The sequence below is a fragment of the Lathyrus oleraceus genome, chromosome 5, assembly GCF_024323335.1.
Source record: "Lathyrus oleraceus cultivar Zhongwan6 chromosome 5, CAAS_Psat_ZW6_1.0, whole genome shotgun sequence".
Lineage (NCBI taxonomy): Eukaryota > Viridiplantae > Streptophyta > Magnoliopsida > Fabales > Fabaceae > Lathyrus > Lathyrus oleraceus.
The window spans coordinates 303,285,429-303,357,517 of record NC_066583.1 but is presented as its reverse complement, the minus strand read 5'-3'; the positions used below and the strand labels follow the sequence as shown (position 1 = coordinate 303,357,517).

General features: G+C 35.2%; 4 protein-coding genes across 4 annotated transcripts; 3 read left to right on the top strand and 1 right to left on the bottom strand.

The window, feature by feature from the left end:
* Positions 1 to 28,157: 28,157 nt before the first annotated feature.
* LOC127084142 (vacuolar protein sorting-associated protein 9A) lies at positions 28,158 to 32,375 on the top strand. The gene is made up of 5 exons (XM_051024543.1): positions 28,158 to 28,330; positions 28,431 to 28,578; positions 29,627 to 29,797; positions 30,472 to 30,651; positions 31,257 to 32,375. The coding sequence occupies exons 1-5, from the start codon at positions 28,239 to 28,241 to the stop codon at positions 32,133 to 32,135; spliced, it is 1,470 nt and encodes a 489-aa protein (XP_050880500.1). The 5' UTR covers positions 28,158 to 28,238; the 3' UTR covers positions 32,136 to 32,375.
* Positions 32,376 to 33,777: 1,402 nt separating this feature from the next.
* LOC127080341 (uncharacterized) lies at positions 33,778 to 34,452 on the top strand. The gene has a single exon (XM_051020669.1). The coding sequence runs from the start codon at positions 33,778 to 33,780 to the stop codon at positions 34,450 to 34,452; it is 675 nt and encodes a 224-aa protein (XP_050876626.1).
* A 5,054-nt stretch (positions 34,453 to 39,506) lies between these two features.
* Positions 39,507 to 40,253, bottom strand: LOC127080339 (uncharacterized). Its single transcript, XM_051020668.1, has one exon. It carries the CDS (start codon positions 40,251 to 40,253, stop codon positions 39,507 to 39,509), a length of 747 nt encoding a protein of 248 aa, XP_050876625.1.
* Positions 40,254 to 69,759: 29,506 nt separating this feature from the next.
* LOC127080338 (secreted RxLR effector protein 161-like) lies at positions 69,760 to 70,359 on the top strand. The gene has a single exon (XM_051020667.1). It carries the CDS (start codon positions 69,760 to 69,762, stop codon positions 70,357 to 70,359), a length of 600 nt encoding a protein of 199 aa, XP_050876624.1.
* Positions 70,360 to 72,089: the final 1,730 nt, after the last annotated feature.

Sequence of the window (72,089 nt, the reverse complement as noted above, 5' to 3'; positions counted from 1 at the left end):
TCGGCTTGCTGCCATCATAACGAATGACAACAGGCTCAGGCAACTTGAACACAGGAGAGATAACATTGACCTCTGGTTCATCTTCATCAACATTACGGTTCTGAAGAATCTCTATGGTTCCTTCGTCTAATAACTCTTGAAGCTCTCTTCGCACTTGGCGACAACCCAGACGGTTAACAAAACAGATGCGGCACCTGTCATGGTCATGCTCCATATGGCTGTACTGACACAGCAAACGATGTAATTCGACCAGTGACTGTCTAATATGACTGACATATTTGACTTTGTATTTCCCAGGGCACCCCTGGACCATATTCACAGATTTCCCATGCTCGGGCAATGGGTTCTTTGTAACATTCGGGCCTGAGTCCTCGAAGCTCAGAATACCGCATCTCATAAGGTCTTGCACATTAGTCTTCAATGGAAAGCAGTTCTCGATGTTGTGACCTGGAGCACCGGAGTGATACACACAGTGTTGGTCTGGCTTATACCACCACTGAGGATTTGCAGGCACTGCAGGAGGATCCCTGGGAGTAACCAGCTTCCTTTCCAACAAGGAAGGATACAATTCAGCATATGACATAGGAATGGGATCGAAACTGATCTTCTTCCTATCATAACTCAAATTGGCTTGATTGCTGGTACTACCACGAGGCTGGTAAGCCTGTTGCTGTGGATGGAGCTGCTGTTGATACTGAGGTTGCTGTTGATGCTGATGCTGCTGAGGCTGTTGATACTGAGCACTGTCTCTGAAAACAGGTGCTATATGAGCCACCTGGTGCTGATTACTTGCACGGCGTGCAGGCTTCCTCTGAACAGAGGGTCTTCTGGATTTAGCATGGGATTGCACAGCATGTGCCTCCCCATCCTTCTTCTTAAACGCCCCATACCGTTTAGAAGAGCTCTCATCCTTAGTCAATCGTCCTTCACGGACTCCTTCCTCCAGACGCATCCCCATGTTCACCATCTCGGTGAAATCAGAGGGAGCGCTCGCAACCATCCGCTCATAATAGAATGAGCTAAGAGTCTTCAGAAAGATCTTAGTCATCTCTTTCTCTTCCAGTGGAGGAGTAATCTCAGCAGCCAACTCTCGCCACCTCTGGGCGTACTCCTTGAATGTCTCTTTATCCTTCTGGGACATGGCCCTGAGTTGATCACGGTCAGGCGCCATATCAACATTGTATTTATATTGCTTGACGAAGGCTTCGCCAAGATCATTGAAGGATAGGATGTTTGCACTATCAAGGCTCATATACGAACGAAGAGCCGCACCGGACAAACTATCCTGGAAATAATGGATCAGAAGCTGATCATTATCTTTTTGCGTAGACATCTTTCTGGCGTACATGACCAGATGAGCAAGAGGGCAGGTGTTCCCCTTATACTTTTCAAAGTCAGGCACTTTGAATTTGATCGGAATTTTAACACCGGGAACAAGGCAAAGCTCAGCAGCAGACTTGCCAAACAGATCTTTCCCTCTAAGAGTCTTCAATTCCTTTCGCAGCTCAAGGAATTGATCGTTCATAGCCTCCATCTTCTCATTAACATCTGGGCCCTCAGACGGCTCAGAATGATAGATGGTGTCGTCTACCCTAGGCATGGTATGCACGACAGGAGGAGCAGCAGCAAGGACCGGGCTAGATGCCGGCATAGAAGCAAAAGTTGGTGCTGGAATATCAGGCATGAAACCCTGAGGCATTCCCCAAGGAAACCCGGCTGGCATAGCATTGGGCACAAAATGGGCACTGGCAGCTGGCACAGTCGGAGCGACAATCTCTGAAATAACCGTCCTCTGGACAGGAGTTGCAGGCGGTTGAGCAGGTTGGTTATGGGCAGCAAGGAGTTGCTCCATCAAAGCGCCAAGTTTGGCGACCTCTTCTTTCAGTTCACGGTTCTCTTGTTCCAATTGATCCATTACTCTGGCAGAATTGGCTCTTGTATAGTACCGGTGAGTCAGCTTGTCTTCAAAATAAATGAAGAGCACAGAGTTAGGCCACAGACAAGGAGACCAAGAACAACACCTGCTTATGCAAGATGATGCATGAAATGTTTATGCATATGCTTTGTTTTTATTTTCAAGGAACCCTTAGGGTATTATTTGCAAATTTTAATTTTTAAGCATTTAATAGCATATGGAAAATATCTCATCAAATATATATTTCGAGACAAAGAAGTACAGCAGTTTTGATCATTACAAAGAGAAAAGGAAAATAGACATCCTATGGATCCCTAGAAGCTCGAGATGCTGGAAGACGAGAAACACACAGCTTCTTAATCTCTCTCTCATAGGCAGCTTCCATATCCGCTTTCTCCTTCGCAAGTTGATCATACTTCCTCTTCCAAAACTTGGAAGACTGAGGAAGTAGAGAGGTCCAAGTATCATTGGGATCGTCGATCACTCGATGCTCGAGAAACTCAATCAGAGCGTCCTTCTCCTTCAACTGTTGAAGCAATTCCTCTCTCACACGGATCCAAGCACGTGAAAGGTCTTCTTCTCTCAACTCCTCTACATCTTGGACGGGGAGGATTGAAGGCCCAGCCACATCCAATGGTGTAGGTCTCGGATGATCATAAGGCATCAGATACACAACAGCTCTCTTTCTGACCCAAGAGGTATATGGCTCCAAAGCAATGTAGTTCTTCGGACCCAATTCATTCCTACTCTTCTTGCAGATCTTGCGCCAAGCGCGGACAAATCTGGCTTTCAGGCCTTGGGGATCTTTACCCTCCTGAAAGAATACATCCTCTAACAGAATGTTATGAGGTTTATCCTTCAGGGGGAACCCAAGCTGACGACGTGCTAAAATAGGATTGTAGCTGATCCCACCACATGTACCAAGAAGAGGCACATTAGGGAATTCACCACAATAATCAATGATCTGCACAGTATCATACACACGATCATACCAAGAGATATCATCATTAGTGAGAGACATGAGTCTCTGAGACCACCGTAGACATCCCTTGTTCTCCTTGAAAGCAAGCGTCTGCGGCAAGTGCGAAATAAACCACTTGTACAGCAAAGGCAGACAACAGACGATAACTCCTCCACCATTTGCATTCCTCAGATGCAAAGAGACATAGGCATCACCCAACAGAGTCGGAACGGGATTAAGAACTGAGAAGATCCTAATAGCGTTTACATCCACAAATTTGTCGATGTTGGGGAATAAGACCAACCCATAGATGAGCAGCACAAATAAAGCCTCAAAGGCATCCTCACTCATGGCCTTCCCATAAACGGTAGCTTGAGCAATGAGGAAATCAGAAGGAAGACCCTGGATTCCACCTTTGGTAGTCAAATTAGCTTTAATCAAGGCTTCATCTATGTGCAACAAGTCTGCAATCTCTCGAGCAGTCGGAATACTCTCTAAGCCACTGAACGACACCTGATCCAGAATCGGGATCCCAATAAGATGAGAATACTCCTCTAAAGTAGGCAACAACTGGAAATCCGGAAATGAGAAGCAGTGATACAGAGGATCATAAAACTGAGCCAGAGTACTCATCAATCCCTCATCAACCTGAGTAGTCAACAGAGGCAGAAGCTTCCCATAATGAGCTTTGAAACCCAAGGGATCTAGTACATAAGATGTCAGATTCCTTAACTCTTTCACATCGGGTTGTCTAAAGCTGTACTTCTTTGTATGCCTTTTTGGTCTTTCCATGTCTGAAAATTTTGCAAATAAACCCTTTAAGTTCCTTGAAAATTTTCTTTTTTCTGATGACATGAATGCAGATGAATGCATGAATGCATGAATGCAACAACCACACTCAAGGATCAAGCAAGTCACACTAGACAAAGGTCATGGGAAAGCTCATTGTATCCCTAATATCAATCATCCATTTTTGTGGATTTAGGTTTTCACCTTATCAACACCCAAGTTCCATTGATATTAACAATACATGAACCGGCTCAATCATCCTTAATATCAACCATCCATTTTGGCGGATTATGGTTTACACCTTATCAACGCCCAAGTTCCATTGATATTAAGGATATTTGAATGACTCAACCATGAATCACGGGTTTGCTGAGAGTCACGAGCATGGAGTCCGGGTTAAGAACCACCCAAAGGGAGTGTACTAGGGTTTAAACCTGCCGAACATGTTCTACCAGAGGTTCCCATAATCATCGTCCCATCTTTCGGATATTATCGGAGGAACGAATACTCGTATTCCAAAAATATTCTCAAGAGAGACTCTTATGAGTGTAGTATCGCGTAACAATCGCATCAGATCTGACATCTGAACGACCTCCGCACTACCTCCTAAAAATAGGCCAAGATGGGCTTGGTAAACTAAGGTCCTTGGCTTCTAAGGCACATGATTGAAAGAATAATGCCTAACCACAAATGACTTGTGTGACATTATTAATCCAACATGACCTCCACCAAGTGAATGGACTCGCAAGTCAACTGGCTAAGGAATACTCCACACCAGTCAACAAGACTACGCCATTCTCCTATCCTAGAGTGCACTCGAGTTTGGGTATAGAACTCATCTCACAGAGATCACCAAAGCAAACAGCAATTGTATATCAAGCAATTCAAACATTACAATCAATACAGTTATCCCAAATTGTACAAAAATATGTCACGTAACAGATAAACAAATATCATACAACAAGGGTGAAAAGTAGGCAATACCACCAGGGAAGGTCTAATGTCATCCCCAGCAGAGTCGCCACTTTTCTGTAGCGGTGTATTCGTCACTTTATGATTTATTGACTAAATCAAAAGCAAAGCATATAAAGAATCGAGTCGCCACCGCACTTTTATTTATCCAAAGGATTGGCTAAAAAGCGAACAAAAGCCTAAGAAGTTTTACACGTAGAAAACTAATGAAAAGATCAGAGAGTCTGGGTAAGGGGTTAATTACGCAATGGGAAGGTGTTAGGCACCCAAAACGTCCTAGGTACTCCTAGGGAGCCCTTTTCACACTTGTTGTAAGAAAATGTTATTAGTTATGAAAATATTAATGTGCAAACATGAATGGGAAGATGAGAAAAGAATGTACAATTTTTATTGTTTTTGTGTTTGAACGGATGAACCCGTTGCCTACGTACCTTCCATAAAAGGTAAGGATCAAAACGCCGTAGTTCGGCTAAAAGATTTCCAAAATATCAGTGGGTTCATTTTAAAACAAAAGCACTAAGGCTTTTCATTCTCAACGAGAGAAAACTCAACCAAGACCAACAATCCACCATGCGAGGATAGCTTCAACATACTAGTGAGGGGTTAACCCTATAATAAGTATGGAAGACTTACAATAAACTCACTAAGGATGTGGTGAGATTTACATCAACCACTATGAGAATTGAAACCTATGGCTAATGTATGAAAACATATCAACAATGGACAAAGCCACCAAAACAATTGAATGGGTGAAGTTAATTGATTATGAGTATTCACAAAAGGATGGTCAAAGTATGATTAAGATTCAATTCAAAGAAGTGTCATCAAAATGAAGTTTGAAAAGTCAAGGACTTAGGGTCCAGGTTTCTAATTTGAAAAGACATGAAAATGTTTGCACAACATGTATTACAAGTTTTAAAAGTCAACAAGTGAAAAAGGGGTTTTGAAACAAGAAGGATGTAGATGAAGGAGTGTAAAACTTCCTAGAAGTTCACCTCTTGAAATCATATAGAAGATGATTCAAGTGTGTCCTTTGGAATAAGCAACAATGCAAATAAGCAAATAAAAGCAAGGTGATACCGGATGCCATCAATGGACTTATACCAATCTTGCAAACAAAGGTGGATACCGGATACCAATTAATGGATTTACACCAATCTCCTAAAATAAAACAATGATACCGGATGCCAATAAATGGACTTATTCCAATCTCACAAAACAAACACGGATATCAGATGCCAATAAATGGACTTATTCCAATCTCCTAAAACAAAACAAGGATATCAGATGCCAATAAATGGACTTATTCCAATCTCCTAAAGCAAAACAAAACATGGATGTCAGATGCCAATCTATCTGGGCTTACTCTAATCTCCAACAGATGATCATAGGAATACAAATGCCAACAACATGGTCTTACAATTGAATCCTCACATACAACAACAAACACAAGCATTAAGCAAAGAGGACATAAGTGGCCAATGAAATGGTCTTACACTCAATCCCTTCCAAATCATAGGAACAATTGCCAATTAGTGGACTTACAGTTGATTCCTCAATGGGCAAACTCAAACAAATCACAAAGATATGAAATGATGATCATGCAATAATGAACAATTAATGATGATAAATGCATAAAGGCAAACAAGCAAACATGTACAGATGAATCAAGCAATCAATCAAACAAAGTCATTTAGCACTCACTATATACAAGCAATTAGGCTCAAGCAAGGGTTAGACTTAAAAGTCAACTGGAATGGGGTAAATTGTGCTCTTAATCTTAACATTGAGAGTTAAGGTGAAGCAGATGAAAGGATATGAGGGGTGTGCCTCATGGCTCTTATCCCTGGTCAGGGAGAGCATTGAATACCAGAAGGTGTGGGAGTTCAGAAAGTTGGAACTCTCTCCACAAGTTAATGACTCTATAGATCTTGGGTTAAGATCCACAATGCTACAACATGTAATGTGAGCAAAGGGATGACACACTGAATAGTAGGAGATGGACTACACATCTCTTTTATCTACCAATTGCCTTATCAAAAGGACTTTTCCTGCTTGGGGACAAAGATAAACAATCACAAACATTGCCTCTTAAGGAGGACTTCAGACAGGTGCCTGGCCACATAACAAGCCAGGTCTTCCAGACTACATGAAGAAGAGATGTTATACCTAATTGGTTAAGCAACCAAGCAAGTTCAAAATGAACTTAAGCAACTAATGTACCTGTGGAAACATCAAACAAATCAGTATACAATTAAAAAAGTCAGACAGATAATCCAATAGTCAACAGACAATGCACAATCAACAATCAAAGCTACATTGTGCAAGGCACAAGCTCAACTCAAATGAACTAAGAGCAACCTACAAAACAAGTCAAAGTTAGTCCATAACAATCAAACAAACCAACTCAAGCCATGTGAATTAATCTCCTTAAAGCCATATGCTTCTTAACCTGAAAACAAACTCAAACATGAGAAGCAAACCACTAGGACAAGGCCTAGGGTCAAAGAAGGAGAAATATTCCAAAACAGAACATGAAAATTGACAAGAATCAAGATTTATCAAATTAGAACATCATCCAATTGGTCCCATATCAAAAGCATCAACCAATTTCATTTCATAAACAAATCATGTCAAAGTATGCAAGTTGGAAGCTCAATGAGGTAAACAGAAAGAACCAAGGCAAATCAAATCAAAAATGGCTCAATAAATTCCATGAAAAATCATGTCTAAACAGAACACATCAAATGAGCAACATAACAAAAATCATGGCATTTGGACAAGCATAAGCATGGAAATTAAAATCATCAAGTCAAGGTAAGCATAAATAAACTCAAAGGAAGCACAAATTGATGCATCAACTTAAGCCAATCCTAAAACAGAGATGACATGTGATAAATGACTCAAACCAAAGCCAAGACAAACTTCAATGTGTCTAGAATCAATGTACAAAATTTCAAGCTCATATGATAAGGCATAAGAATTTCACAAATCATGAAAGTTCAACACTCATCAAAAGCACAATTATGACCAACCAGCAAAGAAAATCTCAAACAAATTGGAAATGGATCCAAAAATTCTACAAACATTCACAAGCAATCCTAGCATCCAGAAGGAGCATCATGCAAAAATTCAGATTATTTGGCAAATGAATAGCATAGTAAATGAAATCAGCAAATTGGACAAGAAATGGTGTGACACACATTGTCACACCTACATTGATCACATCATAACTCAACATCCAGAAATGCTAAAAATACAAACTATATACCAAAATGACCAGGAATGAGTCTAATTCCTGCATGTAAATTTTCATGTTCATTGGATTAACCATCATCATTTCACAATCAAAAGAGCAAGCAAGGTGCATGAATGTATAAGCATGAACAAACCCTAGGCAATTTAAAAATCCAACCATGCACAAATCTTAGGAAAATATCCATAAAAAAGTAGACATTACAAGGAACATTGCACAAAAAATCTCATGTGAATTGGACCATTATTTTGAGAGTTATGAATTTTTGAGTGGAAAGAAAAATTAAAAAAACATATGAGCAAGGCATGTGAACAAGGAAGATGAAATGGAAATAATGTGCAAGGCAATTTTGGAAATGGCTGAGCCAGGAATCGAAGGGAGTCCAAATTTGAATTGAGAGCGCGCCAACGACCAAAACGCGGTCGTTTTGCCTCAAACCCTAGGCGCATGCACAGCCATGCAAAGCCAGAATCCGCAGGAAAAGCTCCTGGATCCGCAGGAAAAGTCACAGCTATCGCGATGAAGGTTGCGGATAAATCCGCAGGAAATTTCCAACGATCAAGAACACATGAAGATCTTCATGATCTTCATCCATAATTTTTCCAGAAAAAATTGAAAGGTTCCAGAAACACAAATCGTGCATTGCATCATGTAGATCTCTTGTAGAGCAGCTTTCGATTTCAAGTGTTCAAGGTCCTGGCAATGCTCCAATCGTATCCTAGCAACCTTGTATGAGTGAATGGAAGGACCTTTGATGCTTAATTGGCTTTGAATCCACTGATTTGAGATTTCACCATTGATGAACTCTTGCTTGAAACAGCTTCAATATGCACGGATTCACCTGGATCTAGCTTGAATTCTACTCAGTGATGATGCTTGATGATGAACAGAGCAAGAACTATGCAAATGCTTTCAAGAAATGAGAGAAAAATTGAGAGAAAATTGAGAGAAATTTGAGAGAAAAAATTTGAGATCTGAATTTGTGAATTGTGGTTACTGAATTTCTGTTAGGATTATCATTATATACCCTCTGTTAATCAAGTCCTTAATCATCATTAGCCAAATGCAAGATGGATTAGTGAAATGAGCATGTTTATGCAAAATGGCAAAAATACCCTCATGCACACATGGCCAATGGAACAGTGCGAAATTTCACTTTGAATGAGTTTCAAATGTTATTTGGAAGCAAGTGTAATTGGTAAAAGATGAATGCAATGCATAATTTTCAAACTAGCACTTTCCCTCCAAAATTCAAATTAAATTCAAGTAAAAAATGCAATATTTTTGTGATGAGAATTTGTGAAATATGATGCATGATTATGATAGTAGAGATCAAGAGAGAAATACTCCAAAAAGAACCACATGATTTGGCCTTTTGGTTCAAAAGTTATGCTAGCTTGAAATCCAAAATTCCTTGACAATGATTTGATCATAACCTACCAACCTTAAATGAGAAATGGATGTTCTTGGACTTTTTGGAAAGGTGAGAGCAAGATCTTCAACTTTCATGTTGGGAAAAATTTGATTTGAAGCTTTCTTGGACATGTAATCTTGAGGAGAAGACCTTTCCATTTTTGGCAGTTTGAAATTACAGGTCACTTACTATTTTTGGAAACTTTTCATCTGACCTCAAATTCTTCCATGTTGATGTTTGACATGTTAAATGAGACTTGTATGGACATGAATGAGGTCTCTCTAACCATCTCCCACCTTCAAATCCATGATTGAATGCACAGTTGAATTGTGTTGACTTTTCTAGGGTTTCAGCTGACCTAGCTATGCTCAGATGAAATTCAAGCCTCTACTACTTGAGATCTTGATTCAAAATGGTACCATGGTTCATATGAACTCCTGATGAATGATTATGGTGCCCAAATTCTCCAGAATGGCCACCGTCTATAACTCAATGCCTGCCTTTGATTGGCTTGACCTAATGTTGCTTCATCTGCAAGTAACAAGGTTAGATGACAATATTTTTGTACTTTTGGGTTAGTAAACAAATGAAAAGCAATGATATACAAATGCTAAACATTCTTGGTGATCAAGAACCACTCTCAAAAGACAACCCAACCACAAGGAAGAAGGCAAAGGTGCACAATGATCCTTGAGGCAATGATATGATATGATATGATATGATGAGGGATCTTAGGGACAAAATTGGGGTCTTACACTTTGTTTGTATATATCACCACATGAATGTAACCCGCGACCCAGACACTTCCTTACCCTGTTTAGAGAAAATGTTTTGTTCTTTAAGCTGTGTTCAATTCTAAGTTTAGGGTAGCCCCATAAGTATCTAAAAGTAAGGTGAATGCGAAAAAAGATTAAGAAAAACGACCCTCGAAAAAAAAGGAAACAAAAGAAAAGAGAAATTTGATGCAACGAGGAAAAGCACTCACGAAATGAAAAACACTTAGTTGAGTACAAAAAAATATCAAAGAAGAAAGAATTGAGTAACAAAACTGAAAAAGAAAAAGAAACGGAAAATATATGTTAGAACAAACACAGTGAAAAGAATAATGACATTGACTCTAAACCCAAAACCATTTGTTTTTCCTTTTGTTTGTGTTTACCCCATCGTAACCTAGGCATTGTTACAACCCAAAAGACCTCAAAAAGTATGTGTTGTGTGTAGTTGATATGAAAGGAGAAGATATTCAAACTTATGAGTCGATACTGCATATTCTGAAATTTGAGTGTAAATGCTTTAACCCGAAGAGAATTGGTGAGAGTGTGATATAAGATGACAGGTGAAGCAGTACATCTATGTGGAAGTGCGGCAGAAAATCAATTGTGGAAAGCATGGACTATGCAAGAAAGAGTGAAGGCGTGTAGCGAAAGATCTCAGCAGTATTGTGGTAAGAAAATATTAGTTTTGGGAAGTGACACACCATATCGTATAGAACATTACTTGAGGACAAGCAATGAGCTAAATTTTGGGTTATGATCGGTCACCATTTTTACTGTATTTTCATCACTTATTCGACAAAAAGCTAAGGATTCTAGAATACTTTGTTCATATTATGTTACCTTTCAAGTCAGTTTTTATTTCTGTAAGTTAATTAAACGTTCTATCAATTTTTTTGTTTTATTTCGTGTTTTCTGGAATTTATGCGTTTGTTGTCTGCTTTGATCCTCTTCAGGTCCAAGTAGAAGACCCAAATGACTCAATGCAAGAAAGTTGAGAATTCCGGCATTTCAGGAAAGAAATTACAAAGTTACAGGAAGCCTGACATGGCCATTCGTGTCACCTGACACGGCCATCCGTGTCACCTGACACGAGTCGTGTCAGGATTAGGGCCTAAACAAGCTGCAAGAGAAGAAAGATATGGGTGTGACACGACCACCCGTGTCATCCCACCTAAGATGGAAGCAGAAGATGATGGCCAAGGAAATGGCGTGACACGACCACCGGTGTCAGCTGACACGGGCTGTGTCAGCCAAGGCGCTAATTGTTTCAGTTTTTGGGATTTTTTCAAGACTTGAGAAACAAGGGCGTTCTGAGAATTTCCAACCAATGCTAAGGGATTTTCACTATTTTAGAAGAGTTTCTACGAGAAAGGGGGGGGGGACTTTTGGCCAGGAGTGAATAAAGCACATAAAATTGTCATATGATTAAGAATTGGAGAGATCGAGGAATTCGGAGAGCGGAAGATTTTCATGAGCGGAAGCAATTGAAGATCCAAGTCATCCAATTACTTATAATGTATAATTTTCATCTTGAATCTATTTTGAACAATATGAGTAGCTAAACCCCCCAATGCTAGGGGATGTCCCTAATTTATATATGTAATGACTTTGAGTTTGAGATTGAAATAACAATATTGTTTTTATAATTATGGTAATCTTTTGGTGTGTGTAAAGCTTTCTCTTTATGAATAATTGAGATTGATGTATGATTGTCGATTAGGCTTGGTCGCCATTGGTGAGGTTTTAATGAGATAACTCTGCAGTAGATATCACCTAAGACTAGGGATACCCTGTATAAACCAGATGATTCTTGATATAATAAGACTTAATTTCACCAGTAGTTTTTTATGGACATAGAGATTAGGGTTGAATTATTAAAGGTTTTCTCAACAATGCCTTGGGAGAAAATACCCTTGAGAACTGGTAGTAATTAATTGATATTTGTTGATGCAATAATGACTCAGAGTTGTTACAAGGACAAATTATACACCTCCCCTGACATGTTCCTTTTTCCCTGAAACCCTTGTTTTACAGTATTATTTCTTTTATTTGCCCTTATTTTTATAAGTTTGAATCTAAAACCCCAACACTAGTTTTTGTTTAATTGAAAAATTATTTGAACTCGATATTAACGCACAGTCCTTGAGATCAACATTCGGGGAAGTTCCCCTTTATTACTACAAAAGGAAAAATAGTACACTTGCTATTTTTTTGATCAGTTAAGATGGAAAGACAATTTGTATGGTATATATACTGCTCGGGATGTTTATAAGTTATAACTAGCTCAACTGACTTGAATTTGTTCAGAATACTATAGAGAATAACTCTTGGAAGTGGGCGTGGCATATTCTTGTTCTTGAGAAGGTGAAATTCTTTCTTTGGAAGAATTTACATATGTCCCTTCCTATGAGATCAATGTTGTGTCATCGGAATAACATCTAGATGAATCTCTCTCCTAGATGAAATCAAGACGTCATGACGACTATACATTGCTTGAGAGAATGTGAATTTGCTACTCGCTTTTGGAAATATATTGGTTTCTTGGACCCAATATTCTTCCAATATGATAGTTTATAAGATTGGATTACACATGACATCAATGGTTGCTCTATCCTTTTGGCTACGTCCTGGTGGTTTTCGTGCTCTAGGAACAAATAATGTATTGTTAATGAAGTGATATATTCCTATGCTTTGAAACTCATCACAGTGAATTATGCTAATATGTTAGCTAAATGTTTTCTCAAGCATAATCTGTCTCATCCAATGAGAACAATCACGTGTAATGCAAACAAAGGTAGTAATATGATTTTGAATGTTGATAACAGTAACCTCGGTAATCCTGGTGTCTCAGGTTTTGGTGGATTGATTCAAAATGCTGACAGTGTTTGTATTCACAATTTTATGGTTAATGTTGTTGGTGTAAGCCCTAGAGGTCAATACTTTTGGTACTTGTATCGAATTATTTATTAATTAATAAAAGGATTTTTCTTTATTATGTTTGATTAATAAAGTCCCTAGAATAGCTAGTCCGTTTAATGTATCAAGTATGACTTAATCATGAGATCACATTAAACATAAGGACATTATTCTTAAAGTATCCGTAGTCGAGCTTTATTGTGAAGTGGGATAACATTAAAGCATTAAGACTATTATGTTTGTAGACTGATGATCACATCTCATGGATCATGGATAAAGAGTTATCAAGTCTTAAACATAGGTATGAATATTAAGAGTAATATTTATACCGGATTGACCCGCTATGAGAATACTATATAGAAAGTTATGCAAAGTGTCATAAGTTATTCTCATGGTGATAATGGTGTATACCACTCTTCGACCTGAAACCACTATGGACCCTAGATGTAGAGTCGAGTGCTTTATTGCTGATCCAACGTTGTCCGTAACTGGATAACCATAAAGACAGTTGATGGGTACTCCACGAAGCATGCTGAGGGACATGAGTGACCTAGATGGAATTTGCCCATCCTGCGTAACATGATAAATGTCTATGGGCCCAATATTGAACTGGACAAGGATGACACGGTCTATACCTTGTGTTCAATATAGACATAAGGGCAAAAGGGTAATTATACACATAATTATTATCACAGAAGGACTTGTCAGATCACATGACATTTTCGTGTCTTGGGTAGCAGTGATGTGTTGCTAGATACCGCTCACTGTTTATTATGTTAAATGCGTGATTTAATATAATTGCCAACGCCACGAAAACCTATAGGGTCACACACAAAGGACGGATTGATGATAGATAGAGCAACTAAGGAACATCGTAAGGTACGGTGTACTTAAGTGGAATATGATATATGGTAAGGTACCAAATACTTAAGTGATTTTGGCATATTATGAGATATGGGCCAAAATACACTTAAGTGGGCTTTTTAGCTTGAAGCCTACACATGTGGTTCTATAAATAGAACCCTTGGGTAGAAGCATTGTCACTGAAGTGAACTCTAATTGGAATTTCGTTTCCCTCTCTCTCTCACTTAAAGCCTTCATTCGTAGCAGCTAGCACTGAGATTGAAGGAATCCGTTCGTGTGGACTGAGTAGAGACGTTGTTATCGTTTAACGTTCGTGATCGCCACAAGAGGTAACGATTCTATCACTGATCATGCCCATTTATAAGGATCACTAAATGGAGAAATTTTTAAATTCCGTTGCGCCTTAGATGGCAATTCTCCTTCAGTGGTATCAGAGCCACTTACGAAACCATGAATCTGATAACTGTTTTTTTCTGTATTAATACGATTAAAGACATAATGAATCAAAGATTAAATTGAGATCGATCAAGTTATATATATGATATATGTAATCTTGATGCAAAATACATTATATATGATATAGTGTTCTCGTTTCATTCATTCAAACACTCAATGGTTGTTTTCCTTTGAGCGCTCAATGGTCGTTTGCTTCTTGATCCGACATTAGTATGGTGAAGCAATGACGTGTTGATCAATCATACTTAATCAACAATCGAGATGTGTTTGATGGTCTGAAATTGGTGCATCAGGGTTAGTGACGGCACGAGGATTGTGTTGTCGGAGAGTTATGCGATTGGGGTTGTGACAGCACAAGAGTTGTGCTTTCTAAACACTTTTTGGAACAGTGTTAACCGGTTAACGCATATGGTTAACCGGTTAACGCAATACGAAATAAAATTTTAAAGTTTTTCAAACAGTGTTAACCGGTTAACGCATTTGGTTAACCGGCTAACGCAAGACGGAAAACAGTTTTCCAAGAGATTTTCAAACAGTGTTAACCGGTTAACGTATTTGGTTAACTGGTTAACGCAAGACAGAAAGCAAATTTTGAACTGATTTCAAACAGTGTTAACCGGTTAACGCATATGGTTAACCGGTTAACGCAAGGCAAAATTCACCCGTTCGGCTAACTCAGTGCTTTAAAGTATCAAGTGTTGATGCGAAAAACGACGTCGATTTTAAATGAATTGTTCATTAAAAAATTCGGCTAGGGGCGCTGCCCCTTCAACCCCGCAAGAGGCGCTGCCCCCTTGACCCCCGTCCGTTGACCGGGCAGCGGACCCCCGGCTAACTCTGTGTAGTGTGATCGGTCGTCGAAATTTAATTTGGTTTTAATTAATTAAAAGAATTAAAAATGATAATAATAATAATAATGTGTTTATTATTGTCTTGTGGTGATCGGTTATGGCCTTAGTTTTCCTTTATTTTGTTTTGGTTTTTAAAATACGACCTGCGTGTCGTGCCTCTCTTTTAATCTCTCAATGTAACTTCTTTTCTCATCTCACTCCCTCGTATGAAAAATGAGTTTCTTTTATGTAATGTAATGATATGAAGAAAGCAAAGAAGTCAGTGCCAAAGGAGGACAACCTTGAAGATCTTGCTTGGAGAAGCTTAGATCGTTGTTAGGTTAGCTTAGGTTCTCTCATTGGTTTGGAAGAACAATTGCGCTAGGGCCCATAACTGTTTCATTATGTATGTATGTATGTTGATGCATGTGAATGTATGTTGATGCATGTGAGAGGCGATTTATATGATAAATAAGCCGGTGAGATCAAAAAAATTGCAATTCCCTCAAATTAAATATTAAGTTTATGCTTTCCAAGTTTTAACACTCATCAAGACTAGTATCGGATAATGTAGGTTTCGCCTACGCGAGGTGCATGTTCTATATTAGTAAGGTGGGATGGGATAATTGTAATATCCAACTGTTAAAACAATGGGTCAAACTTAACTAAACAAATTATAATAATATTATATATGTTTGCTTTCCAAGTTTTAGCACTCATCAAGACTAGTATCGGACAATGTAGGTTTCGCCTACGCGAGGTGCATTTTATATATTGGTAAGGTGCGATGGGATAATTGTAATATCCAACTGCTAAAACGATGGGTCAAACTTAATTATAATAATATTATATTTATTTAGAAGCAAGAGTTGGGAATGATCCATATGATGGATTGGAATAAGGAGTTATTCACCCAGCTGAAATTTTCGAGAGTTGTATGAGATACAATTGGAAGGAGTTTCTACCTAAATAACCTAGTTTTGTGTAATCCGCCTACGCGGACTTAGAACAAAGTGAAATATGGATCTCGACCCACTAGAAAATCTTCCAACGGGATTTTCCGAATCAAATGATGAGGGTCATTTGTTTTGAGTAAAATAGTGGGAGCATATTTGATTAAAGGCCTAATTAAATATGTCAATGATACTTATATTTTCATTAATCCTTATGTAGATTACCATGATAGCAAACACCTCTAACAACATCCTGCGATCAATCCTTGATAAGGAAAAATTGGCTGGGACAAATTTTATGGATTGACACCGAAACCTGAGGATTGTCCTCAAACATGATAAAAAGTTGTATGTCTTGGAGACACCTGTTCCTGAAGAGGAACCTCCTAGTTTTGTACCTAAGGCAGAAAGAGATGCTTATAAGAAGCATGTCGATGATGCCAATGAAACTGCTTGTCTCATGCTAGCTACCATGAACTCAGAATTGCAAAAGCAACATGAGAACATGTCAGCGTTCGATATGATCGAACACCTGAAGATGCTCTATCAAGAGAAAGCAAGGCATGAGAGGTTTGAAGTTTCAAAAGCCCTTTTTCAAGGCAAGTTAGCTGAGGGAGCCCCTGTAGGTCCCCATGTGCTCAAGATTATTGGGTATGTGGAAAACCTTGAGAGATTGGGTTTTTCCCTCGAAAAGGAACTTGTGACTGATTTGATCTTGCAATCGTTGCCAGATAGATTCAGTCAATTTGTCCTAAATTTCAATATGAATGATATGGACAAATCTCTTCCTGAACTGCTCGCCATGTTAAGAACTGCCGAGCAGAATCTGAAGTCAAAAGGGAAGTCCATTCTGATGATCGGAAATGGAAAGAGACAGAACAAAAGGCCCACCAAGCAGGGTGATAAAGGGAAAGGCAAGGAAGTTGCCAAACCCAAACCCATCGTTGCTGCTTTAAAGCCTAGCGGAGGCATAGCAAAAGAAGGCACCTGCTTCCATTGCGGTAAGACCGGACACTGGAAGAGAAACTGCCCAAAGTACCTGGAAGATAAGAAGAATGGAGTAAAGACTTCAACTTCAGGTATTTTTGTTATTGAAATTAATTTATCTACTTCTGCATCATGGGTATTAGATACTGGATACGGTTCTCACATTTGTACTAATGTGCAGGGATTAAAAGGGAGTAGAGATTTGGCAAAAGGTGAAGTCGACCTACGAGTTGGCAATGGAGCAAAGGTTGTTGCCTTAGCCGTAGGAACTTATGTATTGACTTTACCTAGTGTTTTAATAATCCAGTTAGAGAACTGTTATTATGTACCTGCAATTAGCAGGAATATTAATTCTGTTTCTTGTTTGGACAAGTTTGGTTTTTCATTTACAATAAAGAACAATTGTTGCTCAATTTATTTGAATGAAATATTCTATGCTACTGCACAAATGAACAATGGACTATATGTCCTTGATCTTGAAATGCCTATTTATAACATTAATACTAAAAGGATGAAACCTAATGAGTTGAATCCAACTTACCTTTGGCATTGTCGATTAGGCCACATAAATGAGAAGCGCATTTCCAAACTCCATAAAGATGGACTCTTGGACTCTTTTGATTATGAATCATATGAGACATGCAGATCTTGTTTAATTGGAAAGATGACAAAGTCTCAATTCACAGGAAAAGGTGAAAGAGCTAATGATCTTTTGGCCCTCATACATACTGATGTATGTGGACCACTGAACATACCAGCCAGAGGAGGTTTTCAGTACTTCATCACATTCATTGATGATTTCAGTAGATATGGTTATGTGTATTTAATGAAACACAAATTAGAGTCCTTTGAAAAGTTCAAGGAATTCAAGAATGAAGTACAAAACCAACTAGGTAAGAATATTAAAACTCTTCGATCAGATCGAGGTGGTGAGTATTTAAGCCTAGAGTTTGATGACCATCTGAAAGAGTGTGGGATCCTATCCCAACTCACTCCTCCTAGAACACCCCAATGGAATGGTGTATCTGAGAGAAGAAATCGAACCCTGTTAGACATGGTCCGATCCATGATGAGTCACGCCGATCTTCCAAACTCCTTTTGGGGACATGCACTATTGACAGCAACTTGCACACTTAACCGTGTTCCATCCAAAAAGGTTGAGAAGACACCATATGAGATATGGAGTGGTAAGAAACCACATATGTCTTACATGAAGATTTGGGGTTGCGAAGTTTATGTGAAACGACAAATTTCAACTAAGCTTGAGCCCAAATCTGACAAATGCTTATTTGTGGGGTATCCCAAAGAAACAAAAGGGTACTACTTCTACAATCCTTCAGAGGGCAAAGTGTTTGTCGCTCGAACTGGAGTTTTCCTAGAAAAGGATTTTATTTCCAAAGGAATCAGTGGGAGGAAAGTAAAGCTTGAAGAAATTCAAGAATCACAAAGCATTGATACACCTATGGAGGAATTAGAGCAGGAAACACAAATAGTTGTGTAAAGAGCAACCTGCTCAAGTAGAACAAGACCAGCGTAGGTCAAGCAAGATACTTCACCTACCTGAGAGATATGGATATCTCATAACAGATCAAGGTGATGTATTACTCATGGATCAAGATGAGCCTGTGACCTACTCATGAAATCTTCGTTTTGATGAAACAGTAAAACAATATGGATTCATCAAGAACGAATATGAGCCTTGTGTCTACAAGAAGGTTAGTGGGAGCATGATCGTGTTCCTGGTATTATATGTAGATGACATATTACTCATTGGAAACGATATCCCTACCATGCAACAAGTAAAGTCTTGGTTGGGGAAATGCTTTTCTATGAAGGACCTAGGTGAAACAGCCTATAAATTAGGAATCAAAATCTATAGAGATAGATCACAAAATGCTTGGCCTAAGTCAGAGTACATAGACAAAGTGCTGAGACGCTTTAATATGAATGGTTCCAATGGTTATGTGTTTTGCTTAAATGGTGGCGCTGTGAGCTATAAAAGTTCAAAGCAAGATACAGTTGTTGATTCTACAACCGAGGCCGAGTATATTGCGGCCTTAAGTGCAGCAAAGGAAGTTGTTTGGATCAGAAGTTCCTTAGTGAACTTGGCATAGTTCCTGGCATTGTGGATCCCATTGGTCTCTATTGTGATAACAATGGTGCTATCGCACAAGCTAGGGAACCTAGATCTCACCAACGATCCAAACACGTACTTAGGCGTTATCACCTCATTCGAGAGATAATAGATAGAGAAGATGTGAAAATATGTAGAGTACCTACACTTGACAATATTGCTGACCCACTGACAAAGCCTTTTGCGCAGCAGAAACATGATGGCCATACTAGATCAATGGGCATTAGGGGTATTCCTGATTGGCTCTAGTGCTAGTGGGAAATTGTTGGTGTAAGCCCTAGAGGCCAATACTTTTGGTACTTGTATTGAATTATTTATTAATTAATAAAAGGCTTTTTCTTTATTATGTTTGATTAATAAAGCCCCTAGAATAGCTAGTCCGTTTAATGTATCAAGTATGACTTAATCATGAGATCACATTAAACATAAGGACATTATTCTTAAAGTATCCGTAGTCGAGCTTTATTGTGAAGTGGGATAACATTAAAGCATTAAGACTATTATGTTTGTAGACTGATGATCACATCTCATGGATCATGGATAAAGAGTTATCAAGTCTTAAACATAGGTATGAATATTAAGAGTAATATTTATACCGGATTGACCCGCTATGAGAATACTATATAGAAAGTTATGTAAAGTGTCATAAGTTATTCTCATGGTGATAATGGTGTATACCACTCTTCGACCTGAAACCACTATGGACCCTAGATGTAGAGTCGAGTGCTTTATTGCTGATCCAACGTTGTCCGTAACTGGATAACCATAAAGACAGTTGATGGGTACTCCACGAAGCATGCTGAGGGACATGAGTGACCTAGATGGAATTTGCCCATCCTGCGTAACAGGATAAATGTCTATGGGCCCAATATTGAACTGGACAAGGATGACACGATCTATACCTTGTGTTCAATATAGACATAAGGGCGAAAGGGTAATTATACACATAATTATTATCACAGAAGGACTTGTCAGATCACATGACATTTTCGTGTCTTGGGTAACAGTGATGTGTTGCTAGATACCGCTCACTGTTTATTATGTTAAATGTGTGATTTAATATAATTGCCAACGCCACGAAAACCTATAGGGTCACACACAAAGGACGAATTGATGAGAGATAGAGCAACTAAGGAACATCGTAAGGTACGGTGTACTTAAGTGGAATACGAAATATGGTAAGGTACCAAATACTTAAGTGATTTTGGCATATTATGAGATATGGGCCAAAATACACTTAAGTGGGTTTTTTAGCTTGAAGCCCACACATGTGGTTCTATAAATAGAACCCTTGGGTAGAAGCATTGTCACTGAAGTGAACTCTAATTGGAATTTCGTTTCCCTCTCTCTCACTCAAAGCCTTCATTCATAGCAGCTAGTACTGAGATTGAAGGAATCCGTTCGTGTGGACTGAGTAGAGACGTTGTCATCGTTCAACGTTCGTGATCGCCACAAGAGGTAACGATTCTATCACTGATCATGCCCATTCGTAAGGATCACTAAATGGAGAAATTTTTAAATTCCATTGCGCCTTGGATGGCAATTCTTCTTCAAATGTTGGTTATTCCAACATCATCCACGATGAGCTGGTGGCTCTATATCATGGTTTCCACATGGTATGTGATATTGGCATCGAAGATCTAATGTGTTATTCAGACTCCAACTATGATATAAAACTTATCTTAGAGTCAATTAATGTTTGACATAACTATGATGTGATTCTTCCTAATATTAAAGAGATTCTCACTAAGGAATAATGAGTTCAAATATTTCATATTTTTGGGGAAGGGAATATTTGTGTTGACTATCTAGCAAAACATGAAACTAGTAATGATGCGGCATACTAACCTTTTACAGAGTCTCTTGTAAAAATCATCACTCTTCTGCTAACAGATGCTAATGTAACTTTATTTTCTAGATAATTCATTGTTTTTTTCTTTTCGTTTTTCCACTTGTACCAAAAGAAAAACAATTTAACAAAACTTATGACAACAATTGAATAAAAATTACGAATGAATGCACGATTAACTTTGTGTTTGGATTGACGATGAACATAATTGATATTGATTTAATTGAGTTTGGTATAATTGATTTTGACAGAATTAAATTTAAATAAATTGATTTATATTTGAATATATTTATATAAAAAATCACATTTAAACTTATAAACTACAAATTCTAGCTTCAAGTAGAATCAATTCTAATGACAAAATCAATTCTACTTTAGGAGAACCAACCATCTCAAAATCACTCTAGAATCAATTTTTCATCTCTAAAATTAGTTGTAATGAAAAAAAAAAAGAATTTGAGTCTTTTTTAATAGAAAAAGAAAGTAAAATTTTAATAACCACCATATTTTGAATTTTGTTTTATAGAAAAACATTTTGGGAGTGCAATTTTTTTACCAAAATACCCCATTTTTTCAAAAGATTTCCCAAAATAACTTTGATTTCAACAAAATTCTCAATCTACCCCACTTTTAAGAGGAGGCGCCAGAACAATTGGATTGGATAGGGCTCCATGTGTTGGCAATCAAATTGGCGCCCATGTGAAAAGCTTAAAGGGAGGCGCCAATTGGATTGACACCTCTGTGTGTTTTGTGATTTTTTTTGAAAAAAAGTCTACGTGATAGATAAATTCAAAATCAGACCAATTCATATTAATATTAATTCTCATTTACATAAAAAAAAACTAATGTTGATGACCGGGATCACCTAACCGACCTCCGGTCCCACATCCCCTAGCTACCCGAACCCTTGGCCCTAACCCACGTTGATGATTCACCCCAGGTGTTTGAGTATCTGAGGACCCAGGAACATCACTACCAACTGCAGGAGATTGCCTGTTGAGATAGTCAGATAAATCAGCGTAGTCTTGTGTATGCATCGAAGGTGTACTGCCATAGCTGAGTTCATGACCCATGCCAGAGTAGTTAGGTTGTGTTTTAGTTGTTGTATGGAGATCGAGACGATTGAAGGGAGACATTAGTGTGAGTGATGCGTAGAGGAAAGGTTGACAAGATTATTGTGGTTTTGGTAGACATATGGTTGTTAAAGGTATCAGTTTTGAGGTGTTTGGGCTTCTTGGCTATGGTAGGAGAAAGGATGGTTGGTGTTAAATGATCGTTGAGTGTTTTGGCTAAGGTGGCTTTGGTAGGGTGATGTGTTGGGTGCAAAGTGATATTGGGTCTCTAGATGATGATCTAGTTGTTGGTGGTGGTATGGGGTATGCTCTTGGTATTATGGTTGAGTGTATTGCATGTCAGGGTTGTATGTTTGTGTGTTTGTGGGACGAAAAGTTTGACGGATAAGGGGTTGTGAGTAGTCGATCTGACAATGTTGTTGGGGGTTAGATGTTGATGCCTATAGTGTGTAAATTGCCTGGCGTGAGTCGTATAGGTACATATCTTTGGCGATGAACTCAAAACCAACTGATCTATACCAAGCCATATAATTACGACTTGGTTTTTCTTCAATTGGCATCACAACGTCAGTTAAGACATGGTCATGGCGGTGTTTTGCATTTGCGACACTCAGATCTAGCGAAGCTTTGCCATGGGTTAAAGTTCCATTGGTCGTTAACTTTGCGTATATGCCATTCTCCTAGGGTTGATGGGGGATCTGGGATGTGTTGAAGCATACTGAACTGCAATTTAACACGAACACTATTGTGCATCTCCACAGTGGTGAATCGTATGATCGGTGTGCATGCAGTCCAAACGACTGCGTCTTATTCGTTGATTTCATGGTCATGATCCAAATTTAGGTATGGACGCCAGATGAACTGAAATGTGAACATATGTTAGATTATAAATTTGGTAGAAGAAATTAACAAATTATTACTAAATAGTTAGGTTAATGGCCATACATCTGTCGGTCGAAGGTGACCCAAGAGATTGCGATACTGAGTAATACAGTGTCTAGGACATCTGTTATAACTCATACCACGTGCCGACCATCTGCACCATAAAGGTAAAAATATTATTTAGAGTTAATAATGTGTAAAGTAAGTAAATATAGTCCATTTTTAAGAACTTACTTTTGTGCATACGGGAATGTGAAAGGGTTGTTGATGACGGGCGCTAGGGACGGTAGTCTGGACCAACCCCATGCTTGGAGCAAAACAACATATATAGAAAAGGTAGATGTGTCTTTGTATGAATTATTACACAAATAGCTATAAAGATAAGTCAGACAAGCGGATCCCCAACTGTAACTTCCTATTCTATCTACATGTCTTAGTAAAGGTAAATACATAACATACATACCAGAACCACTACCTTCAGGAAATAAAAATGAACCAATTAAAAGCATAATGTAACACCTAGTTTTTATTATTCGACCCTATTCGGTCGAATTCTTATCTAAGTGTAAGTTGTTATAATATGCCTTAAGGCGTGAAAGGAGTATACCTTAACCTCTTGAGTTATCCTCTAACAAATCAGCATCCAAGAGGTCCATGCAAATTGAATTCGCATAGTTGGTTTTTTCATTTACCGTCCTACCTTCGATAGGCAGTCCCAATAGCATGTAGACGTCTTATAACGTCATAGTACATTCACTGGTTGGAAATCAGAATGTGTGTGTCTCGGAACGCCATATTTCACATAACGCAAGAATGAATTTATTATCCACCGACCAAGACATTATTTTGCTTATATGCCTAAAACCGGCGAGTTCGACATACGGTTGAATCATCGGGGTCCATGTGTACATATTCGTGGACGTGAGTTCAAAACCTTGAAACATCCTATAAAAGAAACAACAAAACACGTTACTTTATAAAAGATAAACAAAAAATTAAGTACCATTATCAAAAGGCATTCTAGACAAATAACAAAAGAATTAAACGCTTACATAAGTTGCTATATTTGCAACAGTTCCTCTGTGCGATTCACCCATTGTGAGGAAAGACATTTTGTCGGAGATGAAAGAGGTTGTTGCAGATGAAAGAGGTTGTTGCAGATGAAAGAGTTAATGTTGTTGAGGAAGAAATGAGTGTTGGTGTGGCAAAAATGTGAGAGTTTGATGTCTATTTATAAGGTGTGACATGCAAAAGTGTGGAAGCTTGGAAAATTGTGATTGCATGTGCTAGCCAAATGAATTGGCGCCCATGTACATTTGCTACAAGCTAGCGCCAATCAAATTGGCGCCTCACTAGGCTCATGCATAACACCCATTGACCTAGCCTGGCGCATGCATGGCTCTGCATGCTTGGTTACGAGGTCTGCATGCAAGACATGGTGTCGCCAATTGGACTGGCGCCATGTGCAAGCATTACAAGTTAGCATCAATCCAACTGGCGCTAGGGCTTGCATGTGTGACACATGGCATCCCAAAGAATTGCATGCTTGACACTTCACTTCAGTTTTGCTTGCATGTTTGACACATCACTTTTGTCTAACTTGCATGTCTGACACATCACTTCTGACTTGCCTGCATGTGTGACATATCACTTCTGTCTAGCTTTGCATCTTTGACAAATCACTTACCTATTAAAGTGTCTTACTATCTACATCCAACAACCAACACAAATTCATCTGCACCAAAACATTAATTTTCATTTGCACAAGAAATATTACAATGTCATCTTCACCAAAATATAGTATCAATGTTCACTGTAATGGTGAGACATATGAGTCTGAGTTATACGAGTTTTGTTTTCGAAACACCGATACCATCCGACTTACGATCAAGATTCAAATTTCTTGCATTTGAAAAAACGAATTGAATCCTGGATAGGATCTGGTATTGTGTCAAAGATCACATATCAAAATCCAATTTTTTTTAGAACAGTCGATGCAAAATTTTCCTGCTGAAGGTACGGGATGATGAAGATGTTTAATATATGTTTGTTAGTCACGAACATTCTGGTTGCAACTCTATTGAGTTGGATATTACTCTTCAACCAAGTATACCATCTCAGCAATCTCAAATCACTAATCAAGTTGAATCTGATGAATTTGATTCAGAAAACTCAGATAACGCCGACCCAGAAGCAGAAGCAAAAGTCAACGTCGTTGATGAAGAAGAAGAGACCGAGACACAGGTCGATTATATGTTGAACAACAACATTAAAGATGATGACCAACCAACACCATTACCTCCAAGTCATGTATATAATCCGCCTAAACATATGATAAACATGGATCTGAATGACGATGAAATCTCTAGCAGTATTTTTTATAACCCGTATCCACAATCAGAAGGCGAGTTAAAGGTGGGAGACATGTTCCGTGCTAAAGAAGAATGTGTGCGAGCAATAAAAAAATTTCACATGAATAACTCTGCTGATTTTACTTTGAAAGGCACTGATTCGAGAAGGTATGTCATCGAATGTCGTAACATTCTTTGTAAGTTTCGGTTGGCTGCGTCTCACAAAAAGAAAAGCGACTATTGGGAGATAACTTCAATAGACCTACCTCATAATTGCATTGTAACTACCGTTGAACAAGATCACCGTAAATTAAGCGCTGCATTGATATGTCAAGACATTTTTCTGTTTGTTAACAAAGACCCATCAGTGAAGATGAGTATAATAATATCTCATATCAGAATAAGATATAATTATACTCCATCTTACAAGAAAGCGTGGATTGCGAGGACAAAGGCTGTTGAACATGTATTCGACAACTAGGAGGATTCATACAAAGAATTGCCATGATTTTTATGGGCCCTAAAAACATACTTACCAGGAACTGTTGCAATTATGGAGACATTGTCAGCATTTACGCCAGACGAAACCTGTGTTGCTGGAAATAGATTCTTTCACCGCCTCTTTTGGGCGTTTGATCCGTGCATCAAAGATTTTGCATTCTGCAAACATATTATTCAAATTGATGGGACATGGTTATACGACAAATACAAGGGTACTTTGCTTATGGCAGTTGCACAAGATGGTAACAACAATGTCTTTCTCATTGCCTTTTCTCTGGTTGAAGGTGAAACCGCTGGTGGTTGAGGTTTCTTTATTCGACATCTTAGAACACATGTGGCTCCACAAGCCAATCTCTGTTTGATTTCTGATAGACATGTTGCCATTGAGAGTGCTTACAATAACCATGACAACGGATGTCATGATCCTTCTTCTACCCATGTCTATTGCATTAGACATATCACACAAAACTTCACGCGTGCAATCAAAGATAAGAACCTTCGCAAAAAAGTGGTGAATGTTGGGTATGCTCTAACTCAGCCGTCATTTCAATATTACCGTGATGAAATTAGACTGTCTAATGCAGATGTAGGAAGATGGGTGGATAACATACCAGTAGAGCAGTGGACAAGGGCATTTGACGAAGGTTGTCGATGGGGCCACATGATAACAAACCTTGTGGAATGCATGAACGGCGTATTCAAAGGCATTAGAAATCTACCAATAACCGCTTTGGTCAGAACAACCTATTATAGGTTGACTTCTACCTTCGCAACCAGAGGTGAAAGATGGAATGCAGTGTTAATGTCGGGTCAAATATTCAGTGAATGTTGTATGAAAATGATGAAAGAGGCGAGTATCAAAGCTAGCACACACACGGTAACAGTCTTTGACCGTCATAGGCAAAATTTCAGCGTACAGGAAACAATTGACCACAGTGTGGGGAGGACAAATTTATCCTATGCTGTCAAACTAAACAAAAGTTAGTGCGACTGTGGAAAGTTCCAGGCCTTCCGTATTTCTTGCTCCCATGTTATTGTGACATGTGTACATACTCGCCAGGACGCTTACAACCATCTATCTGATGTTTACAAGGCCATTACCGTCATGAATGTGTATAACAAAAGCTTCTCAGTGCTACCAATGGAGGAATACTGACCTCCATATGAAGGTGACATACTTTGGCACAACGATGAAATGCGAAGAAAGAAAAAGGACGGTCAAACAACACACATATTAGAACAGAAATGGATACGACTGATAAAATGATAAGACTATGTAGTATATGTCGTCAACCAGGGCACAATAAGAATAACTGTCCCAATCTAGGAGCAACATCTGCATCATAAGATAGTATCTCCTTTTAAATTTTATAACCTTGGATTTTTATATATCATTATCTTTTTGTTACAACAAGGTCAACAACAAACATCACTATAACATAAGCAAACTTAAAACACAACATTCATAACTAATTACAACAATCAAACTGATGTCATATCGTCCAAACATCATTTCCATAGCATCCTTATCAGTTTTGACTCGCACCCAACCAAGTATACTATCGAGTCTCTCAATACTTTTAATTTTTTCCCCTTCTGATATTTTTCCATCTAACCAACGAACCATCTTCCTCTTTAGTTGATCGAAACTAGTGATGTTCTAGAAGAGCATCAACATCAGAGGTTTGTCTCTCGAATAAACCACATTTCCATAGCGCCGACGAACACCAAACATGTTTGCAAAATGACGAAATAGGATGTGGGAAAATGATTCATACAACACCTCTATTTATAACACAAAAAATTACACTTTACACTAAGACGTCAGACCAATTGACGCTTTCTCTTCAAACTAACACATGAGCGCCAATTGGATTGACAACACCATGGTTGTAGCCAATTCAATTGGCGTCTCCTCTTTAACTTTAGGAGTTGACGCCAATTGGTCTGACGCCTCCTCTAAAAAGTGGGGTAAAAATAGGGTAGATTGAGAATATTTTTGAAATCAGGATTATTTTAGGATTTTTTTTGAAAATTAAGATTATTTTGATAAAAAAATTGGACTTTGCACGACAAATTAATAATAATAATAATAATAAATAATAATAATAATAATAATAATATAATAATAATAATAACAATATAATAATAATAATAATAATAATATAATATAATATAATATAATAATAATAATAATAATAATAATAATAATAATAATAATAATAATAATAATAATAATAAAAAATAAATAAATAAAATGTCACGTGTTGTAATTTTGGTAATTGTTTGTATTGGATCCCCTCTCCGTGTCGGCGTTGTCAACGAAGACGAAGCTCCAACAGCACCACACCACAGAGTAATGGAAAACGCCGACGTTTTCTTAGGTTTACACGACTTCCTTGAGCGCATGCGCCAACCCGCCGCCGCCGATTTCGTCAAAGCAATCAAAAGGTCCGTCGTTCTTCTCATCTCAATTTCAATTCAATCACTACTCTCCTGAATCGGAACCCTAATCAACTCACTGATAACTATACACATTGTTATTTCACAGTTTCATTGTTTCGTTCTCAAATAATGGACCCGATCCTGAGAGAGACAGTGGCGCCGTACAAGAGTTTCTTGCTAATATGGAAGCTGCTTTCAAGGCTCATCCACTTTGGTCCGGTTGCTCTGAGGATGAACTCGAAAGTGCCGGTGAAGTTAGTTTCTTCTCTATTTTAATTTCTTGTTCTCATTTATTATCATATGCAATACTATTATTATCCATAATCTATGATGTTTAAATGAATGATAAATTTTACATTAATCAACTAGCTTATTTACTCTACTATGAACTTACATACTCAACTTCTTAATGTGACTAGTAGCACTGTATTTAAATTGCAGTTTTGATCTCTGCCTTATATGTTGGGTTGATTGAAGTCTGTTATCCTTTCTTACTATGTCTACAACATGCTTTTCCTTTCATTACCATTTTTGGAAGATATTTATTGATAGATTTTGTTTTTGGATAATGGATTTTCTTTCTTTAAAACACGAGTCAAGCAAAAAAGCGATTTTTGTGAGTAAAACTTAGAAATGACAAGTTAGTTAAGAATTTAGTTTGTTAATTAGGGTCTGTTTGGATAAACAACTTAATTAAGTGCTTATAGTATAAATGCTTATCATCTTAATGCTAGTTTTTTTCTACAACAAAAGATATATTAAAATCAAGTTGTTTTCATATAAGCTATAAGTTGTTTTCATAAGCTATTCCGAAGACAATATGAAATAAGTTGAAAATAACATGTTATAAGTTTTTTTCATAATTTCTCACAACAGTCTCCCAAGTCCTTATGTTGGTAGATAAACCATGGAGAGCTTATGGAAATAAGATGAATGAAAACAACTAATGCACATGTTATAAGTTGTTTCTATAAGCTCTTCAAAAGAGTCTCACGAGTGCATATGACAGTAGATCAGCTCAAAGAAGCCAATTTAAATAAACTCCTAGTTAATTGGTTAGTTAGTGGGTGTGGTGAGATAGTTAAGCCAATAAGGCATGCTGCAGATAAAAACATATAAGTGATTAGAGAGCGGGCGATCTTGTCATTTTAGAGTAATAGGTGAACACTCAAAGTGCTATCATTGTTTGTAATCCAACGGGATTCCTGTTCATTTTCAGTAATAATATACCTGTAGGTTCAATCAATTTTGTATATTTGCTGATTGTTTTACTTTTTTTTAAAATTTATTTATCATGTACAGGGTCTTGAGAAGTATGTCATGACGAAGTTGTTTGCCCGTGTGTTTGCCTCAATTCCAGATGATGTAAAACTTGATGATCAACTTTCAGAGAAGATGGCATTGATTCAACAGTTTATTCGACCAGAAAATTTGGACATCAAGCCAGCATTCCAGAATGAAACATCATGGTTGGTGAGTATATAACTACACATTCAAAACTGTTTCATCTATTTCTCTTTGTATAGAATTATGTCAACTAGGTATGTGTTACTCATGATACAATACTTTATCCTTTGAAAAAGGAGCACTAAGTATAAATGCTGCTCAATTCTTATCGTGTCTCTAAACTTGGCTTTCAATCCAACTGTAAATTTTTTGGCGTTGTCCACAAACTAGCAACCAATCTCATTAAGAAATAGATAGTTGAATTCAAAATATGAAAACACTATATAACAAATATCTTTTCTTGACACCGGGCATTAGCACTATGGGAAGTATTGTCTAAGTTGATATAGCAAGGGTCCCTATTCTTATAATTCAAATTTAGCTCATGATAAGTGGTGATGTATGTTTTCTCCATGTTTCACATAGTAGGTGTATTTTTTTTCAACATTTCCAAATGCCTTTGATTGTTTCCTGGGTACTTTGGATTTCAACGATTTAGGTACATTGTTATTCAGTTTGTTTTTAGGTTTGATGGGCAATATTCTTGATTGGAAATGCTCTACATAAGAATATATTTTCTCTTTGATGCATCGCTTGGTTCTCACTCACTTCAAACATTACGATTTTTACTTGTTTATGGTTTCCTCTATAATTTCTGCTTCCCTTAAATTTTATATTTTCTCTCATTCTTATTGTGACAGCTTGCACAGAAAGAATTACAGAAGATCAACATGTACAAGGCACCCAGAGACAAACTTGTCTGTATCCTAAACTGTTGCAAGGTTATTGGCAACTTGCTGCTTAATGCTTCTCTTGCTTCCAAAGATAATCCTCCCGGAGCTGATGAATTTCTTCCAGTGTTAATCTATGTTACTCTAAAGGTACAAACTCAATTCTTTTTATAAGAAATACCTACCTATGTACTCACCGGATGTAATTAATATGGTTTCTAAACATGTTGTTGTTACTTCCTGCACTTTCTAAGAAATTATAGGTACGACTTATGAATGTGCAGTGCTACATCTATCATTTCCTTTGTTCTGTTGTGCTACTTTGCTTTGTTTTTTCACTATTTGAACTCCAGTTGTACAAATAAAACTTGTTATTCTGTGAAGTTCTGCCAAGTTTCTTGTAACATATTTACGAAAAAAATATTCGATAGGTGTTTTGAAATATCATTTTGCATACACTGGTCCATTCATCATAGCATTACCATATTACCCACAAATATGCATATCCTTTTTTGGGTGATGTTTGGTGCATTTATTATTTGCTTTAAAGAACTCTGTCTTTTGGATAGCGCATGGTGCCAAGCTTTATGTACTTATCCATTGAAATATTTTGCTATCAATTTAGTTTTATCTTTAGCAAAGCATCATTTATGCAGATGCAGCAGATCATCTAAATATTCATAAAGTAGGCCATTTTTATGCTGATATAGTTGATGTTAGTTTTCTTTAAGTCTTTCATTGATGATACTGTGCAGGCAAACCCTCCACAACTGCACTCCAATCTTCTGTACATACAAAGGTTTAGACGCCAATCTCGTTTGGTTGGGGAAGCTTCGTATTATTTTACGAACATGCTTTCTGCGGAAGCCTTCATCTCAAACATTGATGCAAAATCCATTTCGATGGAAGAAACTGAGTTTGAGAGAAATGTGGAATTTGCCCGTGCTCTTCTTTCGGGGCTTTCAGTTGATACACAAGATCCCAATTCACCTTATCAAAATCATGGACAGCATCCAAGATCAGACAAAAATAAAACTTTGAGTGACAACAAGGACCCTGCATTACGAACTCCATCATCTGCTGCAAAATTTGAAAGTAAGAAAGTGACTTTTGCAGATGAGTTGTTGATTACAAAAGTTCCATCCCTCTCAGATTTGGAGAATAAAGGAGCAAGTTTGATAATAAAGGAGGATAAGTTGAATGATGTTTTCAGGGAGTTTCCATATTTGTTTTCTAGTGTAGGTGATCTAACAGTAGGTGATGTCGAAGACCTTCTAAATAATTACAAACAATTAGTTTTCAAGTATGCGTGTCTTTCCAAAGGGTTAGGTGTCTCATCTACCTCTCATCTTCTATCCAATCCTCAAAATAATGCTCTGGACCATGCTGAAACCCTTTTCAAAGGGTTAGATGTCTCTTCGTCGTCTCATCTTCCATCTAATCCTCAAAATAATGCTCAAGACCATGCTGAAACTGCAATAGATTATTCGGGCAGAAGACCTGTGGCTTCCGATGACAAATTTGAAAAATTTATGGATACATCAGAGGATAACTCAGATCCTGAGGAGAAAAAAAGTGATTCAGGTTTGCCACAGGATGAGGCGGTTGCATCAGAGGATGGTGTTCCCTCTTAACAATTGTTTTGTCCCCCATCATATACATCCCTCTTTTTTTTTTCACCGGAGCTCGTGTAAATTTATTTATATTCTCCCTTGTGTGGTGAATGTCCTTTTGATAGGGATAGCAATACCATGACTACAATGTCCTCTGTAACATTATTCCCGAACAGCTTTTATAATTGCTACAATTGAAATTCTGCATTTGGTTTTGCTGTGGATTAAAAATAATGTGAAGAGGTAAACCTAGTTTAGTTAGATTAACCCTGTATGCCGGGAATATTGGTCATCGTGAGGTGTGTGTGTGTGTAATATGTCAGTCATCTTCATTTGGATATGGTGTCAAGTCATCAAGAGTGGTGGTTCTTTGCACTTCAACTATGTCTTACCACTGGTTAGTCATGGTCAAATTACAATCACTTGTTGTAAGACATAGTCAAATTACAACCGTGCCCATGGTTTAGTGTTTCATTGCATGGATTGCATGTTTTTGTGCATCATTTCATTTCAGCAGGTTCAAACAATGGAAAGGGCAATGAAACATGGAAATCAAGCCGTTAGAGCTGGAAACCAGACCAGATCATCCTGCCCCTACAGGTGCATGCGTCTTGCACCAACCATATCTAACCTTATCTCTAATCAATATGCATGTCATGCTCAGGCATACAAATGTGAAACAAGGATATATATAATATTGAGTTTGAGACATGATTGCATATCCAAATCTAGTTGTTTTATTTCATGTTTGAACTTAAGGGGCCACCGTATCAAGAAAATAGCTTATCCATCATTTTATATGACAACTCTGGATAGCACCATTGCCCTGTCTCTTGCTTGTGTATTCTTTATAATAAGCTTTATTCTCTTCATAATGCACAAGTATTATACGATCTATGTAAAGAGCCTCACCTTATTGCCACCTTCTTTGTAAACCAAAGTTATGGGCAAACTCTAAATGATTATATTAAGATGTTTTCGAATAAAAGTAATAAGTTTTATTTTATGTTGGAAAATCCCAAGGTTAGTTTCTCTGTTAGAAGAACTAGTTCAGAATCAAATGAACTATGACCTGTCTGACCAACGTGCAGCTAAGCTTCTTGACTTTTTGTAATGCTCGTGTCATGCCACATAAGACGTTTTAGCTAAAGGTGCAAACAATTGGTCTCTTTTGAATAATAATAAGTACCGAGACTGTGTATAGACAAAATTACTTTAGAATATGTACATGAATTTATACTAGAGATAAAAAAATGTTTAAATATTTTTTCCGAATGCGTAATTTGGAGTGTTTTTTATTTTAGTCCTGGTTAAATATTTGTGGTTATTATTATTACTATGTGTTTCTATTATTTGGAATATGATTTGGTATATAGTCTCCACTTAATAAAGGTTTGTAACGCGGTGACTTCTATTTTAGATTTTTCTATTTTTAAGTCAATTGTAATGCTATATATATAATAAACTCTTATTCCGAATAATAACAAGGCATTCTCTCTTATATTTTATATAGTAGTTATTAGTTTTTAACAATTGGTATCAGAGCTCTATTACTGGGGTCTGATCCATACTGAGTGTGTGAGAGAAATCATTGGAGTAAAAAAAAAGGTGTGTAGCAAGAAAGAAATTGCAATTTTCTTTAAAGTGGAAGGAGTTCGGGAGAATGGCGAAAAATGATAATAGTAGTTTAGCACAGTCGGCAATTCCCAAGTTTGATGGTCATTATGATCATTGGGCGATGTTGATGGAAAATTTTCTCCGTTCAAAAGAATATTGGGATCTCATTGAGAATGGGATATTAGTTATGGCAACAGGAGTAGAGCCAATAGAGGAGCAACAAAAATTGATTAAAGAGCAAAAGTTGAAGGACTTGAAGGCAAAAAATTATCTTTTTCAAGCAATTTCTCGTGATGTGCTTGAAACAATCCTTAATAAGGACACATCCAAAAGTATATGGGATTCAATGAAGCAAAAATGTAAGGGTTCAAACCGAGTTAAGAGGGCACAACTGCAAGCTTTACGAAAGGATTTTGAGATTCTTCATATGAAAGAAGGAGAAATTGTTAATTCTTATTTCTCTCGCACTCTAACCATTGCTAACAAAATGAAAGCTCATGGTGAAAGTATGAGTCAAACAATCATCACTGAGAAGATTTTGAGATTAATGGTCTCAAAATTTAATTATATAGTATGTTCAATTGAAGAATCCAACAACTTGGATACAATGACTATTGATGAGTTGCAAAGTAGTCTTCTTGTTCATGAACAAAGAATGACAAGCAATGTAGAAGAAGAACAAGTTCTTAAGATATCTCATGAAGATAGATATGGAAGATGAAGGGGTAGAGGCGTGTTTAGAGGAAGTCGAGGAAGAGGAAGAGGGTAACAACCCTATAATAAAGCAGTTGTAGAGTGTTTTCGGTGTCATCGGTTAGGACACTACCAATATGAGTGTCCTGATTGGGAGCAGAAGGCCAACTATGCTGAATTTGAAGAGAAAGAAGAAGAGGAGATATTATTAATGTCCTATGTTGAAATCAAACATGGTGAGAAGGAAGAAATGTGGTTTCTTGACTTTGGTTGCAGCAATCATATGAGTGGAAACAAAAAGTGGTTCTTAGATTTAGACGAAGGCTTCAGACATACTGTAAAACTTGGAAATGACAGTAGAATGGCTGTTATTGGAAAAGGATATGTTCGTATGCAAGTGAACGAATTTACTCAGGTAATTTCGAATGTTTACTATATTCCTGAGTTAAAGAACAATTTATTGAGCATAGGACAACTACAAGATAAAGACTTGTCTATTTTGAATCAACAAGGGATATGTATGATATATCATCCAACAAAAGGATTAATTATGGAAACAATCATGAGTGGAAATAAAATGTTCTGTTTGGTAGCTTCCATGATGCCAAATGAGTCTGCATGCTTTCAAAACGTGTCAGAAAATGAATCTTATCTTTGGCATTGTCGCTTTGGTCACTTAAGCTATCAAGGATTGAGGACACTTTTTTATAAGAAAATGGTAAACGGGTTACCTTCAATCCAAATTCCGAAGAAGCCATGTACAGAGTGTTTGATCGGTAAACAACATATAGATTCTATGTCTAAAAAGACCTTATGGAGAGCATCATATAAGCTTTAACTTGTGCACGCAGATATATGTGGACCCATTAAACCAGAATCAAATAGCAACAAAAGGTACTTCCTAAGTTTTATAGATGGTTTTACTCGTAAGACACGGATTTACTTCTTACATGAAAAATCAGAGGCTTTTGCAATGTTCAAAATTTTTAAAGCTTACGTTGAAAAGGAGTCTGGTGCATATATCACATCTTTGAGAACAGATAGAGGTGGTGAATTTATCTCAAATGAGTTTGAAGAATTTTGCAAAGTTCAAGGTATAAGCAGACAATTGACTGCAAGCTATACTCCTCAACAAAATGGAGTTGCTGAGAGAAAAAATAGGACGATTATGAACATGGTGCGCTCTATGTTGGTTGAGAAGAAAGTTCCTAAAATGTTTTGGCTCGAAGCTGTAAAATGGAGTGTGCATATTCTTAATAGATGTCCTACATTAGCTATACAAAACAAAACTCCAGAAGAGGCATGGAGTGGTGTATAGCCAACTATTAATTACTTTCGAGTTTTTGGATGTGTGGCTCATGCACATATTCCAGATCAAAAAAGAAGCAAGTTCGATGATAAGAGCAAGAAATGTGTTTTTCTAGGAGTAAGTGATGAATCAAAGGCCTACAAATTATATGATCCACTTTCCAAGAAAATAATCATTAGCAAGGATGTGATTTTTGAAGAAGATGTATGTTGGAACTGGGACAACAACAAAGATGTTTTAGAATGGAAAAATGATTATGAGAATGACATTCAAGAGAGGGGCAAGAATGGCAATGAAGAGGGGAGCAACAATGGAAATGGAGAGGGCGGAAACAATGATGATACAACAAATTCCATTGAATCTAATTCATCTTCTAGTGAATCACACGAGGATGAATCACCAAATATGGTGGAAGGGAGGGTACGAAGAGCACCTTCTTATTTGGCAGATTATGAAACTGGTGAAGGCTTATCTGATGAAGATAACTTGAATGCAATGATGATGTTTACAGAATATGATCCACTCTCATTTGAGGAAGCTAGAAAGAGCAATAAGTGGAGAGACGCAATGAAGGCGAAAATTGAATCAATAGAAAAGAACAAGACTTGGGAGCTTACTATTTTACCAAATGGAATCAAACCAATTGGAGTTAAGTGGATTTATAAAACTAAACTTAATGAGAATGGAAAGATAGATAAGTACAAGGCGAGACTAGTGGCGAAGGGGTATGCACAACAATATGGAGTTGACTACACTGAAGTATTTGCTCCAATGGCCAGATTGGATACCATTCGATTGATACCTGCTTTGGTTGCTCAACACAGTTGGGATGTTTTACAGTTGGATGTAAAGAGTGCATTTTTTCACGATGAACTTAATGAAGAGGTATTTGTGAAGCAACCATTAAGATATAAGAAGAAAGGTGAAGAAGAAAAAGTTTACAAGCTGAAAAAGGCGTTGTATGGCCTTAAGCAGGCACCAAGAGCATGGTATAGCAAGATAGAAGCATACTTTGTTCGAGAAGGTTTTGAAAAATGTTTTTGTGAACATACATTATTTACAAAAACAAAGGAAGGAAGCAAGTTGTTAATAGTAAGTCTTTATTTTGATGATTTAATATATATCGGGAATGATAGGAATATGTGTGAAGAATTTAAAGGAAGGAAGCAAGTTGTTAATAGCAAGTTGTTAATTATTAAAAACTAATAACTACCATATAAAATATAAGAGAGAATGCTATATATATATATATATATATATATATATATATATATATATATATATATATATATATATATATAGCAAAATCTTATTCTGAATAATAACAAGGCATTCTCTCTTATATTTTATATAGTAGTTATTAGTTTTTAACAATTAACAATTTGCTATTAACAACTTGCTTCCTTCCTTTAAATTCTTCACACATATTCCTATCATTCTCGGTATATATTAAATCATCAACATAAAGACTTACTATTAACAACTTCCTTCCTTCCTTTGTTTTTGTAAATAATGTATGTTCACAAAAACATTTTTCAAAACCTTCTCGAACAAAGTATGCTTCTATCTTGCTATACCATGCTCTTGGTGCCTGCTTAAGACCATACAACGCCTTTTTCAGCTTGTAAACTTTTTCTTCTTCACCTTTCTTCTCATATCCTAATGGTTGCTTCAAAAATACCTCTTCATTAAGTTCATCGTGAAGAAATGCACTCTTTACATTCAACTGTAAAACATCCCAACTGTGTTGAGCAGCCAAAGCAAGTATCAATCGAATGGTATCCAATCTGGCCACTGGAGTAAATACTTCAGTGTAGTCAACTCCATATTGTTGTGCATACCCCTTCGCCACTAGTCTCGCCTTGTACTTATCTATCTCTCCATTCTCATTGAGTTTAGTTTTATAAATCCACTTAACTCCAATTGGTTTGATTCCATTTGGTAAAATAGTAAGCTCCCAAGTCTTGTTCTTTTCTATTGATTCAATTTCCGCCTTCATTGCGTCTCTCCACTTATTTCTCTTTCTAGCTTCCTCAAATGAGAGTGGATCATCTTCTGTAAACATCATCGTTGCATTCAAGTTATCTTCATCAGATAAGCCTTCACCAGTTTCATAATCTGTCAAATAAGAAGGTGCTCTTCGTACCCCCCCTTCCACCATATTTGGTGATTCATCCTCGTGTGATTCACTAGAAGATGAATTAGATTCAATGGAATTTGTTATATCATCATTGTTTCCGCCCTCTTCATTGCCATTGTAGTTCCCCTCTTCATTTCAATTCTTGCCCCTCTCTTGAATGTCATTCTCATTGTCATTTTTCCATTCTAAAACATCTTTGTTGTTGTCCCAATTCCAACATACATCTTCTTCAAAAATCACATCCTTGCTAATGATTATTTTCTGGGAAAGTGGATCATATAATTTGTAGACCTTTGATTCATCACTTACTCCTAGAAAAACACATTTCTTGCTCTTATCATCTAACTTGCTTCTTTTTTGATCTGGAATATGTGCATGAGCCACACATCCAAAAACTCGAAAGTAATTAATAGTTGGCTTTACACCACTCCATGCCTCTTTTGGAGTTTTGTTTTGTACAGCTAATGTAGGACATCTATTAAGAATATGCACACTCCATTTTACAGCTTCGGGCCAAAACATTTTAGGAACTTTCTTCTCAACCAACATAGAGTGCACCATGTTCATAATCGTCCTATTTTTTCTCTCAGCAACTCCATTTTGTTGAGGAGTATAGGTTGCAGTCAACTGTCTGCTTATGCCTTGAACTTTGCAAAAATTTTCAAACTCATTTGAGGTAAGTTCACCACCTCTATCTGTTCTCAAAGATGTGATATATGCACCAGACTCCTTTTCAACATAAGCTTTAAAATTTTTGAACATTGCAAAAGCCTCTGATTTTTCATGTAAGAAGTAAATCCATGTCTTACGAGTAAAATCATCTATAAAACTTAGGAAGTACCTTTTGTTGCTATTTGATTCTGGTTTAATGGGTCCACATATATCCGCGTGCACAAGTTAAAGCTTATATGATGCTCTCCATAAGGTCTTTTTAGACATAGGATCTCTATGTTGTTTACCGGTCAAACACTCTGTACATAGCTTCTTCGGAATTTGGATTGAAGGTAACCCGTTTACCATTTTCTTATAAAAAGTGTCCTCAATCCTTGATAGCTTAAGTGACCAAAGCGACAATGCCAAAGATAAGATTCATTTTCTGACACGTTTTGAAAGCATGCAGACTCATTTGGCATCATGGAAGCTACCAAGCAGAACATTTTATTTCCACTCATGATTGTTTCCATAATTAATCCTTTTGTTGGATGATATATCATACATTTCCCTTATTGAATCAAAATAGATAAGCCTTTATCTTGTAGTTGTCTTATGCTTAATAAATTGTTCTTTAACTCAGGAATATAGTAAACATTCGAAATTACCTGAGTAAATCCGTTCACTTGCATACGAACATTTCCTTTTCCAATAACAGCCATTCTACTGTCATTTCCAAGTTTTACAGTATGTCTGAAGCCTTTGTCTAAATCTAAGAACCACTTTTTGTTTCCACTCATATGATTGCTGCAACCAGAGTCAAGAAACCACACTTCTTCCTTTTCACCATGTTTGATTTCAACATAGGACATTAATAATATCTCCTCTTCTTCTTTCTCTTCAAATTCAACATAGTTGGCCTTCTGCTCCCAATCAGGAGACTCATATTGGTAGTGTCCTAACCGATGACACCGAAAACACTCTACAACTGCTTTATTATAGGGTTGTTGCCCTCTTCCTCTTCCTCGACTTCCTCTAAACACGCCTCTACCCCTTCCTCTTCCATATCTATCTTCATGAGATATATAAGAACTTGTTCTTCTTCTACATTGCTTGTCATTCTTTGTTCATGAACAAGAAGACTACTTTGCAACTCATCAATAGTCATTGTATCCAAGTTGTTGGATTCTTCAATTGAACATACCACATAATTAAATTTTGAGACCATTGATCTCAAAATCTTCTCAGTGATGATTGTTTGACTCATACTTTCACCATGAGCTTTCATTTTGTTAGCAATGGTTAGAGTGCGAGAGAAATAATAATTAACAGTTTCTCCTTCTTTCATATGAAGAATCTCAAAATCCTTCCGTAAAGCTTGCAATTGTGCCCTCTTAACTCGGTTTGAACCCTTACATTTTTGCTTCATTGAATCCCATATACTTTTGGACGTGTCCTTATTAAGGATTATTTCAAGCACATCACGAGAAATTGCTTGAAAAAGGTAATTTTTTGCCTTCAAGTCCTTCAACTTTTGCTCTTTAATCAATTTTTGTTGCTCCTCTGTTGGCTCTACTCCTGTTGCCATAACTAATATCCCATTCTCAATGAGATTCCAATATTCTTTTGAACGGAGAAAATTTTCCATCAACATCGCCCGATGATCATAATGACCATCAAACTTGGGAATTGCCGACTGAGCGAAACTACTATTATCACTTTTCGCCATTCTCCCGAACTCCTTCCACTTTAAAGAAAATTGTAATTTCTTTCTTGCTACACACCTTTTTTTTTACTCCAATGATTTCTCTCACACACACTCAGTATGGATCAGGCCCCAGTAATGGAGCTCTGATACCAATTGTTAAAAACTAATAACTATTATATAAAATATAAGAGAGAATGCATTGTTATTATTCGGAATAAGAGTTTGCTATATATATAGCATTACAATTGACTTAAAAATAGAAAAATCTAAAATAGAAGCCACTGCGTTACAAGCCTTTATTAAGTGGAGACTAAATACCAAGTCATATTCCTAATAACAGAAACATATAGTAATAATAATAACCACAAATATTTAACTCTTATATTTTTTCCGAATGCGTAATTTAGAGTGTTTTTTATTTTAGTCCTTAACTCTACTTTTTTAGATGAAGTTTATGATTGTTGATTTCTTTTTGGAGTTATCTTTGGCGTTAAAAATGATGTGGTCAACGTTGATGTAGAATTATTTTTTAATATTTCTTTTATGATGCTCTATAATTACGTAGAAAGTCTTGTTTGATGGTTTTAAAAAGATGACTAAATCTAAAATATAAATTATATTCAAACTCCTCTTTCATCTTTCTCTACTCAAATTAGTATTCTTACTCAAATTAGTATTCTTACAAAGATGACTAAATCTAAAATATAAATTATATTCAAACTCCTTGTTTATCTTTCTCTACTCAAATTAGTATTCTTACAGGTTGCCTTCCATTTCTGCACAGTGAGGCATGACCACATCCTTAGTTGAAAACTCGACTCCGTTTCAAATCTCAGTATGTGGTTGCAATAGATCAATGAGGATGTACATTTTGAATTCCACTAAAAACCTTAAACGAAGATATTGAAAGTGTGTGAATTTTGGGATAATGTTCAATATTGATTGTTCATCTGTTAATGATAATTCGGGGGTAATGTCTCATTATTTAATCTTGCAATTGTTTCTTGAATTTATCCTCCTTAACTCTGCAGAGGATCTTTACAATAGGTTGTATTATTTGGATGCATCACCTTCAAATAAAGCCTTTCCAATTTGTTTGGCTTTCCATGCCCTATGCATAGTTATGATGAGATAATTAATTACTCATAATCTCAAAAACAATATCACGAATCTTATTTCAAAAACAATATCATGAATCTTAACATCACTAGAAGATCTCGTCATAGCTGCCATAGTCTTAGTAATCCACTTAGAATTGGCTGAATTATTATTCAATATCCTACCACACGTGTGAGTACCAACTAATTTCTTCATTCTATACATGTGCTTATTTTCAACTTTACTTACAAGTGTAAAAAATTCACATATGCCCTTGCAAATTACCCTTACTTTAACTTTGTCATTTTTCATATACTTTACCCTTGCTTTAACACTGATCATTCAGTAATTGCTTCCATAAATTCATCAAGTGATCCAAACTCCAATCCTATTTTGAACTTGTAATTCTTGTCTAACTCCTCCATCTTAAACCTATAATACGTTGGTTCCTTATCTTAATATTAAGCATCAGGGTCATAACTGCCAAGCTCATCACTAGCATAGTTAGTCTCCATCTCATTGTCCACACCACTAGATGAACCTATATTATCAACACCAATTGATATTCTTTGTAGTGCGTATGTCCTTACTTGCTACAAGTTTTACCCTGCTCTTTGCGTCCTGACCTCAGCTTGTTTATTAATTATATCAAAATCATCATCCAACCAAATAACCCTTTCATCCTCACTATCATCAAATGATATGTCGTCACATTCAAAGTCACTATCATCACTACCATCATGTTCATCTTCTTCAACATTATTTCCAACATCAACTGCTTCATATTCTTCAACATTATTTCCAACATCAACTACTTCATCTTCTTCAACATTAACTTCTTCAACATTAACTTCATCAATGTCTTTAACATTATGATTAACATATATGTGCACTACGTAGTTCATTTCAACAACATATTTATAAACCTCGTTAACATCACTATCACCAACCATTCTACTGTACTAGTTTGCATCATTGTTATACCATCATAATCAATATTCTGAATGATCAAGCTGAGTAATCTCTTTCACAATACCAGTAGTTTCAAAGAAGCTCCACATATCAGGATCAATGTCTACTACAAGTTTATCTCCCCTTTGTAATATATTACATAGTCCCAAATAAAGCTATTCCATAATGAAAATTCAAACTAAAATTCATCCCTGAAAATTTCAAGAACATAAAGAAAAGAATCAAATCTTATGATTTGAATTGTGAAAAAATATAGAACCTGGTTAATTGAAGAATCTTCTACTTGAATCGTTCGTCTTCCTCAATCGTGTTCTTGAATCGTCTACCACATTCGAAGGATACCTTCTTCTACATCAGTCATGTACCACACTGAATAGTTCTTCCTCTTCTTAATGCAATCGCATCCCATACATGTCTTCCTATTTTTTCTATTTTAAAACCCTAATTTGCAGGGACTAAATGTAAAAATGTATTTGGATTTTTTGGGCATTTTTCGGTGGGAAACTATAGGCTCCACGTAATAATAGAGTTTCAGAAGAGAAAATTGAAAAATATTTTTACATCATCAACGTTAGACACATAATCTTTTTTTAACATAAGTTTAACATAAGATATTAACGCAAAAAAAAATCAATAGTTAGAGACTTCATCAATAAAAAAAATTTAGGGACTAAAATAAAAAACACAACAAATTACAGGCACAAAAAGATTATTTAAGCTTAAATTTTTTATCAGGAGGAGTATTAACTTCCACACACACTAAAAAGGTAATTTATACTTGTGTGATTTGAAAATGTTTCTATATGTTACTATAAGTTTCATGGGCTTGACTTATATGACTTTAGGGCGGGATAATCATGTCCATTAGATTAACCAATAAGTGTATATTATATTATATATTTAAAATAAGAATAATTAATTATCAACTCCCTTAACTTAATTTAATATTCTGTTTTAGTTACTTAACTTAAAAATATTATAAATTAGTCCCTTAACATCAATTTTGTTATCCTATTTGGCCCATTCTGTCAATTTCTGAAGAAAAAAAACCAAGTTTTGGTGACGTGGCATGATAACCAGGTCATTGGTACATATCTGAGTCAAAATATGTAGTTAAAAATTGCTACAATGTTTAAACTGCATGAGTTTTATTTTTGGGAAATTCCACCGTTTGAATCATGTATCAGTTTTTAATTACATATGCTGATTTAGATTTGTACAAATGGTCCTGTTGTCACACCATGCCACAAAAATTTAATATTTGTTTTTTCATAAATTGACGGAAGAGACAAATAGGATAACATAAGTGAAATTAAGAGACTAACTTGTAAGGTTTTTTAATTAAGGTGTTAAAGTGAAACATTAAATTAAATTAAGAGACTTAACATGTATTAAACGATTAAAATACTATTTCTCAATTAAAAGATTTTACAATGTATCATAAGAAGAACATTTCTCATTTTGAAGAAAAAAAAGCAACGTTGTCTTCATTCAGTTGTTTCCCTCCTTGCCGGAGTTGAATTAAACCATGCGATGCCGTCACGCCGCCATTGGATAATCACCGTCGTCGACCTTCTACCCATCTTAAATCTTCATATTGTGGTGGTTCTTTTTCTTCTATATGCATAAAATTTCTTCTTTTACAAAATAATAAAATCTGTGATCTTTGATTTGAACTATGAATTTAAGGGAGAGATAAAATTATGGGTTTGGAAAATTTCCTTAGCTATAAGAAGTTTGGTGTTTCTCTTTATTGAGATTTTTAGGTTATCAATTTTTGAATTAAATTTCAACATTTTAAAGAAGTTACAATATTCTCAATTATGTTTTCTTATCCATTGAAGTTTATGAATTTTGTATTGTTAGGTAAAGAAGTTATAAAAAAATAAAAGTGATTTCATATTTTCTACGATTAACACTATTTATGAACAATAGAAAATGACAAGTTATAATAATTTATTTATAATTGGTGTGGATTAATAATCCATTGAAGAGGTTAATGGATACAACTACCTTCACTTGTATAGTTTTGTTTAAAAAGTTGTTCTCCTAATAATATGTTTAATGTTTAATGTTTAATGGAAATTGAGAACATATTTCGTTCGTTTTATTCTTTTACTCACTTATCAAATTCTTTCATTTCACTTGCATAGTTTGATCAAAGATGACATCTTCAAATATTAATTAGAAATCAATAGTTGGAATAAAATTTAACAATATAGACGAAGCTTATCAACTTTGGCTTGCTTATAATCCACACATTGGATTCAAAGTTAGAAAATATTATGCAAACAAAAATAAAGATGACACTATATATCATTATGTAGATTTGTTTGTTCTAAAGAAGGATTAAAAAAGATAAACAAAACAAACGTCTTTATTAGTATTCAGAGAGTCAAGACTAGAACAGATTGCAAAGCAAGAATTTCATTTAGATGTCATAATGAAAAGTACAACCATGTTGTTCAACCTCGAGAGACAACACACATGCTTGCATCATGATGATAATTAGTATTTTTCTTGTTATATATGCACCATTTAATGAGACAGACATTGGAGCGTTACATTCATTGAAAATGATGCATTACTATTCTTTTTGGAGTAGCTTCTTTTTTGCACATCACTTAATGACAGTGTATTTTTATAGTATCTATTATATTGTACATGACTAATGTTATGTAGGTCCGTTGCTAGTTTTTTGCTTATTAGATAATAAAAACAATGTTTGTTGTTGTTTTGGATGCATCATTTAATGCTGACTATTACTTTTTTTGCCCTTTACTAAATGTAAAATTTTATATTGTTAAAGTGTTATATAATGGTATATAGAATTTTTTATCAAAATAACCAAGTTCCGATACTTTAACTCCAAACTAACCAAATTTCTCCCATAATTTTCAATATGCTCATGTTTCAAACAAATAAAAATTAAAGTCGTACATGGGACTTTAGGTTTATTGCCTGTTTGATTAATACCGATTTCGTACTTGTATTCGTATAAAAGTTAAATTTTTGGTAAATTTGTTTGAACTAATTTTGATAAATTTGTTTGACCTAACTTTGGTAAATTTTAAACCTAAGTTAAAATTTTGAACAAAAAATGGATAAATTTAAGGTTGTGTTTTACTCAAAGGGATGTTTTGTACAAGACCCTAACATAAGATATGATGGAGGGAAAATATATGCTTTTACTGGTCAAGATCCCGATTGCTGGTCTTTTTTTGAAGTCGGTGACTTAGTTTAAGTGATTGACCCTGAGTTTGATTTAGGTTGTGTTATGATATGGTGGAAACATGATGAAGGATCTTTTGAAGAAGATTTAAAACCATTTAGCGATGATGGAGATGCTTCTGAGCTAGCTGTGTATGTTGTTGAAAATAATTGTGAAGTTGAGATATTCTGTGAGGAAAAACTAGTTACAGGGGAGACCACCTTTATGGACAGGGTTAAAGATAAAGGAAAGGGGAATACATGCGATGAAGATGATGACAAATTAAGTTAAAGTAGTGGTGATTTTAATGATGAATCTATTAGGGTGTACACTTTGATTATAGTGAGAAGGAGATAATGAAAGGGTTTGATGAAAGGCTTGATGAAGGGCTTGGTGAAGGGGTTGATGTAGGTGTTGATGGAGAATCTATAACTGAACCTGTTGCTAACAATGAGGCCCCAAGTGAACCAGACAAGAAGATATTTATCACATAAGGGATGGGTAAGGAACACGTCATTGAAGATTCATACATGACTGATGAACTAGATAGTGGAGGTGATGATGACAGCTGTTGCCTTCCTTGTCGGAGTTGAATTGAACCATGCGATGTCGTCGCGCCGCCATTGGATAATCACCGTCGTCGATCTTCCACCCACCTTAAATCTTCAGATTGTGGTGGGTCTTTTTCTTCTATATGCATAAAACGTCTTCTTTTACAAAATAATGAAATCTTTGATTTGAACTATGAATTTAAGGGAGAAATTAGATTATGGGTTTGAGAAATTTCTTTAACTATAAGAAGTTTAGTGTTTCTCTTTATTGAGATTTTTAGGTTATGAACTTTTGAACTAAATTTCAACATTTTCAAGAAGTTACAATATCCTCTATTATGTTTTCCTATCCAATGAAATTTATGAATTCTGTATTGTTTGGTAAAGGAGTTATAAAAAAAATAAAAGTGATTTCATATTTTCTGCGATTAACACTATTTATGAACAATAGAAAATGAAAAGTTATAATAATTTATTTATAATGGGTGTGGACTAATAATCCAATGATACTACCTTCACTTGTATCACTTGTATAGCTTTGTTTAAAAAGTTGTTCTCCTAATAATATGTTTAATGTTTAATGGAAATTGAGAACATATTTCGTTCATTTTATTCTTTTACTCACTTATCAAATTCTTTCATTTCACTTGTATAGTTTGATCAAAAATGACATCTTCAAATATTAATTAGAAATCAATTGTTGGAATGAAATTTAACAATATAGACGAAGTTTATCAACTTTGGCTTGTTTATAATGCAGATATTGGCTTCAGAGTTAGAAAATGTTATGAAAACAAAAATAAAGATGACACTATATCATCATGTAGATTTGTTTGTTCTAAAGAAGGATTAAAAAAGATAAACAAAACAAACGTCTTTGTTAGCATTCAGAGAGTCGTGACTAGAACAGATTGCAAAGCAAGAATTTCACTTAGATGTCATAATGAAAAGTTTGTCGTTAATGAATTTGTAGAGGACCACAACCATGTTGTTCAACCTCGAGAGACAACACACATGCTTGCATCATGGTGATAATTAGTATTTTTCTTGTTATATATGCACCATTTAATGAGATAGACATTGGAGTGTTACACTGATTTAAAATGATGCATTATTATTCTTTTTGGAGTAGCTTCTTTTTTACACATCACTTAATGACTTAGTGATTTTTTATAATGTCTATTATATTGTACATGACTAATGTTATGTAGGTCTGTTGCTAGTTTTTTGCTTATCAGATAATGAAAACAATGTCTGATGTTGTTTTGTGTGCATCAGTTAATGCCGACTATTGCTTTTTTCCCTTTACTAAATGTAGAGTCTTATATTGTTAAAGTGTTATATAATGGTATATAGATTTTTTTTATCAAAATAACCAAGTTCCGAAACTTTAACTCCAAACTAACCAAATTTCTCCCATAATTTTCAATATACTCATATTCCAAACAAATACAAATTAAAGTCGTACATGGCATTTTAGATTTATTGTCTGCTTTGATTAATACCGATTTCGTACTTGTATTCGTATAAAAGTTACATTTTTGGTAAATCTGTTTGAACTAATTTTGGTAAATTTACTTGACCTAACTTTGGTAAATTTTAAACCTAAGTTAAAATTTTGAATAAAAAATCGATAAATTTAAGGTTGTGTTTTATTCAAAGGGCTGTTTTGTAAAAGACCCTAACATAAGATATGATGGAGGGAAAATATATACTTTTACCGGTCAAGATCTCGATTACTGGTATTTTTTTTGAAGCTGGTGGCTTAGTTAAAGTGATTGACCCTGAGTTTGATTTGGGTTGTGTTATGATGTGGTGGAAACATGATGAAGAATCTTTTGAAGAAGATTTAAAACCATTTAGCGATTATGGAGATGCTTCTGAGTTAGTTGTGTATGCTGTTGGAAATAATTGTGAAGTTGAGATATTCTGTGAGCCAAAACTAGTTACAGGTATGACCACCTTTATGGACAGGGTTAAAGATGAATGAAAGGGGAAGACATGTGATGAAGATGATGACAATTTAAGTGAAAGTAGTGGTGATTTTAGTGATGAATCTATGAGGGGTGTACACTTTGATGATAGTGAGAAGGGGAGAATGAAATGGTTTGATGAAGGGTTTGATGAAGGGCTTGGTGAAGTGGTTGATATAGGTGTTGATGGAGAACCTATAACTAAACCTGTTGCTAATAATGAGGCCCTAAGTGAACCAGACAAGAAGATGTTTATCACATAAGAGATGGGTAAGGAACATGTCATTGAAGATTCATACATGACTGATAAACTGAATAATGGAGGTGATGGTGACAGCTGCGATGAAAGGTCATGTGTAGTCAGGTTCATTGTAGAAGATTCTCTAAGTAAGGATTTTGCTTTCAAGGTTGAAATGGAGTTTTCTTCATTGAAGCAGTTCAAAGATGCTAAACTAGAGCATAATATGGAGTTTTGCTTTCAAGAAAGCTTTGACAAAACCATGCAGACCGTTCATTGGCTTAGATGGATGTCATTTAAAGCACAAGTATGATGGTATTTTACTGATTGTTGTAGGAAGAGATCCTAATGACCAATATTTGCCTATTGCTTTTGCTATGGATGAGACTGAAACAAAATATTCACGGAGTTGGTTTATTAAATTGCTTCTTGAAGACATTGGAAATATCAGATGGTATTTCATATCTGATTAGCAAAAGGTAATTTTGAATCTCATTAAATGTGTCTCTTATCTTGGTGTTAGTTTTTACTAATGCACACATTTTTACTAATGCACTTGTTATTTTGTTAGACAAGGGTCTGGTTCAGGTGTTTAAAGAGGAGTACCCAGACTTTGAACACATATTCTGTCTAAGGCACTTGTACGCTAACTTCAAAAAGAAGTTTGGAGGAGGAACACTATTTAGGGATCTTATGATGGCTGCTGCAAAGGCTACTTATTTTGAGGCACATAAATCAAAGATGCTTATGATCAAGGAGGTCAGTTTGGAGGCATATGAATGGTTAGAACTGATCCCAAAATTAAATGGTGTGAACATGCTTTTCCTTTTTTCTCAAAGTGGGATGTGTTAATGAACAACATAATTGAGTCTTTTAATGCCACAATTCTTTTACAAAGAGACAAACCAATAATAACCATGTTTGAGTGGATTAGGAATTATCTAACGGGAAGGTCTACAACCCTTAGAGAAAAGGTAAATGGTTATAAGGGGAAGATAATGATCAAACCATTAAGGAGATTAGATAGAGAAATTGAAAAAAGTGCTAGTTGGACAATAACTTATGCTGGTAGATTAACTTTTCAAGTTACACATGTCTTGTTTAATGTTAACTTTGTAGTGGATTTGGAAAAACATACATGCTCAAGCAACTATTGGGAACTTGTTGGGATACCATGTAGACATGGTGTGACTACAATACATAGGAAAGTAGTCGACCCCATCAAATATGTGCATAAATGCTGTCACAGAAGCACATATGAAAAATGTTACAATGAAGTGATCACCCCATTAAATGTCCAGGACAAATGGCCTAGAACATCTAATCCTATTATGTTGCCCCATTTGTTCAAGCGTGGCCCAGGAAGGCCCAAGAAACTACGAAGGAGAGAGCCTGATGAGGTTAACCAAACAAGATGGAAAAGAACAAATACAAGCCATAGGTGCAAAACATGTTTTGAACTAGACCACAACAAAAGGACTTAAAATAAAAATAAGCAAATTGTGCTTGTTCCATCTAGAAATACTACACAGGCCAGTCAGAACTTGCCTACACAAGCCAATCAGACTAGCCAAGTCCATTTGGCACCAAAAAAGGGTAATATACTACCCTAGCATTGTGCTTGTGTTTGTGTGTAGTTAATATTAAGGTTGTGTATACCAATGTTAATGTTTCATGCAGGGGAGGCCTAAGGGGTCTGTCAATAATGGTACAAGTAAGACTGGAACAAAGTTAAAAAAGATCCATCCAAAGAAGACAAAAGTCAAAGAGAGATCTAGTGTCAATGAGCCAATTGTCAATAAGCCATTTGCCAATGAACCAACTGTCAATGAGCCAATTGTCAATAAAGAACCTAATGTCAATGAGCCAACTGTCAATAAGGAACAACCTACACAATCTTAAGGTTTGGATAAGTTCAGTGCTTAGGATGCTGAGACTTTGGCTGCATTACTAGGGGATGATGATGTTTTGGACATTCAACCTTTGAGTGTTGATAAATCACCTATCAAACCGAGTGAATCAAAGCCAAGTGATGTCAAGGTTTTCTTTGATAAATAACCAAAAGTATGCAAAAATAAACCTTTTAAAGCCCCAAAATTATCTTCACCAAAACCAAGTTACAGTGAACTAGTGAGTATTAAAACCAAGAGCAGGTACAAGAAGAATGTTGATGTGGCAGGAGCAAAAAGACAAAGTGAACGACTGAGAATCCTGGAAAAAAATGATGTATCTGGCCCTGATAAAAAATATGATGATCCTTTGATGATAACTGAAGAGAAAACCACATAAAAATTTATTGGAGATGGTAGGATATCAAAAAGTTGGACAAAAACTTACAAGAAACTAATTCAATAAAAATGCAGTTGATGTTTAGATATTTATGTTTTAAAAAAGATATTATTATTTTGATAATATATATATATATATATATATATATATATATATATATATATATATATATATATAATAATTAATGAATTAATTAATTAATAAACAACTATTTTGATATGTAATACACCGTAAAAACTTAAGACATCCTAAAATATGAAAACCTAAAAAAGAATTATTATATCAACTATGATAAATATTAAACCACTTCATATATTTATTCAATTAAAACTAAAAAGTTTTCTTATTTTCTTTATAGGATAAAAAGTTTGCTTAATTAAATAATTAATACAGCTAGTAAAAGATAACCATAAGATAAATGGGTAATCACGTGGCTCCCACATGCAGACATTGATGGCGTGTCGGCCGCAAACATGAATCAACCGACGTTATATGTACTAATAATTGATTTTCTTTCCACATGATTAGTAGTAATAGTCCAATACTACTATTTAGAAAGCTACTATACATTACAATATAAACGCCTTTGCAAGAAGAATTTAAAATACAAATAAAAAATGTGGAATGTTACGTATAAATCCAATCAATTTAAATAAAAACTTAAATTCATCTAAAAGAATCAAAAAATAAAAAAAAAACATTTTCGAACATTGTTAAGTATGATTGATGATATTTTGTAAAAACGGTTTAAATCAGATCAAATTTTAGATTAATTTTAAAATAAAATCCAAATTATTTATGTACTAGTATATTATAATATATTATATTAATTTATAATTTATTGATGATTAATTTATTTTAAAATTATTTAATTTTACTATTTATTTATTTCAAGCGTAATAGTGTGTTATTCTTTTATAAGTTTTTTTTAAAAATAACTACTAATTTAATTTAAATCTTTAAATAATCCATTGTTAAAAAAAAACCAAAATAACCACATTTCCTTATTGATGCGCTAGTTGAACTGACACATTCAATTAAACTAGAGAGGAGGCATCATTATCCTTGGCGCATGCATGCAACCAATACATGTAGGCGTTACATGCATGTGTGCATGTGTGTATGCGCCACATGCATTAACGCATGCATGTGTGCATGTGTGTATGCGCCATATGCATTGACCCATGCTTTGGTGCATGCATGTGTGTATGCGTCATTTCCTTACAAAGTTATCATATGAAATAAATTTTATTTTTAATATAAAGCAAAAGAGGTACATGTAAAATCATCTTGTTGTGCTTGTTCCAACACTAGGACAATTAATACGATTGTGACCTGGCTGACGACATGAACTATACAGTCGAACCATTTTGTTCGCTGTATCCATATCGGTTCGAATACGAGGGCTATTTGGGCGTCCCTTTTTCTTTCTTCGCATAACTTCATTGTGACAGAGAATGTCCCCTTGATATTCAAGCTAGTAATCCTCTTTTGCAACAATTGAAAAACTAATTTTGTAAACATGGGATAGGCTTATGACTTTGTACACGTCAGATAGTAAGTATGATGAATCCCTTTGAACATTTGAACATGCCGCAATGACATGGGAGTAGGGCATACGAAAGACTTGAAACTTTCCGTAGTCGCACCAACCTCTATCTAGTTCCACTATGTATTGTCCCATCGACATGCCTTCATTGTGATCCATGGACTCAACAACACTGTACCAACCTTTAGTACGATCAAACATCGTGACCACGTGTGTGTTAGCTTTGGCAGCTTCGTGTCTAATGAATTTCATTGAAGCATCACTAAACAACTGCTCAGATTGCAACACTGAACTCCATTTGGAACGTCTGGTCTCAAACAACGCCCCTAGCCTGAAATATGTTGCCTGCACTAAAGCGGTTATAGGTAGGTTTCGGATGCCTTTGAAGACAAAGTTCATTGATCCCACAAGATTTGTTGTCATGTGGCCCCAATGTTAGCCGTTGTCGTATGCCCTAGTCCACTTCTCCAATAGAATATTGTCGATCCACCGTACTGCATCTACGTTTGAAAATCTGATGTCTTCGTGGTAGTGTTTGAAAGAAGGTTATGTTAATGTGTAACCTGCGTTGATAACCTTCTTCCGCAATGTTTTGTCTTTGATCTCCCGCATAAAATTTTGAGCCATATGTCTAATGCAGAAGACATGCGTCGACGGAGGATCCTTCCAACCATTATCAATGTTTTTGTATGCACTCACTATTGAAGGACGTCAACCAGAGATCAAATATAAGTTAGGTTGATGAGCAATGTGCAATCGAAGATTTCTTAGGAAAAAACTCCATCCCTCAGCAGTCTCCCTTTCAACTAGGGCAAAGGCGATTGGAAAAATGTTATTGTTGCCATCTTGTCCCACTTCCATCTGTAGCGTTCCTTTATATTTTCCTTACAACCATGTACCATCAATTTGTATAATAGGTTTACAAAAAGCAAAACCTTTGATGCATGGTTGATATGCCCATAAGAGACAGTGAAATATTCCATTTCCAATAGCACACGTCCCGTCTGGGGTATACGCCGACAACATTTCCATCTTGACAATAGTCCCTGGATCATACTTTTTGAGAGCCACCAAGTTTTTTGGAAGTTGTTTGTAAGACTCCTCCCAATTGTCATGCACTTTTTCAACCGCCTTTTTTCTAGATATCCAAGCCTTCCTGTATGATGGAGTATAGTTGTATTGTGTTACAATATGCGAAATTATTGTACTCACCTTTAACGACGGATTGTCGCTAATGACAAATACAATTTCATCGCATATTAACTGAGAGCTAAGTTTCTGATGGTCTTGCACTGGGTTCGTGAGCATGCATGTGTGAACTGGACCCATGGATCCAATCTCCCAAGAATCACTCCTCTTCTGGTACGAAACTGACAACTTGAAAAGGCAACGCTCATTTCGACAATAAATCTTGTACCTCATTGCATTAGTTCGATCAACTCTGTAATCAGTGGATAGACCCATGTGATACTTTTTAATAGCTTTTACACAATATTCTTTTGTGCGAAATGTGTCTCTTTCTTTCAATGATCTTTGAATTTGCACATAAGGATTGTAAAATATATATGATGAAGGTTCATCGGCACCCAAATTCAAGCTTGTCATGTGTTAAGGTGGACAATATATATGACTAGCTAGTAATGTCTCCTCTTCTTCTTCATCGTTCACCATTGAATAAACCAATAACTCGACTTCTTCTTCTTCCTCATCTACAACATTGATCTTAGCTTGTTCATCGTCATCAGTTTCACAAAACACTTGTGACTGATCAATAACTGAGACACTTGTTGTTGTGGTAATATATATAACTCTATATCGTTGTACCCAGATTGTTCATGACTGACAAACATATGATGAACATCGTCATAATCTCAAATCTTCAACTGATAAAACTTTACCTGGGTTGTCTGCAAACCACATCGAATTTTTATAGATGATTTGGCCAATAAGACTACACTTCAATTTCTTTTTTATTCTTTGTTTCAGATGTGAAAATTTTGATCGTCGATTTATTATAATTCAATTTACTTCTGTGTTGCAAAAACAAAAACCGAATAGTTGATGCTCACATATTTCACCTTAAAGGTGGATGCACCACATGCATTGGCGCATACACTATATAGTGTATGCATGCGCCAATGCATATGGCACCAAGGCATGCATGCGCCAATGCATGTGACACTACATGCATTGGTTTTGCATGCATGCGCCCAGAGCCTTGGTGTAACACCCCTTTTTCTACCCCAAATTATTTAGCATATAATCAGAGTAAATAAACACGCATATAAGAAAAGGGCGTCACATCGACGTTTTCAAAACTTAAAACTTTCGAAAACCAACAATACACCTGGTCAATCAAAGTAACACATTTCAATCATCATGAATATTCAAACATATGCGTTCGCAGCGGAAAATAAAGAATACTCATGTATTTCATAAGATGATGCATGTCCCATACCATGATCAAATAAAATAAAACAATTAATGACATAAAGCATATCCAATTAAGATACGAGTTCAATACCACTAATCTACCCAGTGTTACATGACCAGAGCATTGACTCATTACCAAATTCAAACTAAATACGGAAACTCTTCAGCTAATTTTGAGCGAGCTACCGTCCACCTACTCCAGCAATACTACTCTGTAGTATCTGCACGATACCCATGTAAAGGTAACATTCAAACAGAAAGGGTGAGAATTCCAAATCATTATGAAATAGCATAATAAGGCACAATGAATTAAAACACAATTTAAGAATTCATCACACTTAGTATAATCACGTCAATAATATTAAACGACAATCATCTCACATATCACACCCACATCAATACATGCATTCAATGATCACATAACTATAAACGACTCAATGCAAGACAATGTGACTCCATGCAAGACAATGTGACTCCATGCATGTGGTACCGTAATGTGAACTCGAAGTTTCACCGTTTTCCGATTCAATATCTAGAATCCAAGCCACGCTTCAGATCCGGACAAGACCAAAGCCTACGTCTGTTTCCAATGAAGGATCACCGCTTAAACTACGCCTGATTCCAATTCAAGAATCAACGTCTGCTCATGTGAACCCACAGTTTCACTACTTCCACAAGGAAGTCAACTACGCCTGATTCCAATTCAAGAATCAACGTCTGCTCATGTGAACCCACAGTTTCACTACTTCCACAAGGAAGTCAACTACGCCTGATTCCAATTCAAGAATCAACGTCTGCTCATGTGAACCCACAATTTCACTACTTCCACAAGGAAGTCAACTACGCCTGATTCCAATTCAAGAATCAACGTCTGCTCATGTGAACCCACAGTTTCACTACTTCCACAATGAAGTCGACCATGCTATGAATGAATGCACACATACTAACACATATGCAATTAAGACTATATCATCTTAACATACCACATATCACCATGACTCACAATTGGTACATATACACATTCATCACAACACATCAATTACGATTACACATACACATCCATAACCATAAATCATTCACAATTCAATAATGGCATACATACACATTCATGCAATATATTATTCACCAATATAGGCCAATCATCAAATATGTACACATAATTCCATTCCAAAACATACACAATATTTAAATATCAATTTTTCACTTTTCAAACAGTGTTAACCTGTTAACGCATTTGGTTAACCTGTTAACGCAAGACAGAATACAAATTTGACAGTATTTCAACAGTGTTAACCGGTTAACGCCCTGGGTTAACCTGTTAACGCAAGACAGAATACAAATTTAACAGTTTTTCAACAGTGTTAACCGGTTAACGCCCTGGGTTAACCTGTTAACGCAAGACAGAAAGCTGTTTCTGCGCTAACAACGAACAGAATGCAGAATTACCCGCATTTTTCGCCGTTGGAGGACTTCCGGACCTCCGATTTCGATTCCGTAAAAAGTTACACGTTCAGAAAATTACGACTCACCCAAATATAGATTCATTCACAGTTTTAACATAATTTATTCATCACAATTCAAGGGTATTTATCAAAACCTAATAATTCCAATTCATGCCAATTAAGGATTTCAACCTAAATCATGTTCCTACCCATTGACCCAATCATGCTAACCCACAATGATAAGGATTTCCCCCTTACCTTGTAACTCTGATGAAAACCCTGACTCCTCTTTACTTTCCCTCTCCTCTTTCTCTATTGCCTTCGGTGCTCAAGTGAATTATGATTCTCACTTCCTTACCTCTTACTATTTATAATGGTATTCTAGTTGGGCTTAAATCATCTAATTTAATCACTAGGTCCAATAATACCTAATATTTAAATACCTCTATTTAAATTTAAATTCAAATAATTAACCACTCACTAGTCATACCAATTTAATTAATATAATTATTTAACTATCTCTCATAACAACTAAATAATTAATTACCACACTAATTAAATTAATTAATCCATTATTATACTACCTCACAACCGCTTAATTACTTAACACTCCAAATAATATAATAATAATAGTATAAGAATTAATTACTAAAATTGGGCTGTTACACTTGGCGCCTCCTATGTATTTTAATTGGATGCGTCAGTTCAACTGACGCATCAGTTAAAAATAGTGTATTTTTTGGTTTTTTTTTTGAAAAAATAATTATTTTGGGATTAAATTTGAAAATAATGGTTATTTTTAAAAAAAAATCCTTTTATAATATTAATTTTTAATATACTATGTTATATTATATCAAAATTATCAGTTTATAATATTAATATTAATTAAAAAATATAATTATAATTTGAATATATAAAAACTGATTCAAATTGGATGAAGTGAATTTTCCTTTAAAATAAATTTAAATTATTGCGAATAAAAATGTCAAAATAGATTAATCCACTACTCTTCTCTAAATTGACATGCTCTAACAAACCTCGACCTTACGAGGTCAAACTAAAAAATTATTTTTACATTTATTTTAAAAATTATGCATAAATTTGATTAAAAATTTATAATTAATATTTTTTTGTTGTTTTTTAACAAATTTTTTTATTTGTGCTTTTTAGGATTTAGGGTTTAGTTAATACTATTACTCATTAATTATTTATTTTTTGAGAAGGAATGAGTAAATTTTATTTTTATTGAGAAGTTAAGTTAATTAATTAATCAATCTTATTAGAACCATTTGCATGTCAAGGTAGGACAGACTAAGTTGGATCAACTTCTTGATCGACATGGTGAGCCTATTCCGCAAAACACGGGAACTAAATTATGACAGTTTGACTATGAAGCCTACCTCAACTCCAACCTAACTGCATTTACATTTCACCATAATCATCGTCAATCATCATCACACTCCCCTCCCTGCTTGCAATAACGAGTTCTTGGGTCATTTAATTTGTCAACAATGTTCTCTATATTCTTTATTCTAAAATCAATAGTTAGTTCGATCATTCATAACTACTAATGAGAGGGGGTTAAAATTATTTAATGTTGGAACTGATCTCAAATTAAATTAATCAATCCAATAAACCAAATATTAATAATAAAATTAAAAATAAAAATAAACTAATTTCTACTGTATTTTCAAAATGGAATACCTTATTATCCACTAATTTTATAAATTAGTAGTGTTTTAGCCAAATTAATGTGTCTTAGAATGGATTTAATAAATTTTTAGTTGTTATTTGCTAGCACGCTTCTTCTAAAAAAATTAATGAAAATATATTAATAAATATTTATAGGACAGTCTAACTCACACCTATTTAATTTTTATAAGGAATGTTTTACTACATGTTTGGTAATTAGTAGTTTTGAACCTCGATATTGGTATATTAGATTCCGGTGCAAACTTAATGTGATTTCAGAAAAGGAACTGATTGGAATTTTTACATTAACGTAGATATTTTTACGTGATTTTATCAAATGTGATGGTAAACCAACCAAACGCTTAGTAAACATAACATCTTAAGGTATTATAAAAAACAAGTGGGTGTGCGGTTATATAATTTTATTATTAAATTACAATCTATCAATTTAAAAAAATATACTACTATTAATATATTAAATATTTAAAGCTTAAATATGTGTAGAAATATTTCATAATTCAATTTTTATTTATTATTTATTATTTATTTATATAATGATCTTTCTAATATTGTCCGTCTATATTATTGATTCTTCCCTTTAAATGATTCTAATAGAAACTAACGTCAAGGGACGTGGGACATAATGATGTATTTAAATTGATTATATTATTTTATAATTTGTTTTTTAATTATATTTAATTTATTTGTTTTGTTGGAAAAATCCTTAAATATTTCCTCTACGATCGTAAACCTAAAGTATCATCTTCTTCCGAATAATTATCTTCTTATTCCACAATATTCTACAACACCTTCCCATCTGAAAAATTATGTTATCATATTTCCTCACCTCTACCACTTCAATCAAACATGTTTCAACGTGTTCTTCTATTTTAAGGCGAAGCAAACCCGTTTCCTTTTATTCCATATTTGTGAGCAGCCGTCTAGGAAGGATATGTGTGTATGTGTGCGTGTGTGCGTGCAAGCGTGTGTGCGTGTGCTTGTGTGCTTGTGTGCGTGTGTGTGCATGTGTGTGTGTGTGTTGTTGGGAAAAAACAAAGCAAAACATAGAAAAAAGAGAGGAACATAATCACAACACAAGAACATAATATGGAAACTAAAAAATCAGAGAAAAAACCACGATCGTTGTCAATAAACAACCAGAAAATAATACAATGTGAAAATTGTTACAACACATAATATACCATCAACTAACCTAGACCCCCAATACACACACGCCTCTAAAACAAATATTTAACTACATCCCACAACACTCTAATACAAAAATATAAGAGAACAAAGAAAGTCAAATACAAGCTTAAAGTGCTTTTGACTGATGCATCTTGAAATGAAGAATTTGAATCCTATATATAACCTTGAACTCTCTATTTCTTCACAAAACTAAGCGACGTGGGAATTCAAAGAACCTTTATCCTTTATATATCCTTAGACTCTCTATTCATTCACAAAACTAAGGTATGTGGGACTTCTTCAACATGTATATTTTCAACCAACCCCAACAATCTCCACATTGATTGAAAATAATACATAAACTTTCATTGTCTTCACCGATAATCATATTCCATCATAAATTGTATCAACATGTATATTTTCAACTAACCCCAACAATATCCACCTTGATTGAAAATAATACATAAATTTTCATTGTCTTCACCGACAATCATACTCCATCATAAAGAGTATAGTCATTTGAAGTTACACCACTCCAAGATTTTTCACATTGTCTTCACCGACAATCATAGTTTTAAAAACTATCACACTCTCTCATGAAAAATATATTTCACTTGAAGATAAACCACTTCAAGAATTTTACATTGTCATCACCAACAATCATATACTTTATCATGAAGAATAAATTTCACTTGAGGATAAACCACTCCAAGAATTTCACATTGTCTTCACCGACAATCATAGTTTTAAAAAACCATCATACTCTACCTAAAGAAGAGTATACTTCCTTGCTGGTAGGAAGCTCTTCAACCACCGACATAATCGTGCACCTTGTATAATCTTGATTGTATCAACACATATTTGACTTGAACTTTCCACAAGTAAAAAAAAATCTTCCATAAATTTTCTCTAGCCCAAACTGCATAGAACATAGAAAAAAAGAGGAACACAATCACAACACAAAAACATAACGTAAAAACTCCAAAACTGAAGAAAAAACCATGGTCGTTGTCAATAAACAACAAGAGAATAACACTATGTGAAAATTGTTACAACATATAACATACCCTAAACTAACCCAGACCCCCCGTACACTCACACCCTCCAAAATAAATATTTAACTACATCTCATAATACTCTAATACAAGAGTATAAGAGAACAAAGAAAGTCAAATACAAGCTTAAAGTGATTTTGACTGGTGCATCTTAGAATGAAGAACTTGAATCTTATATATAACCATGAGCTCCCACTTCCTTCACAAAACTAAACGATGTGGGACTTCAAAGAACTTGTATCCTATATAGAGCATTCAACTCTCTCTTCATTCATAAAACTAAGCTATGTGGGACTTCTTTAACATGTATATTTTCAACCAGCGCCAACATGTATGCGTATGTGCACGTGTGTATGTGTGTGTATGTGTGTGTGTGTGTGTTTGTGTGTGTGTGTGTGTGTATGTGTGTGTGTGCGTGTGTGTGTGAGTGTGTGTGTGTGTGTGCGCGCGTGCGTGCCTGCGCTTACCATTGCAAAAATAGACCTAACAAAGGAATGCTTTTATGGAGATGTCCATTTTGGCAAGTTAATGTCTTCTTCGTCTCAAATGATTTGTGATTTCTAGTATAGTTAAACATGTTTGGATATGGTTGCAGGGTGATGATGCTTGTAATTTATTCATATGAGATGAAGATATAGAACAAAGAAAAGATGTTTATGAAGCTGTAAATGAAGATGAGAGCAAGATGAAAGAGTTGGAAGTTGTTGAAATATTGAAGGAGTTGTATGAATCTTCAAAGAAGAAGAATAAGAAACTACAGAAAAAACTGAACTCATAGGCATTTGCTGGAAAACTGATAGTGATATGTTTTATATTTTCTTTTATGCTAAGCATGTACTTGATAATAAAGTGTAACTGTTGATGAGTGTATTGAAATGCAATATCATTCATGAGTGTTAATGGGAACTTTATCCATCAAAATATAATGAAAGTTATTCTTAATGGAAAGTTAGTGATTAGTTTGGTTAAATTTTTCTCTCATAGTATGCCATGTAATTGAAATTGTATTGTATGGCTTAATTTTGACACGGTACAACCATAAATTTGAAAATAGTATGACCTATATTTGGCTTAAGACATAGTATGACAAGAAATTTGGACATAATATGACATATATTTGCCTTAATTTTTACACTATCTTTAAGAATTTTTTTTAAAGAAAATTGGAAAAGTGGCATTCTAATACCATATTTGGTATCCCGTTACCATATTAACAAAATACAGGTTTTTTAGTTTTTAAAGGGTAGTATTCGAATACTATATATGATATCTGAGTAGCATATGAACAAAACTCAAATTTTCAGTTTTTCAAAGGGTTGTATTCGAATAACATATGGTAACCGAATACTAGGTTTCAAATTTTGAAATGTAAACATTTTTCTGATGCGGTATTCGAATACCAACCTAAAACCATGCATTTTTTCAAAATCAAAATATTCCATAATCATTGCATTGTTTTAAGATTTAAAAATCATTGAAATGTTTTATGAATGGTTTCTAAAAGAATATGCAACTTTTAGTGATAATGTTTCATGATGTATATAAGATGCACTTTATAAAATTAAGATTTACCTCTTTTAAACATTCAAAATTTTCATATTAATTCAAGCATATTATCAAGTAATCATTCATTAAAAAATTGTGCATTATTTTAACATTATCGAAAGTTTTCATACATTATCCTGAGCACTTGAATTGTTATAGTTTTGATTCAAAATAATACAATATTTTCTTCAATTTATTCTAAGACTTTCTTGTGACTTAATCATCAAAGTGCGTGGTGATAAGTTGTGTGTAATAAGAGAGAGTGATGTGCTTTCTCAAGGTTGTTTGTAAGAAGAAAATGGTATTCTTTCTTGAGTGTGTTAGAAGATTGTTAGAGAAGTCTTTGTGAGAGCCTTGTACAAAGATTTAACATAGTGAAAATCCTTTTACGGGTGTGAAGGAACTGGACTAACCTTGTTTGGAAAGGGGAACCGGGATATATCTTTGCGTCATTTACTTTCTTGCACTTTATTTTTCTACATTTTTCATTCAAGTCAAATAACTTAATTCCAGAAAAATAAAAAGGGGAAGAATATTTACTTAAATCAATAAAAATCTAGAAAACCTAATTCACTCCCTCTTAGGTTTCACTTTATAGTTACAATCTGCATCAGAGCAAGTTAAGGTAACTTGCTCCTCGATCTGGATAGATATGACTTCCACAAAATCGTTTTTGGAAGATGGTGGCAATAACAACAAACCCCATGTTTTGTTGGTGAATACTATGACTTCTGGAATATTCTCATGTGAATGTACTTAGAAGTACAAGGAGAAGAAATATGGGATGCTGTTGAAAATGGACCATTCATTCTTACAATAGTCATAAAAAATGTAGAATAAATAAATATGAAAGACTCTTGTAATAATGACGACAAGAAGAAACTTCTATATGACAAGAAGGAAAATAATATACTTGCATTGACATTAGGTGGGTGAATTGTTCTGAGTATCAAATTTCAAAATAACCAAAGAAATTTGGGATACTTTAGAAGTAACACATGAAGGCACGGTAGAAGTAAAAATATCCAAACTAAACAAAATCTCCCAAGAATATGAGATGTTTAAAATGCAGTCTGGTGAAATAATTTTTGGTTTGTAGAAGAGATTTACACGATTGACAAATCACTTAGTGGCACTTGGAAAAACATTCACAAATGATGAGTTAAATCTCAAAGTTCTTAAATCATTGACAAGATCATGGAAACCAAAGGTAACGACTATATCGGAGAAGAAAAGTCTTTCCAAATATCTTCAATGACATTTTTTATAAACTTCAGGAACACAAGTTAGAACTTGGAAGGCTAGAAAAGCATGAAGATCAAGAAAAGAAACCCAGAAGTATAACCTTAAGGGTGGAGTTAAAGGAAGCAATGCAAGATAATGATTTGGATCAAGATGAAAATATTACACTACTTGTAAAAAGGTTTGGAAATTTCCTTCGAAAAAGACAAGACCATGAGATTTTGTAAGAGGACGAAATTCTTTAACAGAAATGAGGCTTCAACATCAAATCATGATTTCACATGTTTCGAATGTGGAAAGCAAGGTTACATGAAAGCATATTTCCTTTCTCTTACAAAGAAATATAGCTTCAAAGGAAAGAATGAATCCAAATCAAATAAGGCCTACATTACATGGGATGACAATGAAGTGAGTTCATCTTCCGATTTAGAAAATAAAGAATGTGAAAACTTCGAATTGGTGGCTTCACACCATTCAGATGATGAAGAAGAGGTTAGTGATTTTGAAGTTAATGATAAACCTTCCTACGATGAGTTGCAAAATGCCTTTCGAGAATTACATGAGGAATGTTTTACACTTTCTAGAACATGTTTAAAACAAAATAAAATAATTTTGTCTCTAGAAAGCAAGGCTAATGACATCAAAGTGGAATTAGACAAAGTCAAAAATTCAGTATGCAATAAATATCAATTACATGAATCTAAAATTGTTGAATTAAACCAAGTCATAAAGAAATATGAGAAATATCAAATTGGTTTGGAAAATGTACTAAGTAGACAAAGATACTCAAATGATAAATGTTGTCTTGGTTTCTCTAAATTTAATAAACCAAGTACAAGTAAAACTATCTTTGTTAAGGCTACTAGCAATACATTAAAAAATGTGAAGTGAAGAATGAAGGTGAGGACAAGGATCTTCTCTTGTTGAATTTGTTACCCATATCCTTTTATCACTTTAAGGATGTCCTTCTTTGTGGTAAGGAAGGCACTATTACTTTGCATGAAGTCTAGAAATCGGTGAAATCCCAAACAAAAAAATTCAAAGGCGGAAGATTTGAAGATTGATGATAATGGTGAAGGCTTGAGTGTCTCAAGAGAAAGAAGTGAGCATAGAGGGATGTATAAATCAAAGAGGTTTGACAAGTTAAAGGTAAAATACTATAATTATCAAAAAACTGGCCACTTCAAGAGGGATTATCCTGATATAAAGGTTAATGATGATTATGTTCAAGTTGAGTTTGCCTTAGATGAGCATGGTTATAAGAGTGTTGATGCACTAGTAGTGTCGAGTTTGGAGATTGAAGATAGTTGGGGTCTTAGACTCAATTATCTCTTATCACATGTGTCCAAGAAAAGAATACTTTGAGACTTTCAAGTTGGAGTAAGGGGATGTAGTTCTCCTTGGTGATAATAAGGCTTGCAAGGTTCATGGTATTGGTATAGTCATACTTAAAATGTTCGACGATCGTGTGTTTCTTCTTCATAATGTGAGGAGATTTTGAGTGAAATTTGTTATCTATAAGCATGTCCGATGATCTAGGCTACTGCATTAGAATTGAATATGGGTTGTTGAAGATTTCACATAATGAAGTGGTCATAGTTAAAAGGTCTAAAATACGTGGTATATATATTTTAGAAGGTTCAAATTTTATTGTTTAATCATTATCACATAGTGAAGACTTTCATGAAAAGAATAAGATATGATATTTGAGGTTAATGCATGACGATTACTTGAGAGTTATTTCAGAACACTGTAATGAGTTTTGCAGGAGATAAGGGATAAAAACGCAAGACACCGTTGAGTTATCACTGAGTATATGGGGTAATGTTGACGCCTAAGTGGCTTACTTGGTTGGCATAGAGTCTCATCATGGGAAAAATAGTAAAATCTAAGGGAAAAAGCATTTAGAACTATGGCGGATAAAACACAAATTGAGGTGGAGTTTAAAAACACTCCGTCCTTAAAAAATCCCTCGTGATTAAGGGACTATGTAATGTTATATTTGCGGAAGTCCTAAACTAGGTTGCCCTTGCTCAAGAATCGTGTTTCCGAGGTGATGATTCGAAGACCTTCCCTGAAGCAACTATGATGTGTGACTTAAGAAAGAATGAGTCTCCACTAACTCCTGAAATATAGGTGGTCGATAAATTCCACTGAGAGGAAGGGAGCGGTTGGCGCCACTAAGGGTGACTCAAACCCTTGGTTCTAGGGACTTATATATATATATATATATATATATATATATATATATATATATATATATATATATATATATATATATATATATATATATATATATATATATATATATATATATATATATATATATATATATATATATATATATATATATATATATATATATATATATATATATATATATATATATATATATATATATATATATATATATCCCCTTAAGTGGATAAAGACATTTTCTAATCAATAGACCCTAATTGATACACATTCTACACACCCTAAAGAGCACAACGCTCACTACAACCTTAACGCACAACTGCCAATGACTATATGCTTGCTACCAAGCATCACTGATCATCATTAGTGCCTCTCACCTCACGTGAGCATGTTTCTTAAACTAATTCAAAATACCATCATACATGGCTTCTCACTGTTGTGGGTAAGCCCTAACCACCATATTATGTTATAAACCTACTAAGGCCTTTGAGTCTCCTTGCCCTTGCATGGGGAACATGCACACCTATACTTTTTTGACAAGTACAAATATATTAATACAGAGTATAAGGGGTACTCCAACCCAATTTTACAAAGGAAGAAAATACGCATACACCTTTAAGATAAATAAAGATAAATAGATCCCTAAGTAAATACACAAAGCATCCCAATTTTGCATATTAGACACTTTTTAAAAAGTAGTGAACCATTCCCACGATCTAACATTAATCAAAATCAGAATTTCTTATGGTATAGTGAACCCTCTGAAAATAAAATATTGTTTCTACATAACTATATGGACCAACAAACCAAAAACCAGGTCGAACATGCCAAGTTCCCCTTCAAACTAGAATCCACCTCGACCATAATTAGAAAACCAATAAAACTACTAGCTTGAGATAAAGTTGAAATTCAAATCCAACCATACATCAAATTCCACACTTTAATGCTAATCAGAGAGGAACAAAAAAACAAATGATCCACTTCTTTATCAACATTAAAACAAAAAGGATAAACTGTATTATGCTCTCCATTAACAATTCATCACTTTGACAGTTCCTCTTTTGTTGGCAATTTGTTGAGTCGTAGCCTTCACCCAAACAACTGGACCTTACTAGGTAAATTATTCTTCCATAACAAATCGAAACCCCAAATCACTTCAGCACTCGTGAATGTCACACCATGATCCGCTACTTGCAGAACATCGTAACTATTTTCACCAAGAACCCCTAGCTATGCTTCCATCGTGTAAACTCGTCTTCAACTACTATTCTCGGCCTGCATTCAATAAGAATATTCAACAACTGATTAAGCTCCAAAAGAACCTATGATGGTTGTTAATTGTAATTCATAGTTTTGTAGAGAGCTAGCATGCGACTGTGTCGAAGTAGTTAGTCGAAGTAGAAGGAGTCAGTTGTATTCGACAGAGTCGGATACAACATATTGTTGTTATGTCAAAGTATAACTTGTAGTTTTATATTTTTTTATACTTTGTAAGTTTTGGGCATGTTCTTTAGTTGCCTATATAAAGGGCATGATATGATGTAAACAACTTCACTCAACAAAGATTCCGCTTATCACAAATTTAGTTTATAGTTTCTCTCTTTTCTGTCTTTTTCTTCTTCTCTCATCTTTCTTGAAAACCCTTTTGTTCCAAAAAAATTGGTATCAAGGAGCCAGGTTAAGATTTAGAGAGAATATGTAATGGCAAACGGAACAACAACATCAACACAATTTTCAGTGAATCTACTGGTTTTCAAATGTGAGAACCACGAATGGTGGGTTACGCAGATGAATGTCATCTTCAGATTTCAAGATGCATCTGAAATCGTGAATGATGGAGTACCAGCATTGGAAGCGATTGCATATGATGTTCGGAAAGATGCGCACAAGGATCAAAGGAAGAAAGATGGAAAGATTTATTTTTGATTCACCAGTGTGTGAATCCTAACTTTTTCAAGAAGATAATTGAATAAGAAACGACAAAATGAGTGTTGGACAAGTTGAAGACCTTGTACGATGGAGATGAAAAACGTAAAAGAGTGAAGTTGCAGATGTTGAGAAAACAATTAGAGATGACTCAGATGAAGGAAGATGAATCAATCTAGGAATATCTTTCACGTGTGGTGTTGTTAATAAACCAGATAAAGGTGTGTGGTGAATCAATCAACGATTTGTTTAAAATCGAGAAAGTGTTGAGATCTCTGACTATGAACTTTGATTACATTGTAGTATAAATTAAAGAGTCTAAGAACCTAGCTGAGATGAATTTAGAAGAACTTCAAGCTTTATTAGAGGCTCATGAGATGAGGCTGAAGCAGAAGAACTCAGAAAGGGAGAAGGTGATTGAACATGCACTACAAGCAAGATTCATCAAGAAATCTGGGAAAGATAATATGAAGTAGGGAAAGAATCTTCTTAATGATGAGAAGTCAAGCAATAACTCAAAGAATTACTCCAGTTTGACCAATAAAGGCATGAGAAACGAGTATTATGGGAAGAAAGTTGACATGAAAGAGGTGTAGTGTTACAAATGTCAAGGATATGACCATTATGCTCGAGACTATCGAAGAAAGAAGGAAGCACAAACGAAAGATAACGATAAAGTGCAGTATACACATGCTGAAGATAGTGATTCTAATGATGTGTTACTCATGGCCAACACTTAGTCAAACATTAAGCAAACCAATATGTGGTACCTGGATTCTGGATGCAGTAACCATATGATTGGGAATAAAAAATGGTTCACCAAGATAGATGAATCAATTGAGAAAGTGATAAAGTTTGTAGATGACAGGCACATCACACCAGGTGGAAAAGGAGATATCTCTGTTGTTATAAAGGATGGTCGATAAGCCAACATCAGTGATGTGTTGTATGCACCTTAAATGACAAGTAACTTGATAAGTGTAGGTCAATTACTTGCAAAAGGGTACAACATGAAGCTATAAAAGAATCAGATAAAGGTGTATCATGGTGATGGAAGGTTGATTTTAAAGGCACCATTGGCAGACAACATGACCTTCAAAGTATAGATTAACATGGTTGATCACGAGTGGCATGCTTCAACTACAGAAGAAGACAAGAACTGGCTATGGCATCACATGTATCGACATTTAAAATTCAGAAGTTTAGGTATGCTCAAACAAAAGAAGATGGTGTATGGCTTACCTCATGTGAAGGAACTAAGTCAGGTATGTAAGGAATGTTGCAAAGGAAAGCATGCTTGGAAAGCATTCAAACATGACTTTCCCATGAGGTCGAAAGAAAAGCTTGAGCTCGTTCACTTTGATGTGTGTGGACCATTGTAGTAAGGTCGAATAGAAGTAACTGCTATTTCTTAACTTTCATAGATGAATTCACCAGATATATATGGATTTACCTTATTTAAAGGAAGAGTGAGGTATTCACACAATTCAAGAAGTTCAAATTGCATGTCGAGAAGCAAAGTGGATGCAATTTAAAGAAACTGAGAACTGATGGTGATGGTGAATACACTTCTCAAGAATTTGCTAGATTTTGCAATGAGGAAGGTATATAGCATGAGGTCATTGAACCCTATACACCACAACATAATGGCATATCTGAGAGGAAGAATTAAAGTATACTGAACATGACTAAGAGTATGTTGAAAGCTAAAGATATACTAAAGAGATTTTAGGGTGAAGCAGCTTCGACAACAATATACATTCTAAATAGATGTCCAACCAAGAAGATGGCCGAGAGGACTCCTTATGAGGCTTAGACAGGTGTGAAGCCGAATGTTAGTTATCTTAAAGTGTTTGGATCAATGTGCTTCAGGCTTGTACCTGAATAATTTAGGAAGAAACTAGATGATCAAAGTCAAGCTATGGTGATCATAGGTTATCATTTGACTGGTGCATGCAACCTGTATTCACCAAATGATGATAAACTTATGATCAATCGAGATGCTCTAGTGGATGAAAGAAAATGGTGAGATTAGAGTCAAGGGTCAGTTCAACAAGAGAACGAAATAGTCACACCTATACTTTATGAAGACCAACAGACGGGGGTCACAACCAATCGAAATGAAGAACCACCTAAGCAAAATGTTAGAAGATCGACTAGACAAAGAACTGAGTCGACAAAGATAGCTGGATATAAGAGATTTCTAGATCAAACAGTTGATGTAGATGGTGACTTAATAGAACAATTGATGATGATGGCTGAAGCAGAACCAATAAATTTGAATCAAGCTATGAATGATTCGAATTGGTTAGAAACCATGAAAGAAGAACTCAGGGCAATAGAGAAGAACAAGACATGGGAGCTTATCGAAGATTCAGTCAAGAAGCCAATTGATATGAAATGGGTTTACAAGCTAAAACAAATGCCATACATTGAAATTTCCAAGCATAAGACAATACTAGTGGCGATAGGTTTTTTGAAAAAACCTAGTATTAATTTCGGCGAAGTGTATGCACATGTGGCGAGGCAGGAAACCATCAGATTTATTGTGTTGACAGTAACATACAGAGGGTGGAAGATACATCGTTTGGATGTAAAATCAACATTTCTGAATGGACCTTTGGAAGAAGAAGTCTATGCCAGTCAACCACCAGGATTCGAAATCAAAGGGAAGGATTCAAAGGTGTACAATTTGAGGAAGGCTCTTTATGGTTTGGAGCAGCCCCAAGAGCTTGGAATAAGAGAATAGATAGCTTGATGATCGAAGCAGGTTTCACAAAGTGTGTCTTTGAACATGGATTGTATGTAAATGATACATACATGGTTAGTCAAATCATCTTATGCATGTATGTAGATGACTTGTTGATTACAGGTGCGAATGAACATATATAAGAAAAGTCAAGTCAAAGCTGATGCAGGAGTTTGAAATGTCCGACCTAGGAAATTTGTCATATTTCTTAGGGTTAGATTTTAAAGACACAAATGAAGGAGTATTTTTGCACCAGACGAAGTATGCCCAAGATATCTTGAAGAGGTTCAAGATGAGAAATTGTAATGTAGTTGTTACACCATTAGAAATTGGAGCAAAGTTGAGAAAAGAAATAAATGATGACTTTCTAAGTGCAACATTGTACAAGCAAATCATTGGATCCTTGAGGTATCTTTGCAATACCAAGCCATACATTTGTCAAAATGTCATATTGTTGAGCATATTCATGGAGAAGCCTCAAGAATGTCATCTAACAATAATCAAAAGAGTGTTAAGATACATGAAAGGTATGCTTGATCATGGTGTGTTGATGCCGAGGAACAAGAAGATCGACACAAATGCAAGGATATATGGCTACACTGATTCATATTTAAGTGGAAATCAAGATGAGAATAAGAGTGTTGCAGGCTACATATTCATGATTGGAGGTGCACCAATCTCATGGAGCTCAAGAAAGAAAAACATTGTGGCTTTGTCATATTGTGAAGCTGAGTACGTGGATGCATCACATGCAACATGTCAAACTGCATGGATATAAATGTTGCTTGAAGGGCTCAAGATAATGGAACCTAGGAAAATGAAGTTGTTTGTCGACAACAAGTCAGCTATCGACCTGACGAATCATCCAGTGTGTCATGGTCGAAGTAAACACATAGAGAGGAGGTATCATTTTCTTAGGGATCAAGTTAACAAAGGAAAGATTGAACTTGAGCATTGCAAGACAAAATAGTAACTTGCTGATATACTCACCAAACCCATGAAGAAAGTCAGGTTCAACGAGATGAAGAAAAGCACTGGGGTAAGTGCTTAAATTGTTGAGATAAGGTACCCCCCCCCCCCCCCCCCCCAAACCATGGGAGAACCTTTCCCTAACCTGCAAGAAATAGAATGAGAGAACTAAGAAGTCTAAAAGTTGTTACCTTCTTCCAACTGAATCCCTTTGTCAAATAGACTCCTTTTTTTTCTAACTTAGAACTAGGAGACTCGAGCATTTAAACTTTAAACATCATCATACCTAAAGGAAAGAAGCTCGACCTAAATAGAATCGGATTTTGACAAAAATCCTTCATTTTTACTTGCTAAGAAAAGTCAAGTTAAATTTCTCATAATTTTTAACACCTAAATTTCCTTAATCTTTCGATTTACTAATACAATTATCTATATTTAGATATATAATCCAATGCAAGAAGAATGTTTTTTTAAGGTAATAATTTAGATAAAGAAATAAGCAAAACTCTTCATTATAGTTTCTTACACTATACTCGAAGAAGTGTGAATCGTAAGTTATTCAAGTCACACAGATAAAAAAAAGGTCAGTTAAATAAAAAATACATTTAATAAACTTTATTTTTACCTTATAAAATAAACATTTTTTATTCACCTTAAACTACCTTCCTCTTCATTTAAATAACTAACAAATCTACTCTATTTTCCTACTATTTTCTCTTGTTTTTCTACATTATTTCCATCCTAACTCCTTATCCTCATATTCATTCAACCCAACACAAAGTGTTAAAAGGGAGACAATGAAGTGTTGCTTTTGCCCAGCCAATGATTTTACTTTACCCCTACAAACTACAGTTATAGTTATGAGTACTTTACTACCATTATATCAATTCAATTCAGATCCCACCAAAGTTGCTCACACCACAAGCATAGATATAGAAAAAAATATGCTATTATCTAGCTGTATTCTTACTAGTCCTTTCCATTTTCTACACATGAAATTTGTAGTGAAGTGGTTCATACTCAATCAAACAGACAAAGCCTGTTCTTTGATCTGATCTCTGCTAAATTCCAAATAAAACCAATCCACTCCACACTCCATAGTGGTCCTTCCTCTCTTTTTCTTTGTAATTTTGATGCATGTCTACACTTTCTTCCATGAGACTCTTTCTTTATAATCACATTATTTTCTTCTTATTCATTATTTTTTCCTTTTTTACATAGGTATTTTTCGAATTAGCCCTACACAATAATTGAGGATTAATTCTTTTTTTTTTACATAAATAAAGTGACAATAATCATAAAAAAATTTATACAACAGTGAGATCTTAAATATAAACTCGGACAACATATTCAACAGTATAATATCAATATTTGTGATTTGAACTAATTCAAACATATACCATCTAAATTATATATATATATATATATATATATATTCGAAATACAAAAAATTAAATTTATTTATATCTCTCTTATTTATATTTTCATAAAAACTCAACTGATACTCTAATTCACATTAAAAAATTGTTAAAAAATTAT

Coding starts and splice junctions, on each gene's coding strand:
- LOC127084142 (XM_051024543.1), top strand. CDS start 28,239: ATGGAAAACGCCGACGTTTTCTTAGGTTTACACGACTTCCTTGAGCGC. Junction 29,798..30,471: donor AGAATGAAACATCATGGTTG/GTGAGTATATAA, acceptor TTATTGTGACAG/CTTGCACAGAAAGAATTACA. Junction 30,652..31,256: donor TAATCTATGTTACTCTAAAG/GTACAAACTCAA, acceptor GATACTGTGCAG/GCAAACCCTCCACAACTGCA.
- LOC127080341 (XM_051020669.1), top strand. CDS start 33,778: ATGGCGAAAAATGATAATAGTAGTTTAGCACAGTCGGCAATTCCCAAG.
- LOC127080339 (XM_051020668.1), bottom strand. CDS start 40,253: ATGGCGAAAAGTGATAATAGTAGTTTCGCTCAGTCGGCAATTCCCAAG.
- LOC127080338 (XM_051020667.1), top strand. CDS start 69,760: ATGTCCGACCTAGGAAATTTGTCATATTTCTTAGGGTTAGATTTTAAA.